This window comes from Cricetulus griseus, chromosome 2 (genome assembly GCF_003668045.3).
Source record: "Cricetulus griseus strain 17A/GY chromosome 2, alternate assembly CriGri-PICRH-1.0, whole genome shotgun sequence".
NCBI lineage: Eukaryota > Metazoa > Chordata > Mammalia > Rodentia > Cricetidae > Cricetulus > Cricetulus griseus.
In genome coordinates, this window is record NC_048595.1 from 437597360 (window position 1) to 437669448 (window position 72089).

At 47.7% G+C, this 72089-nt stretch overlaps 1 protein-coding gene and 1 non-coding gene across 2 annotated transcripts; both read right to left on the minus strand.

Annotated features, from left to right (window-relative positions):
* Positions 1 to 15583: 15583 nt before the first annotated feature.
* On the minus strand, positions 15584 to 15686 carry LOC113831440. The gene has a single exon (XR_003481760.1). It is a non-coding gene; the product is annotated as a U6 spliceosomal RNA (small nuclear RNA).
* Positions 15687 to 19325: 3639 nt separating this feature from the next.
* On the minus strand, positions 19326 to 20324 carry Gpr55 (G protein-coupled receptor 55). Its single transcript, XM_035438852.1, has one exon. It carries the CDS (start codon positions 20322 to 20324, stop codon positions 19326 to 19328), a length of 999 nt encoding a protein of 332 aa, XP_035294743.1.
* Between the last annotated feature and the right edge of the window lie 51765 nt (positions 20325 to 72089).

Sequence of the window (72089 nt, forward strand, 5' to 3'; positions counted from 1 at the left end):
GGGCCAGCCTGTTGGCAAGTCTACGGGCATTTTTCTTAATTGATGTGGGAGGGCCTGGCTCAGTGTGGGTAGTGCACCCCTGGGCTAGTGGTTCTGGGTTGTATAAGAAAGCAAACTGGGCAAGCCATGGGGAGCAAGTCAGTAAACACATGTTTCTTCATGGCCTCTGCTTCAGGCCCTGACTCCAGGTTCCTGTCTTGCAGTAGTTTGAATAAGAACGGCCCTCATAGGTTAATAGATTTGAATACTTGGTCACTAGGGTGTGACACTATTTGAAAAGATTAGTAGGTGTGGCCTTGTTGGAGGATGTGCATCCCTGGCCGTGGGCTTAGTGGTCTTAAAAGGTCCATTCCAAGCCAAGAGTCTCTCTCTTCCTGCTGCCCATGGATCCACGTGTAAAACTCTCAGCTCCTTCTCCAGCACCATGTCTTTTTGCATGCCACCATGCCCCCTGCCATGATAATGGACTGAAACTCTGAAACTCTAAGCCAGCCCCAACTCTTTACAAGAGTTGCCTTGGTCATGGTTCTCTTCCTAGCAATAGAACACCGACTGAGACATGCCTTGAGTCCTGCCCTTTCCTTCCCAAGTTTGCTTTTGGTCGCAGGATTTATCACAGCAATAGGAACCCTAACAAGACAGGAGTTTTTCAGACTGTCTTGCCCATTTCACAAGTGGCAGCGTCTGCTTCCATTTAGAGGTGGAAGGTAACTGCACCTGGTGACCACATGACCTACCTGGTACCACCCACATGGCACAAACTGATAAATGACTTACTCCTGGCACTGGAAAGTGCCTCCCTATAAATATTTTTGGGGGAACTGGACATTAGAGGTACATGAGAATATTTTAATCATATTTTTAAAAGCCAAGTCCAGGAACTTATGAGGCACACCAGACAAATGAAAAGGTGTGAGCCCCTCACCTGGACCCTTGCAAAGATTTGGATACCTAACACTGAGATGATCCCCAGTCACCTGTCACTTGACCACCTGAGGTGTACATCGAGAGACTGACAGATAGAGAAGTCCCAACTGCCCCTGGGGCTTCAGCTTCTGCTCAGTTAGGTCCCGGCCAGTGACACTATCTACTCAAACAGCCATCTGCCTATCTTCCTTCCCCATTTGTCCGTCTGGACCATGCTCTCCACTCATCTCCCCATTCCTTTGTCTGGATTCGGTTCTGCCCTTTCGCCTCTGTGCTGGACTCAACTCTGCAGCTGCGCTCCAACCTATGACCTGGTGGCTGCTGCAGCAGCAGCAGCTGCCACTTCCATGGGCTTCTCCAGAGATCTCCTGGCTGGTTTATTTCACTTGCACAGACTCTTATATTCCTATCCATTTCCAAGCTCTGCCTGCAAATGCCTCTTTGAGAATCCTTGCTTCTTCAACCCCTTCTAGCCATTCTGAAGATGGATAGATGGAGGGATAGACAGACAGACAGACAGACAGACAGACAGACAGACAGACAGACAGATATAGATAGATAGTGTGTGGTATGATGTATGACCTGAGAGTTCATATTAATAATTAAGATGGGAATAAAAGAATCTGTGTTTGCCTCAGCCAGTACTATCAAGGAAAGCAGGACTACCTGGCAAATTGCTGCCCCTGAGACCATCCTACTTTATGAATTTATTTCCATTTAGTTTTTTCTGACATTGTGAAAAACCACGAACATTTCTGATGTAGCATGATCATAATAATGAATGCATCGGTACTGAACACACAGACTTTCTGCCATTATCTCACAAATAACACATTTTAATAGCTATTTATAAGATGTTTGCAATATATTGGGTGCTGTAAGTAACCTAGAGATAGTTTAAAGTAGACATGAGATTGTCAGTGGGTTGTTCTTTATTTTGGAGGGGGGAGTATCTAACAGCATCCACTTAGGGGGACAAATGGTCCCCATCTCCAGTAGCTTACTTAAAGAGAAAGAAAACATTAGGAGGGCTACCACCATAACCCTTCAACAACATGAACCTTCAACAGTGTTTAGCACTCCTCTGCTCTTAGTTATGTGCCCTTGAGTCATTTTGTCTTTCTCACGGGAGTTATGGGAACTTGTCACCAGGCAGGAACCCCAAAAGAAGAAAGGCTAGAATGAATTGAGCCTCTGTGCCAGAAGTCTGTTAGCTGATTTGCTTAAGGTTCCTGGCTTTCCTAAGATGGTCCCAAAGCTAGTCAGCCAATCTATAATAAGCTCTGAGTAGCCCCCCAACAACTAAGATGACACTCTGATTTCCCAAACTCTCTCCTTCCCTCAACCCTTATTCTTCCCTCCTTCCCGGTCACCTTTGTGACTTGCAGCTTATATATAATGCTGCACCACGTTGTACAAGGGACTGGAGCATCTGCAAATTTTGGCATCCCAGGGCTCCTGGAATCAATCCCCCTTGACACCTGGGGGCACTGCATGTACCCCACTTGGCAACTGATGGGATTAGAATTCTCAGCTGGGGTCATGACTGTTGCAAGAACGTCTTGTTAAGTCCCACCCACTGCCCAGAAGAACTCAGTGTCAGGACTGCAGCCTGGACACACTCAACATCCAGAGGTGGTGGAAAACAGCCCACCAGCAATCCTTTGGGCATCTATCTGCCTCTACCATGTCCTCTGTTTGGTCCCCTCCTCATGACTAAAGAACCTCAGCATTCCCTAGGCCTGTCTTCCTTTGTGATTCATTCTGTACACACAAAATCATCCATGACTCCAGCCTTGGCTTCTAGAACGGCTTTAGGGCCATCACTTCCCAACCCTGGACACACTTTCATCGCATCCTGAGACATGGGTGACTGCATCTTTCCCATTGGCTCTCCTACATGCTGGCCATTTATTGTTGTAAATCTATTGCTGACTTCTGGGGAGACTCCGAAGGGCTTCACATCCTAGGAAAATTAGCTGGGTGGGAAAGCAGAAGGGCAACAAGTGTAGAGTCCCAGGCTTTCCGGACAGATGCCACCCCACCCCCACTGCTGCATCTACCCCAGCCTGGAACCAGCAAACACTGGCTTATTATTCACAGCCGCGCCCACCCGGGCAGGCCTAGGGCCCATTCTGCAGGCTGGCCAGCTCAGTCCCACAAAGCAGTCTCAGCAGGAAGCAGGGGGAGGAACTGACTAGTGCCAGGGGCATCTTCAGGGCCCACAGGAGTGAGGCGGTTGGTGGTGGCCACAGCAATTTAGTGGTGTCCTGAGTGGCTTGGGAAAGGCAGGGGGGACGACGGGGGGGGGGGGGGCGGGCGGAGGGAGCTTCTAATCTGTCTGGGAAGGAAACATCCTTTCTTCCTATTTCAAGAAGAGATGGGAAACATGATTGTCTCTCTGTTCTTGGTGCCCAGTGGATGAGGGACAGGGCAGGCCATGAAAGGAAGAGGGCATCCTGACCTCTTGTCACCCCATGGTGGCACCCACCTCTTGGACCCACCAAGACTTTTTCTGCCTTAGGTAACCCCTGTCTGCGCAAACAGTACTACCCCATGGAGGCTACCCAGCTGGCTCCAGAGACCTCCTAGCAGGGCTGGAGCTCCTGAGGCTAGTCTACGGTTACCAAGGAAACCACTGTCCCCAGGCTCTGGGGATGAACTGTGCTGGGGAAAGGCTATGCATCGGAGACCAGGAAGGCTTCCAACTGGACCGTCTCTGACTTGGTCTTGCTGCTGTTGTTGTTGGTAATAAAACTCACATTTACCAGAATGAAACCAAACAGAGTGGGAAGAAAAGCATTTCAGTGGCTCCAGCCAAGTCCCGTGGCTTTGGTGTCCTCGTGCTGGCAGCTAGAGACTAGGACTCTGATGTCTTTGCTCAAGAGGGCTGTGTTCCACTGGTTCTGCGTGCGTGCATAGCGGGCACTTACAGAAGTGCTGCTGTCCCTCTTGGGCGAGTCGGTGCACACAGCACATAAAACACATCCCACGCTGTGAGCCCTCATGGAAAGGGAGGTGGGAAGCCAAGAAGATACCCCAATGCCTAATCTTGTCCCGCATGGAGAGAGTGTTGCTACGGCTTCTAAGCTGTTGTGAGACATTCCTTTCCCAGGCCTTCAGCTCCTGGGCTGCAGGGCTGCAGATCCAGATGGAACACAAAAAGGAAGGAGCAGAAGCCAGTGAGTATTGCAGCACCTACTCTTTAGCACTCCTGTAGGCTGGGAACAAGATAGATGCACGGCCCATTGACTCTGCCCTCCAAGAGCTCACAGACCTGGTGACCCACCAACAGCCTGGACTCTAGCATCTTTGTCTGGCAGATCTGGATGGAGAGCAAGGTGTAAATCAAAAGAGCATAGTACTGCCGGTCACTAGGGTGGAGGGACAAGCTGGAAGTGGTTAGGCAGTGCGCCAAGTGCTGCGATGGGAAAAGTCGGGGCATTATGAGAGAGGTCATGTCTGGATCAATGAAGCAATAAACGGGACCGTGTTAAATGCCATTCCCTGTCATCAGGGCCACACTGTCAGAGTTTGATGATGCTCTCGTGTGATTCTTCTTGGGTTCCTTGTTGACTACAACGGTGCTCCTGTCAAAGCGGGCTTTGTGGCACGATGGCTGCTAGCACATCGGACAATGTTCCTGTTCAGAAGAAATGAACATCCCCACGCAGGTGAGCGGCAGCCCCCTCCACAGGCAGCCAGTGATGGCCACCATCTCCCCCAGCCCTTGAGGCTGAGCATGAATTGGGTTTCAGGACTTTCCAAATACTACAGGAAGGCTGGGACCCACCCAGGACACAAAATGCTGAGCAGGCTCCTCAAATTGTGACCTCTCACCAAATCTTTTCTTCTTAGACTGCAGTTAGGCTAATGTATCCTGCTTCTCGGTTACCCTCTCCCCAAATCCAAAAGTCCTAATTGTTTGGAGTCCTATTGACCACCACATCATAGCCACTGTTTGAGAATGTCTCTACCTGCAAGAAGACAAGGCACTGGTTTTACAATTTCTGCCCAACTTAATTGACTGTTTTCTGAATGCTGTTTATAGATCCTTCCCTGGTTCCATAGAGGAAAAACTAAAGGCTTTTTGAGGAGGATGCTAGAGCTTGTTTTGTCTGATCCATGCTCCCTGTTCCCTCTTTCAGCCCTTACAGATCTCACAGAGAGAGGCCACTGATGAGACCATACCTTTGTGTAGACTAAAACCAGCTTCACTCACCACACGGATCATCCCCTGGCTTTAGTTCCAGGCTATGTAGCCCTTACCTCTGGGGCTTTGTTGGACATCTGAGAATAGGACATTTTATCCACTCATGCACCACCACCAAGTCCAGGGAATGGATTTGTGCCAATAAGACTCGATGGAGCAGAGTTGGAAACATACATACATGACCTCAGAACACCTGTCAGGCCCCTGCTGAAGGCAACTGCCCCAGGTAGCTCCACAGGTGGCCCTGTGGTATTTTACATGGCCCCATCTTCCCTGACATGTGGCAGTTGGCTGACCCAGCAATTGACATTGGCGGTTAAGACCAGCAGAGACTATGACAGCTGGCTGGAACAATGGTAGCAGAAGATAGAGTCTGAATGGCTGTAAAGGTCTAGAGCAATGTGAGCTGTTTGTGAGCCTTCCAGCCCTTCCAAACCCTGAGCCACTTTTTTAGGTGCCATGAGGCCCAGCCCGGGAAGGTCTGGCTTGGAACTGGGCATCCAGTTTTCTCTCTTCCCACATATTGTTTGTGTACTGTATTTACAGTCTTCAAGCCCCTCTCCTCTAAGGGTTGGTTGTTTTAATTGTTTCCATAACCAAGGGAAAATGTATTTGTGAAGAACACATGTAGAGTTTTTTTGTCATTGTTTTCTAAACAATATGGCACAAGCCATGCTTTAGGATTTATATTGTAGTGTGTATCTTAAGTAACACAGAGATGATTGAAGGTGCGTGGGGGTATATGACAGGATGGCTCAGCAGGTAATAGTGTTTGCCACACAAGCTGGGTGACTTGAGTTTGATCCTCAGAACCCATGTCAAGGTAGAAGGAGAAAACTGACTCCACAGAGTCCTCTGACCTGCACATGTGTGATAGCATGGGCTCCCAACACATTCATGTCATACACACCACACACACTCATATATATAAACAATTATTATTATTATTATTATTATTATTATTATTAAACAACCCTAGCTGGGTGGTGGTAGTGGTGGTGCACACCTTTAATCCCAGCATTCGGGAGGCAGAGGCATGCAGATCTCTGTGAGTTCGAGGCTATCCTGGCCTATAAATTGAGTTCCAGGAAAGCCAGAGCTGTTACATAGCGAAACCCTATCTCAGAATAACAAAATAAAAAACAAGCAATTTAAACAACACTTAGAGGAGCAGGACTTGAAGGCAGACCCTATGTAAATACCACGTTAGTCCCTGTAAGACACTGGAACCTCTGTGGATTTGAGGGATGACTGTGCATCCTCACAGGGGGAAAAATACTTCCTTTCTTTCTTGTTTAATACAATCGTTTTTAGTGAACGTGTTAAGTTATGCAACCACCAGCTTCTGTTAAAAACCTGCTTCAGTTGAAGGAATGTGGGTGAGGGTTTCCTGTCACCAAAACCTCTCAACCACGGTAATAACCCATGGGAAGAGGACCAGGAGCACACAGGATGGGGCCCCCAGCTGGACCTTGGAGAAGTCTTCCCCTGAGGGATCCAAGGATGATGACAAGGGAGAGTCCCCTGGGAACTCTGGGAAAAACATCTCCTTCATCTCTTTGACCTTTAAATGACAGTGTCCAGGTGCTCACATCTGGACCAGGAATCCCCCTATAGCAGACATGGTATGGACGAAAACTTCCTTCAGTGCTACTCACCAGCTTGCTGCATACACACATACATACATACAATCAGCATCAGCCCTGATTCCCCCTGCCCAGGTATGGACCACTGGCCTGCTTTTGCTGTCAGTGTACAGGATCTCCAAATCTCTTGGTGCTTCAAATCCCCACCGCAGGAAGGCGATGGGCCCATACTCATCCCCAAGGCAGTCAGTCAGTGACTGGCTTTGCAGCCAGTACCACCTCTGAGTTATCATCCAAATAGACTCCTATCCAGAGTTTCCAAGCAATTGAGATGAAATTTTCACAAAAGTCTGACATCTGTCATTCTGAGGTTTCTGGGAGAGGCCTAGCACTATGGCTGGCCTCTCCTCTTCCCTGTTTCCCCGGTAGGAGAAAAGTCTTCCAGTCTCGCCCATGTCCCATGCCCCAGCTCTCTCCTCTCTTTCCACAGCCCTTCTCACAGCAGAAATGTCATTTCGCCTTTAATTAACAGTGTCATTCTTTCTTGAATGCAAGAGGATCCAGTTGGAGCCAAATCAAGTAAATAGGGGCTCCTCACGGGGACCTGGAGCAGCTTGCAGTTGCGGGGCAACCAGTACTGCTGCCTCTACCCAGGATGACTCCCAACAGCCTTAGGCCTCCTCAGCCTCCTTCTTGACAGAAAGCATCTGATGGCACAGTGTGGGGTGAGGGTCCCTAGCCTTGGGATTTTATGTCCTGCACAGACAGGGAAGAGGGCCATTATCCCAGACGCCATCTCTGGAAGATGCCAAGCTGTTATGGCTAGAATATAAAATTTCCCTACGGGATCCTGGGAACATTCGGTCTCCAGCTGGTGAAGCTGTTTTGAGAGGTTCTGGAAACTTTAGGAGGCGGTCCCTACCTAGTCAGAGGGATAGGTCACTGGAGGCAAGCCTTTGAAGAGTACCCCATGTTGCCAGTCTCTAGCCCCGACTTTACTTCCTGTCTGCCCAGAGGGCAATAGCTTCTCTAACCCTGTCCCACTGCCAGGATGTTCTGCGTGGGGTCAAACAACCGTGAACTGAACCTACTGAAACTGAACCAAAGGAAATCCTCCTTCCCTGCCTTGGGTTTCTCTCAGGTGTCTTCTCACAGTGATGGGATTCTGACTAGTCTGTATTCAATCACTCATTGCTTGTCTGTGTGCATGGGAGCACACGTGTGTGCAGATGTGCGTATAGGCACAACGCAGTGGGAAGATGAGAGGACCCTTGGGTGTTGGTCCTAAGGCGCCTTCCACATTCTGTTTGAGACAGGATCCCATCGGCCCAGAATTTTGTCAATAAGCAAGCTATCTGGCAGCAAGCTTCCGGGGATTTGTCTGTCCCTACTTCCCATCTCTCCATTGCTGGGATGACAGGTGGATACCACCATGCCCAGCTTTTTACACAGGTTCTGGGGTTCCAAACTCAGGACCCCATGCTTGCAAGGCAAGCACTTCACTGATCTGGCCATCTCCCCAGGCCTCATGGGGTATTTTAAAAAATATTTATTATATATGTATTTTATGTATATGTGTGCTCTATTTGCATGTATTCCTGCATGACAGAACTGGGCATCAGACAGAAGAGGACATCAGGTCACAATATAGATGCTTGTGAGCCACCATGTGGGACTGGGAATTGAACTCTGGGCCTGTGGAAGAGCAGCCAGTGCTCTTTTTTTCTTCTTTATTTTTTTATTGAGTTATACATTTTCCTCACTCCCTTACCTTCCTCCCCTCTCCCCTTCCACCCTCCCTCTGCCCTCCATGTTCCCAATTTACTCAGGAGATTTTGTCTTTTTCCCTTTCCTTGGCAGGTCCATGTATGCCTCTCTTAGGGTCCTCTTTGTTACCTGGGTTCTCTGGGGTTGTCAGCCAGTGCTCTTAACTGCTGAGCCATTTCTCCAGCACCAGAATATATATATATATATATATATATATATATATATATATATAATCTTAACTCATCACTAGCAATGTAGCATCTGTCTCTTCGTTATTCTAAGGCACTGTTTGAGTCAACAGCAGTTCCCATGGCCTCCTTCCCAGCTCAGGGAGAGAGATGCAGCCCCTTTTGAATGCCTACATAGCAATGGCACTGTCAGCCAGAGAGCTCTTTCTGATACTGTTGTTAGAGGGCTCTGGAGATGTTATTTTCATCTTAAGAAGAATGTGACCATCTTGGTAACTGATGAATGTGGGCCTATCTGTCACCACTCCTACTGTGAAGGCTGCCCACACGCAGAAATGTGAGGCTTGGGACAAGACCCATTCCCTGTTGTCATCAGTAGGTGCTATTGCCAGGATCCAGGAGCTGAGACTCCCATGCCTTCGGGTTTGAAGTGAGTCCTGGGGCTGTTGCTTGGCAGCCAGCCTGTGCCAGGCATGCACAGCAGAGCAGAGCCTGTGAGACCTCCGGAGGGAAGATGAGAGAGTAGCATTCTAACTTGGGACACATGCCTGCTCTGTGCAGGGAATCTTGGAGTTGGCTTCATCTCAGCTTCTTCGAGAGCATGCATCGTGGTGTTCTGAAGGTTTGAGCTTATGGCTGCTGGGGGCACTGTGTGTGCCTTTCTGCTGATGAGAACCTGAGGCACTCCCTCAGGCAGTGAAGCACACAGGCCACCTGTGTGTCTGTTCCTTAGAGACTGGTGAAGCATGCAGAACTTGCTGAACATTTGACATTAGACACTCGTCTTGTATACCCTCTCAGGCTTGAGAACTAGCATTATATCCTAGTATGACAAGTGTATAAAAAGTCTGGTTGCTTGAAATAAGCTTGTCTCAGTCTCAGTCTTGCTGAGATCCTCCAACCTGGCTTGACTCATTCCCACCTAGCTTACCAGGAGGCCCTGGTTGGCTAAGTAAGAGCTGGAGCTTACAGCCCTGCACCATGGAGGAGTTAAATAAGATGCACCCAGTGAGGAGAGCATCCCAGCCAGGTGCCGGTTACGGTGTGTTGAACTGTGTTGGGGTGCAGAGTAGCTACCTCACTTTGGGGGGACTCAAGAGGATCTTGCACTAGAGACACTGGACCAGGGCACAGAGACCCAGCAGGGATCTTCATAGTGTGGTGGAAAGGGTATATGAAGAATATAGAGGAACAGTCCCCAGAGTACATTCACTCAGCAATCGACACAAATCTCTCTCTCTCTCTGTCTCTCTCTGTCTCTGTCTCTCTCTCTCTCTCTCTCTCTCTCTCTGTGTGTGTGTGTGTGTGTGTGTGTGTGTGTGTGTGTTTATGTGTGTGTGTACACATGCCCCTCGGTGGCATCAGCTGGGTGGCCTCTGACTCACTTCAGTTCTGACACTGTCTACCCAGAGGTAGCAGCAGATACCATAGCTTGAGGGGTTGTTCCCCCAGACTGGACATCCACTTCAGATACCATCCACACAGCCCTGGTTGTCTTACCTGAGCTTTTAACCTCGGGACTCTAAATTGGGGATCCTCCAACTCACTCCTGGGGTTCAAATAATTTGCTAGAGACCCTCCCAGATCTAAGAAAAATATAAGTTTGTAGATTTCACATAAAAGATACTACAAAAGGTGTCAATGGAGCCCAGATGAAGGGATTTGTGTGACAAAGTTGGGAGGAGGGGTGCAGGGCTCTCACATCCTTTCTGGGCACCTTGTCCTCAGAGGACCTGTATGTTCTAGGCTATCTGGAAGACCCCAAGCCCTGCCCTTTGGGGCAGGGATGGGGCGCTATGAAGGCACCCTTACCTTACCTTTGAGTTTATCAAAAGCAGTATTGATGAACTCAACCCTCGGTCCTCTTTACTTCCCAGAAGTTTGAGGGCTGGATTTGAAAATCCCAGCTCTCTAATTCTGCTCTGGCTTCCTTCCTGGTGACCAGCCTCACCCCAGAGGCCTCCTGGAGTTGACCACCGTCAGTCATCTCATTAGGATGCCTGTATGGCTCACCATGGAGATTCTGAGGATTTTAGGAATTACACGCTGGGAATCAGGCCAGAGAACACTGGCATGTTTCACAGCATCCCTCTGGGGGAAGCTAGTGGTACTCAGTGTCTGTGAGCCCAAATCTTCTCCAAAGCCAAGGTCCCACTGTGTGCCAATTCCCAGTCCCAACTCCATCTGCTTTATGAGGTCACTTGTTTGTCATTGTCAGGTCTCTATACAGAAGGACTTGGGATAACACTCCACATTCAGCATCCCCCACATTCCTAAGGGGAAAACTGACCAATTATGCTTCTCACCCAAAGTCAAAGAAATCTGCTCCCCCTTACCCCCATGTCTGCCCCACCCCCGTATCTGACCCCCATGTCTGCCCCCCGTGTCTGACCCCATGATCGGGACATTCTCTGGAACAAACTGACAAAGACAAATGAGACCAGAGGGAGCGCACACACATCTGAGACAGTAGAAATGTGGAAAAACCAGAGAATGGAACGTCACCAGTGCGTGGCCACCCACCAGCTCAGCGGGGCACAAAAAAGGCATACCCGACTCCTGTTGGGGAGGCGAGAGTGTAGACAACTTTGAGATGACTCATACATGGCTTTTAGGGGGAACCTAATGAGCTTTGAACGTACACAAAAGCCCAGGACAAAGTCTCACGAGCGGTAAAACAGACAGTGGTTTGTAAATGATCCTTTATGGGACTGAAAGAGGACATGGTGTGTGATGAGTCTGTTCTGTCACATGAGTAGATTTAATGGAAAGGCAAGGTCAGAGGGGCCTGAACTTTGGGAGTGTGGGGGAGTCTAAGAAAGGCCCCCAACCTCTCAGAGCATTGGTCTTTGCGGTCCTGTTTCCTGGGCTGGAGCATTCCAGATTCTTTCTCTCCTGAGGGACAACCAACAAGGCTAGAGCTTGAGAATTTACTGAAGACGGGATACGGAAAAGGGCTCTGATGCTTAATGATATAAAATGCATCCAGGTTGCACAAACTTCTGGGGACTCCCCCACCCCTCCAATGCCCCCTCCCGCATGCTGCCCTCCTCCTTCTGAGTCTGATTATTTCAGCTTCAGCCTAGCTTGGGAAGGATGCCATAGCTCACTGGTTCAGCCTGCTCATTAGATTTCAGAGGGACTGGGGGCTATTTCCATAGGTGTTTCGCTTAGTGTTGCTTTTTAAAGATGGCTTTGCCCCCCTCCCCATTCCTCAGAAAACAGTGGAGTAGGAAGAACACAAGGAGGGGATCAGAAGGTAGCGATTCTGAATTCACAGCTGTGCCAAAGGCAGGCTTTGCTGGGAGTGGGTGAGCCTTGGAGATACTGGGGGGCAGGGAATGGCGATTAGGGGGTCCCCAGGAACTTTCACAGCAGGTCAGGTGAGGACATGCCAGAAGGGTGGAATTTTTGATAACATCAACTCCTAGGAAGGGACAAAGATGAATAAATACCCTGTTTAAAGATGACAGAGTGACTAGTGGGACCTACTCACTGAGTTAGATTACAAAACTCCTCACATTAATTATATTGCTGAAATTCATAGTTTAGTCCCTATGTGTTCTTCAGACAGGAAGATGGTCCCCAAAATGATTCCAAATTCCTCATTAGTCCAAAGAGACCAAAGGCCAGTTCAGCTTTGCTTGCTGACCCCTGAAGAAGGATGAGCTATGGCTTCTCCATGTTGTCAGAAGGTGTCACCCTTGAGGCTCCAGGCAGGACCTCTTCAGGGTAGAAGGGAAGTAGGTAGTAGTGGGTGCAACAAGAGGGGCTGTAGGCTTCAGACCAGCACCCCATAGGCTCATTGCCCACACCACAGACCCCAGAAGGCCTGTGGATACCCGCTCACCGCAGGTCAGTGCCACTAGCAGGTGAGAGGGACGGCTCCTCTCACATGTTTTTAAGTACCGAACTGCTGGCCCCTCCACTAAAACTGCTGAGTGCTGACTTATTAGAAGGTGGTGAGACACTATTGCAGGCATCCCAAGCAAAGCCAATGGCAGGAGTGGGCTCCTAGTTTCCCTATTCTTTCCTCTTCAGGAACCACTGGTACCTCAGACAGCTGCGAGTTCTTCTTGTCCCATTCAGGATGTGGCATTTGCCCAGGAAACACAAATGCTAGCTATTTCGACTGAAGAAGTCGGACCTTCTTCATTGCCATCCTGACACCACAGTTCCATTTTCTCCACCAGGGTCATGATTTCAAGGGTGGAAGTTAAAATCCATCTACTTGGGACATCTCCCAGCTTATCCCTGTCTTGAAAGAAGCCAGGCTTTGGAGCCCCAAGTCCAGATGGAGAAAGTGCCACAGGATCTGTGGGGAGAAGGCATGGCAGTGGTCCAGGAAATGTGGGTTGTCTCCAAGGCATGTTTTTTTTTTTTGTGGGCCCTCTGGAAGAGACATTGGAGCTGGTGGGAGGGGCAGCTTGCAACCCTGTGGCAACTGTAGGAGAAAGCCTTGAAACCCTGTAACATGGAAACCTTCATTCACAGGCCTGGTTATTGGGAGCTGGGTCTGTGACCCCTCCCCCCCATTACTTCACAAATAAGGACCCACACACACACACATATATATATATGTGTGTGTGTGTGTGTGTGTGTGTGCGTGTGTGTGTTTTATGTGTCTGGGGCCTTTGCATCATCTGCATGCAGTTCTTGAGAAGGCCAGAAGAGGGCATCAGATCTCCTGGGACTAGACTTCCAGACTGCTGTGGTTACTGGGAATCAAACTCAGGTCTTCTGGAAGAGCAGTAACTATTCTTGACTGCTGGGCTATCTCTCCAGCTACCTCCACTTATCTTTAAGGGTTTATTTTCACTTTATTTGTGTGTGTTGTGAGCCACCGTCTGCAGGTTGTGGGAACTGAACCCAGGTCCTCTGCAAGAGCAGCAAGCAGTCTTAATCACTGAGCGACCTCTGTGGGTCCTAAGGAGACTCTCTTACTAGAATTCATGCAGGATTCCCAGAGCAAGAGGGAATCCCAGTGACAACAGAGGTGGCATGTCTTTGTAAAATGTCATGGAGCTCAGAGCTGAGTGTATTCAGCTTGAGGAACTAGAGGAAGCACGTATGTTCTATTCAAGCTCACGGAGTAGAAGCCACATTCACTGAATGCTTCCACCTGGATTCAGGCATCGGAGCCCAACGCTGGGCTTTAAGGGAGACAATGAAGGTGAAATGAAACCCTAACAGTGGAATCTGACCCAAACAGACCAGCATCCTTACAGAAGGTTCCAGAAAGCTTGTTTTCTCTCTGCCATGTGTGGACACAGTAAGAAAGCAAGCATTTGCAGCCAAGAAGAGAGCTCTCACCAGACACAGGGCCTGGCTAGCCCTTGCTCATTTAGCCCCCACGGTGGGGAGAAATGTTTGCTGCCACTTAAGCAGTACCTCCTACACTCCGTCAGCCCCTGGCTGTATATGTCTGATATCTGAGTTCTCTGCAGAATGAAATCCCAGGGAGGAGCTACCAACAGCTCATCGCTATTACCACCAACCTTCATCTGTGTTCATTCCAATGACTTAACCAGCCCCCCCCCAAGCCTCTGGAGTTAAATTGCCTATAACACTCAAGGGATGCTGGCCTGATGCCCTCCTCCATGGATGCCAGGAGCCCACCTGCCTGCTTGGTTCTGAAATGTTCCTGACCCTCGAGTCCAGCAGGTGCAGGCAAGTCTACCAAACACCTGTTTCGGCCCTTTCCCATCTCCCACTCTATAGCAAGTGATTGTCCTAGATTGCCTTCAGTGAAAGCAAAGCCCCAGCTGCCCCTTGAGGGGGTGGGGAAGGGGATGTGTGTGTCTGCATAGAAGAACAGGGCAGAGGCTTCCTGCAGCTGGACCGGCCCTTCCCAGCGCCTAGGCGCACCAGCCTAACTTGTATGTTTATGGGGGCATCTCCTCATCTACCAGATGCTTCTGAAGTCCCACTCCAAAAATATCCCCTACCTGTCTAGAGCCTTCCTTAACCATCCTAGGGCTCCTGGCTTCTAGATCCTCTCTACTGGAGAGGGAAGGGGAGGGACCCTGCAGCTCCCTGGCCCTTTTCCACCAGCACTGTGTCCCTTGCATCAGTCCTGTCTGTTGGGCAGGCCCAGCTTGTGTGAGAGGTGCTGTCTCTGAGAATCATCCTCCGGTTTAGTCAGGGCCGGCTTAACCCTGAACAAAGAATGGCCCTAAGTGCCTAGCCCTCTTCACTATCAACCTTTTCCACGATGTGACTTGGGATGGGAAACAGGAGTGTGCTTGATCATCCTTAGAAAAGAGGGGTTGAGCAGATCACCCTGAATAGCCTTTTTTGGTGACTGTGCTGTTCCACACCCCTCCCTCCCTCCCTCTCCCACCTCCCCCTCCCGTGACTGCATTGCAGGCTGTGCAGACAAGTTTTGGTTATAGTTTCTCAGGTGACTGCCTTGGAGCAAAGGCACTGCCTGGGGCCTCAAAGGTGAGCTTAGGGTTGCTCCCACAAGCATTCCTTTGAAGTCTTTCCTTCGCAGACATCAAAGGACAGCGGGCCTCACTTCTGTTGTAGCTCACAGTGAAGGTTCCCCCTCCCTCCACCCCCCACCCCGCCCAGCACTGTTGGGGGGGCAGGCACATGCTGTGCTCACCTCTACAGTGCTTCAAGTTCCTTCAGCACCTGTGGGAGCTCTGCGCTGGCCTTACCAAGAGGCACCGCTGAGAAATGAGGGGTGCTACGGTGACAGTTTTGGTGTGTGCACCTCAAAATCAATTTTTGTGAACCTTTCCATCCCCTGTCCTCAGAATGGGATTCTTACAGTGGCCTCAGCCAGCCTCTCTGTGGCCTCAAAAGGATGCTGTCCACAGTGTAGCTGGCTGGCCACAGAGGGCCTGACAGGTAGCATCTCCACATGTTGGCACTCTTAAAAAAAAAAAAAAAAAAAAAACACGGAACACTTCATGAATTTGTGTGTCATCCTTGTGCAGGGACCATGCTAATCTTCTCTGTGTAGTTCCAATTTTAGTATATGTGCTGGCGAAGCATCCCTTTTCATGTCTGGTTAGAAAGCTCACCCTGTCTTCTCCTCGCTGGTCTGTTAAGTCAATCCTTTCTGATCCTCTCGAGACTCTACAGCTGCTACAGTCATTTCAAGCATCTTTGAAATTACTGGTGATTCATGGTAACTTTCTAGAGGGTAGAATCTTCCCTGTGGGCATTCTCAGAAACCCAGGGCATCTCCACTGTATTACTGTAATGACTTCAGCTTTAAAAGGTCCATAGGGAGGGGACTTCTGAGGAACACAGCTGACAAATGCAGCTGATGTGAACAGGCATTTTCCAATCAAATCCTCCCTGGAAGGGTCCACAGGGAGGGGACACATGAGGAACATAACGGCAAATGCAGCCGATGAGTAGACATTGTCCAGGGTAATCCTCTGGGAGCCAAGGGGCTGGCCACGAGGTAGCTAGGGTTAACAGAAAAGTGACTGTTAAGGAATGAGGCTGTCCCTGGTCAGCCCTCCACATCCGGGTCACATCTTGGAACTTGAGTAGGTAGGAGAATGGAGTGGCTTAGGCCTAGGCCTATTGAGCTCTAGTCAAGGGCTCTAGTAGGTGAGGAAGAGTTCCCCATGAGGAAAGATAGATTTATACCATAACTGGCCAGAGAAGGAAGCGCTACCATTGGAGGACGTGTGGTCTGCAGGCTTCTTGGGATGGGACCCTCACGTATACAAAGCCAGTGTTGTGTTGGGACAAGATGGAGGAACAGGCTGAAAAGGACGGGGGCCAGGCGTGTGGGGTCTAAGAGACTCAGTGGCTACCACAGATAACCGAGCACTCGTGTGACCACCACTAGACACCTCCTAGGGTCTAGCTCCCAATCAACTGGGAAGACCAGTTGCACACCTGAGCTAGGCACTCTGTAACATCATACTTGGTGCCCAGGTGTCTGGTAAAGGGACCACAATTGTTGAATCCCTTAGCAGGGGCCATTAGAGACTAGTTCTTCTCTGGAACCAGACAAGACAAGGTCACAGCATATTGAATGAATTTATTTATTTGGTAAATCATATTAATCAAATTGATATTCCGATTAAGTTTGCCAGATTTCACAACTGTACATGGGAGCTGATGTGTCAGGCTTTCTAGCCTGGGTACAAATGAGGTCACGTTTATGGTTAAGCAATAGCTTCTAGCTCCATTGGCTTTAGTTCCAGGAATCTAGGCTTTCTCCACAACTAAGTCCTGGGTGTCTCCATCCACTGGTGCAATATTCTGCACTCCAACTCTAACACTGACCCCCCTCATTTCCTGTACTGCTGGGCCAATTGCCAGTTGAGGACCCCTAGGACTGGTGACTTGGGCCCAGAGTCTGGACACACACCAGGTAAGTCTCCACAGGAAAAGGCAAGCATTGTCTTCCCTTAACTCACTATTTTAGAATGAATCAGGGGCTTCTCAAGCCTTATCCCCCCTATTTCCAGGTCCAGGGTCATCACACCAATCTGACACTGCTGTACCCCTCCAGGAACCTTGGCTCTAGCTTCCCTGCCCTTTTGATAATGATCATCTTGGGGACTCAAAACCCTTTCCACATTAGAGTCTTGCTATACACACACCAGGTTTTAGCTTTGATCGTCGGTGGGAATGGTGGGTAATCAGGGCCTGCTAAGCCTTTGCTCTCTGGAAGCCTGCCTGGCAGACACACTTGCACATGGAGGGGACTATTTGACTTTGTTGGATGGGCTAACGCCTCCATACACAGAGAGAACTCAGAGGAGGTGGTCACAAAACCTACCCAGTCATGGACTAACCTAACGCAGCCCCAAATGTTCCGCTGCAGGTAACAGTTGGGCTATCTCAATGTCACAGATGGTATCTCTAGTCAGGAAAGCTGAGAGACAAAACTTCCAAGCGGGGACCCTCATTTCTGGGTCTGCACAGCCCTGAGTCTCCGCCAGCAGGTTCCTGAAGGCCCAACCCTGACAGAGGGCTCTTGTCCCGATACCCTCAGTCCTCCACAGCCAAACGCCTTGATTCTCTTCTTTACGTTTCCCTCCAGTGGCCCACAGGTGGCTCCACAGTGCCACCTAAATGTTGCTACAGTCACCATGGCCTGGAAGTACCTACCTACTCTCCATGGCTTCTGAGCCAATGGGAATGACAGACTCAGGAGGAAGCCGCTCTGCTTCTACCCTCCCTGCTCACCTTTCCTGTTCTCTCCCCGCCTCAGCCCTTCCTCCTCTCCTCCTTTTCTCCCCTCTCCTCTTTCTCCTTCTACCTCCTCTCCCTCCCTCCCTCCTCTTCCTCCCCTTCCTGCTCCTTCTTTCTCCTATCCCTTGCCTCACCGCCATCTTTTGCTCTGTGGGCGGGAACCAAATTATAGACACATCTCCATCTTCTCCCATCCTCCCACGTCATCACCCCCCCACCCCCGCCCCCGCAGCCCCTTATCCTGTGGGATCCAGTGAATTGGGGCCGTGGCTGCTTCTGTTCCTAAAGACCTGTGACTTATTCATGTGACGCCTCATGGCTTTCTTCTCATCCCACTCCTTCCGTCTTGCAAAAACACCCCACAATTTATCCTTCTAACCATTTCACTCTCTGGAACAGCTGAGTCATCGCAAGCTAGGCTTTCAGCTGTCACTGTGAGCTCCTTCGCCAGAGTAAGAAGAAGAGCCGATGGAGGCTCCCACACTGATTCCGCTGTCTGTAGTTTCCCTCCAGGAACTGGTGAGCGCCTACCACCTTCCTCCAATCCTTGGTGTGGCCAGTGAAGAAAGTCACCCCCTCCCTTCCAATTCCTGCCCAGCTCCCTAGACAGTGTCACCTGTACCAGCTGTCCAACCAGGACCCAAAAGGGACACCTTCTTCATTCTGCTATGACTGAACCAAGTTAAGACCCATTCTTTCTCATGCCCTTCACACAGGTCTAATGAACTATACTTCAAGGCTGTTCAAGATAGAAGACCGGTCACCTTCAAGAGAGCTATATTTTTAGGCTATTTTAATCCTGGGACAGCACTACTCTAGATGACAATAGGAGAGGGGCATCCAGTTCCAGCTCTGGCGTGTCTCTTTCCTTCCCTGGGTATGTGCTGGTCCCTTTCACTCTGTCTGTCCCCATGGGTCCCATAATGTCCCCTGTTTCCCTATGACCTGCTTCACACAGCCCCCTCTCTCCCTCCATCTTTCTCAGGAGCCTGAAGTTTGGATGCCCACTTGTGCCTTCTAGGGCTGGAAGGGAATTTGTTCAGTCCTTAAAAGCCCTCTTTGTCATCATTTCTGTGATGTCATTGCCAACAGAGCTTCAGAAAGGTCTGGGAAAAAGTACAAGCTTGCTCTATCTTGAAGGCATACTTCTCCCCATCCCTAGATCTCTACCAAAGTGCTCTTGTTTCTTTGCCTCAATCCTTTCTCCATCTCTCTCTTCCTTTCTAGACTCTTCCAACAGAATGGAAAGATGGGAAAGCTGAGAAACACATGCCTAATGCTACGTTTTCTTGTTTGTTTCTTCTGCTTCATACATTTTGGACTTAGAAATGAATAAGTCATCTGGTTCTTTAGCAAACCCAGACCAATGGTGAAATATGTCAGTCATCCAGTTGCTGTGGAAAGGTCTTAGAGGTACACAAAACAAAGATGTCACTCAGCGATTGTCAAAGAAGCATGGGATGTGCCTTATGAAAATTCGGGGCTAGGATCTCCTTCCTTTGAGAGGGGTACCTCCCCGTAACCCCTGGAGATCATGGTGTCCTGGCGGACCAGCTCGACTGTGGAAGCCTGGGGGCCCTTGATGCCCATGCGGAATTCTTTGATGACAAAGTAATAGCAGAAAACATCAAGGCAGCAGTTGATGTTGGAGAAACACAGGGACAATTGCAGGAACAAGCTGATGTTCTGCTTAGCTCTGCACTCCACGATAAAGCCGTTCCTCACCAGGAACTGCAGGAAGAAACCCAAGTGCACTGGGAGAAAGGAGACCACGAAGATGACAAGATTGGTAGCGATGGTCCAGATGCAGGCTCTCTGTTGGACCGGGTTCCGACAGCGCAGCAGAATGTGAATGATCCTATAGGAACAAAAGCCCATGATGCCCATGGGAAGGAGGAAGCCAAAGATCTCCAGGGGGAAGAAGACCTTGGCACTCCAGGTGCCATCAGACATGTTGTGGAAACACTTGTATTTCTCCACTTCCCTGTGGAAAGTATAGATGGGGATGCTTCCAACCCATACCAGGATCCAGAGGCTGCAGCAGATCCCAAAGGCTTTCCTGGGGGACCGGAGGTGGTTGACCAGGAGTGGGTACTGGATGGCTAGGAAGCGGTCCACGCTGATGAAACAGATGGTGAAGATGCTCCCGTACATACTGATGAAGTAGAGGCACTCCACCAGAGTGCAGAAGACTTGTGGGGGCGACTCCACTTGCGGCAGGGCCATCTTGAATGGGAGCGAGAGCACAAGCAGCAAGTCGAAGACAGCCAAGTTAATCATGTAGATGGAAGTGGCAATGTATTCTAGCTGTTTCTTCTTAAGGAAGGTACTGAAGCCTCGGATCGCCAAGAGATTAAGGACCAGGCCAAGGAGGAAGGTGGGGATGTGGACTGCCAGCTGCAAGGTACTCATCAGCTTATCCACGTCATCGAACGAACAGTTGTCACTTGCGTAGGGACGGCTCATGTTCTTGCCTGCAACACCAACAGTAGAGAAGAGAGTTCCTCTCACCCCTTTGAACTGATGAACAGCTAAAGCAACTTGGCAGAGGACGATGAGCCCTTAGCAACCCATGCTTAATGCACTGCAAGTAATAAACACAGAACAAGGCGCTGGGGAGATGGCCTGGGGGTAAATCATTTGCCATGCCAGTATGAAGACTGGAGTTTAGGTCCCCAGAACCCATAAAAATGCTGAATGGGCACAGTGGCTCACTCGTCATAGGTTGCACGGGAGGAGGAGACCAAGATTCCTGGAACAAGCTGGTTAACTAGAGTAGCCAAATAGGAAAATTAGTGAGTTCTGGGTTCAAGGAGAGAGATCCTGCCTTGCTATAAAAAGTGAAGGGTGATTGAGGGAAACTCCTGCTATCAACCTCTGAGCAGCACACACACACACACACACACACACACACACACACACACACACACACGCACGCACGCACACACAGATACACATACATGAGCACACACCACATTTGCACACACACACATGCATGCATAATACACATACTCACAAAATAAATTAAAAAAAAAAAGTCCATTGGAGCATCAATGGTAGGATATGCTGAAAGGGCGGAGGTAAGAATATAGTTCTAGCCACGGCTGCACATCTTAAGCTAGCTGTGGTAGCACACACCTTTAATCCCAGCACACAGGAGGCAGAGGCAGGCAGCCAGAAATACATACTGAAACCATCTCAAAAAATTAAATTCGGGGGCTGGAGAGATGGCTCAGAGGTTAAGAGCACCGACTGCTCTTTCAGAGGTCCTGAGTTCAATTCCCAGCAACCACATGGTGACTCACAACCATCCGTTATGAGATCTGGTGCCCTCTTCTGGTGTGCAGATATACATGGAAGCAGAATGTTGCATACATAATAAATAAATAAAATCTTTTAAAAGATTAAATTCAAATTTAAAAACAAAAAACAGGTTTAGAGAGGTGGTACCATGGCTAAGAAAACTGGCTGCTCTTGCGGAGGATCTGAGTTTGATTCCTAGGGCCCACACTGAGGCTCATAACCATCTGTAACTCCAGTTCCAGAGGACCCAAAGCTCTCTTCTGTCCTCTACAGGGACCAAGCATGCTCGTGGTGCACACACATACGTGGAGGAAAAATGCTCATACACATAAATACAAATCTAAATGAGGAACATGTATAACAGAATGATAACTTTTAATCCAGCCACCCCAGCATCCAGTTACTCTCTTACAGATGCCTCTTGATTTACCATGGGTTTAAAAATATCGTCAGTAAAAAAAAATGCATGTAATATATCTAATACCATAGCTTAGCTTAGCTTGGATTGGCCTCTGACTGAGCAAAACACCTCTGACAAAGCCCATTTTGTAATGAAATGTTGAAGATGTAATGTGATTTATTGACTATCACACTCACTGAGTAGGATGGCTGCGTGGCTGATTCTCACCCATCATGAACCAAAACCATCAGGACTGACTGCATATCATTCCACTCATTTTCTTATTCTTCTCTCTCTCTCTCTCTCTCTCTCTCTCTCTCTCTCTCTCTCTCTCTCACACACACACACACACACACACACACACACCTACGACAATGGACTCTTCTGTGCCTGCGCCTCTCCTTTTTCTCCATCAGAGCTCTCATTGAAACGAGTAACAACACAGACTCTGAATCAAGCTGACTAAAGCAAAGAGAGAATTCCACATCCTTGAGAAAGGCTGGGCCTGGTGGTACGCATCTGTAGTGTGAACCTGTACCCCAGAAACGGGCAGTGCTGGGGCGAGAGGATCACATGGTGAAGACCAGCTCTGGCAACTGAGTGAGACCCTGGCTCAAAATGTAGAAAAAGTAGAAAGGAGCCTGGGGCTATAGCTCAGGGATAGAGCATCTGCCTCATGTAGGGAGACACTGTAACCACGCCTCCTAAAGGAGTGGCTACAAGGTGTGCCTGACCACGCCTGCCTGCGAGGGCGTGGTCAGGGTGATGTGGGGGAAGGTTTAAGAGTGAGGGGCACCCACGTGGAAGCCCTTTCTTACTTTTCATCATCGGCTTGCTGTACTTATTCCATGCCCTGCCGGCTGGCTAAGTTGCTGTAAGTAAGGCATCTCCCTAATAAACACCCTTATATTTTTACCTGACTCCATATTGGTAATTCTCCCATTAGCCTCACACACACAGCACCTCTCATTCTCTCTCATCCCCTCCTCCAGCTCCCTCAAGTGAGGCCAAACTGCTGATGCACCAGGCCCTAGACATTGGGTGGTGGTGTTCACCGGTGTACAGGCCCTGCATGGAAAGGTGGTTTCCACCCAACTCTTCCCTAACCGCCTCAACGGCAGGAGGCCCCTGGGGGACGAGTGCAGCCAAGGCCGGCTCCAACTCTATTTTTGTGCCTACTGCATTCTCCCCGTGGTCCTGGATACCAGGAGAGAGATCCCAAGATGCAGAGAAGGGTGTCAACGCAGTCTACCCCCAGAGGGAACCCTGCACCCGTGGTTAGAATGTTGCTTTTAGCTTATGTTATTATACTAGAATTTTTTTATAGCTGAACAGCAATTGGGCATTCAATAAAATATCCAAATAATTCAAAAGCACATGCTTCCACTGTACCCCAGGGTTTCAGTCATTCTTTCCAGAGCTAACCATGCGCAACAGCTACTTGCAAATTTTCTCTAAGAGTTTCTAGTTATAATCATATCTTCATACATATACATAAGCATGTGTCTTTGGAATTAAAAAAAAAAACCAACCCACTATACCTACAGTTCTGTCCCTTGCTTTTCCAGTGAATAATGTTTCTTAGAAATTGTTTCACATGAGTAAACATGACTCAATTCTCTCTCTCTAATACTCTCCTTGAAATCATTATGTAGACTGAGCATCCCTCATTCAACCAGAAGCCTATTAACAAACATTTAGGCTTTCCAAGTGTCTCCCTGGGCAACAAAGAATTCCACATCATACATCCTTGTAGCTTATTTCTTTGCTACATCGTCACTGTCAAGAGAATTCCCATTCCTTGGTTTTTTCTCATTACCACAGCTTGTTTGTTTGTTTGTTTTATTTTTCAAGACAGGGTATCCCTGTAGCTTTGGAACCTGTCCTGGCACTCACTCACTCTGTAGACCAGGCTGACCTGGTCTAGATAGCAGTCTGCCTCTGCCTCCCGAGTGCTGGGATTAAAGGGGTTTGCCGCCACTGCCTGTCTTCTAGGGAGCATGTGAGAAGAAAAGATTTGGACATCTTTGGGTGGAGAGTGGTGGAGGTGTGTGCCTGAATGCACACGTGTGTGCAACTGCGGATGGAGGCAGAGGAGGCCGGTCAGTGTCGAGGGTCTTTCTCTGTCACTCTGCACCATGTTTCCCCCTTTGTTTGTTTTTTGAGACAGAATCTCTCACTGAACCTGGAACTCACTGGGAGCTACAGATGCACTCCACTGTGCCGAGCTTTTGTGAGTGCACGGGACGGCACTCAGATCCGTGCCCATTGACCCTTACCCCATCCCACCCCAGCCCCAAATGTGGGTATGTTAAAGATCGTAAGTGGAATGCCATTCCCCAACTCTTTGTAACCCTATTTAAAAGAAAAATCTGTACATATAGACATGCAGACATATTTACAGACGGACAGACCCTTTATTGAGTGTTATGTTAAACATTGAAGGCACACAACTTGACCCAGGTGGCTTCCTAAGGGTCTTTTTTTTTATTTTAATTTAAATTAGAAACAAGCTTCTTTTACATGTCAATCTCAGTTCCCTCTCCTTCCACTCCTCCCATGCCCTCCGCAGACCACCCATCCCAACCCCTTTCTGCTCCCCAGGGAGCGTGAGGCCTTCCATGGGGATCTTCAAAGTATGTCATATCATTTGGAGCAGGGTCTAGGCCCTCCCCAGTGTGTCTAGGCTGAGAGAGTACCCCTCTATGTTGAGTGGGCTCCCAAAGTCCATTCGTGTACTACGGATAAATACTGATTCACTACCAGTGGCCCCATAAGTTATCCAGACTTCCAAACTGAGTTCCTCCTTCAGGGGGTCTGAACAGTCCTATGCTGGTTTCCCGGTTGTCAGTCTGGGGTCCATGATCAACCCCTTCTTCAGGTCAGCTGTTTCTGTGGGTTTCTACAGCCTGGTCTTGACCCCTTTGCTCATCACTCCTCCCTCTCTGCCCTAAAGGTCTTATGCTTTCTTGTATATGAACTTTTCTTAGGCTCGTGTCACAGAGATCCAAAAAGGCACCACCTTTCCCATGATGAGTACTTTTAGACCAGTGCTGCTGGCTGGTTTTACATCAACTTAACACAAGCTAAAGTCATCAGAGAGGAGGGAACCTCAACTGAGAAAATGCCTCCGTAAGATTAGGCTGTAGGCAAGCCAGTAAGGCATTTCTTAATTAATGTTTGATGGGGAGGGCCTAGCCCATGCTGGGTGGGGCTGTCCCTGGGTTGGTGGTTCTGGGTTCTAGAACAAAGCAATCTGAGCTAGCTATGAGAAGCAAACCAGTATGCAGCATCCCTCCACGGCCTCTGCATCAGCTCCTGCCTCCATTCAGGTTCCTGCCCTGTTTGAGTTCCTGCCCTCACAACTTTTGATGATGAGCAACATGTTATATGGAACTGTGGGTGAAATAAACCCTTTGCTGCCCGAGTTTCTTTGGGCATTGGTGTTTCATCACAGCAATAGAAACCCCAGCTAAGACAGGACCGCTGTGATGTAGCAAGTGCCTCCGAGGACTTTTCGGGGACCTCGGCAAGAGTCCTCCAGCTCAGGACCCCCAGGTAACTTTTGCTAAGGGTAGAATGGTAGAAGAGTCCTGCTGTAGGAGGCTTAGAAGAAATGCCAAATGGCAGGCTGTTTCCTCCTGACAAAAGTACTCAGAGTGCCACAGACCAATCTCAAAAACAGCTAGTGTGACCTGGAAGCTGCAAGGCAAACTTTAGAGTGATGACAAAAGCAGGCTCAAGTCCATTGCAGGACCCAGGGAATAACTTCATAATAGCAAAGACAATAAACTTACAAGAGTCACCTTTGAGATCACTGACAGCAGAAAACCAAGTACTGCAAAAGTAAGTAAAAAGAAGAAAAACAAAAACCTCGGGGCACATGTATGTCTGGGACAAGGTGATGCTCAGGAAGACTCCATGGATGAACCCACCAAATTAGGGAGAAGGAAACATTTGAGACTTGGGGAGATAGCTCATTGGTAAAGTGCCTGCCATACAAGCACAAGGACCCGAGTTCAAGCCCATAAGCCACCAAAAAAAATCCCCAGCATAGTGGTGTGTTCCTGTAACCCCAGCTTTGTTCCCGTGTAGAGACAAGTGGATCCCTCACACTCATGGCCAGCCGGCCTGAGCTTCAGTTCCAGTAAGAGACCTTGTCTCAAAACATAAAGGTCAGAAAGATTGAGAAAAGACACCTGACATTGACCTTGGGCCTACACACATGAGTATCGGCACCTACACTTACCCACAAAACAGCTGGACATGGTGGGGCACACTTTAATCTCAACACTTGTGAGCAGAGGCCGGAGGACCACTTAAGCTCACAAGTTCAAGACTAGACTGTACAACAGGGAGACCACCTGCAAAAGGAAAAGAAGGCTGGAAGGGAAGGAGGGAAGAGAGAAACAACAGATAGCAAAAGGAGAAAATTAGTCTGGTCAAAAGCTATGATCAAGGCTGCTGGGATGTGCCTACATCGAGACTGCGGTGGGTGTATGTGCCTGCGTAATAGACAAGACCCAGCCGTTGCCATCCCCAGGAGAACTACCCTAAAGGTCCCATTTAAATTACTGAAAGACTCCAAATGGGTCCTTCTCAGAATGTGATCTTTGAAGCTAGAAGATGTACTCTCTACCAACAGACATAAAGGAATAAGGTTGAAAAAATTACTTCCAGCAAATGGCAAGGTTATTGGAGGTCTGAAATATTAATCCTCTCAATTTCCTCCAAGGGCCAAGGAGAATTCATTTTTTAAAGACTCTTCAAAGGAGGGCTGATGTGATGGCTCAATGGTTAAGAGCACTTGCTGGTCATACAGAGGACCTGAGTTCAGTTCCTGGCACCCACATGGAGATTCACAATGGTCTCTGTAACTCTCTAGGGATCGGACACCCTTTTCTGGTCTGTGGTACACATACAAGCAGCAAACTCTCATAACAAAATGAAAACAAATAAATCTTTTTAGAAAAAGAATCTTTTAAAAGAAACTAGGTCTACACAGAAATAAGATTAAAAGGCATAAATGTACTCTGGGAAAGAGATGAAACATCCATCCTTAGAGAAGACAAGGCACTTATAGACCAGTTCATACTCAATCTAAGACCTGGAGCTACGGCACCTCCTATTCCAGCCAGTCCAGGCCTGCAGCAATCTGCAGACTGCACTGTAGGTGACTGGGTCCCTCCACGTCAGAAGATGGTTGCTAAGACAATGCTAGACATCCAAGAAACTGATGGGGAGCCAAGCAGAAAGTGTAAGATTTAAACTTTTAGTTTATAGTTACTGTGTGTGTGTGTGTGTGTGTGTGTGTGTGTGTGTGTGTGTGTGTGTGTGTACATGTGCCACAGCAAATGTGTGGTGGTCAGAGGGCAACTTATACAACTAGGTTCTCTTCTTCTACCATGTGGGTCCCCTGGGATTAAACCTCAGGGTATCAGGGTTCCCTGCAAGTGCCTTTACTCACCGAGCCATTTCACCAAGCCAAATGTAGGATTTTTTTTAAAAAGAACCTTAAAGTAACCACTGACTACTAAAAATAGGTATCTGTGAGAGCAGAAGGAGGACTAGTTGAGAGGAGAAAGGGGACTCAGCAAGATATATGAGATAATGGTGAACATGATCAAAATACATGAATATATGTGAAAATGTCATAGTGAAACCTGTTATGTAGATTGATATTTGCTGAATTCTGTGGTTAAAACAGAACATTTGTTCTTCAAAATCACCAAAGAAGATAAAGATAAAGAACAAAAACACCACACTATTCAGCACAGAGTAAATATAAACAGGAAAGAAGTTAGCATAGAAATAATAGTAAATATGAAACATCCAAACTGTTCTCTCCCAACATTCTCAGTCCAGTTAAAACCCTTCATTCAAGCCGGGTGTAGTGAGTGAAGCACCCCTTAATCCTAGCACTTGGGAGGCAGAGGCAGGCAGATCTCTGTGAGTACAAGGCCAACCTGGTCTACATAGTGAGTTCTAAGCCAGCCAGGGCTTCATAGAGAAATCCTGTAAAACAAACAAACATCAACAACAAACCACAAGCATTATTCAACTCTGCTCTTAATCAAGGATACACAAGTGGCACAGTGTTCAATGTGACAGTCCCATGACAACAGAGAAAACAAACCGAAGCAGGCTCTGATGGCAAATGGCAGAACCATCAGAGCCTAGGAATAAAGTCACCCAGCATTGGGAAGGTTATTTTCTGGGGGAGGAGCGGGTATGAGAGGGAGTGGGGAGGGGGTGTGATACTCTACTCGGTGTGTGGCACTGGCATAATGAAACCCACTACTTTGTACAACAGATGCACGCTAATAAAGAGAGGAAAGGGTTCAGGTTTTTTTGTTTTGTTTTGTTTTGTTTTACTTTTTTGTTTTTGTTTTGTTTGGTTTTTTGGTTTTTTGAGACAGGGTTTCTCTGTGTAGCTTTGGAGCCTATCCTGGCACTCGCTCTGGAGACCAGACTGGCCTCGAACTCACAGAGATCCGCCTGCCTCTGCCTCCCGAGTGCCTCTGCCTTCCTGATTAAAGGCATGCACCACCAACGCTGGGCTTGTTTTGTTTTTTTATTACTAAAGGAAAATACACGCTGGGAGTGTAGCTCAGTGGTAAAGCATCTATTTGTCTGGTGTTCTCAGGGCCTAGAAAGCTCCAGCATCTCATAAACAAAATAAAAGAAGAGAAGGAAGATAAAACCATGAAGGCCAGTATTGCAGACTCGTGTACAAACTGCACAGTACAGAAGCGTGCAGAAGACAGAATTCAGAGATGTGCTAACAAAGGCGAATTTCGTCAGAGACTTTAACAGATTCAAACAGGCCAAGCAGAAGAAACATGTCAGAATAGAATTAAACAAACAGTATAATTGATACTATTCTACAGTTCTTGAGTCTGGTTTTAAGTGCATAAGTAACTTATTTTTACCTACATATACCCAAGAAACAATGGCCAATATGGATTATCTGTCTAGCAAGAATAAAACACCTATCAAAACACCACAGTAGGACGGTGTGGTGGTGGATGTATGCTTTTAATCCCAGCATTTGGGAGGTAGAGGCAGATGGATATCTTTGAAGTTGAGGACATACATACATATATACATACATACATACTTGCATGCATGCATGCTCTGGTCAACACAGAGAGTTCCAGGCCAGCCAAACTACATAGTGACAGCCTGTTTCAAAAGACAAAGCAAAACAAAACTTAAGGCAAAAATCATGTTGTCTATATTCTCCAACCACATACAAAAAGTATAGAAGAAAAATAATTGGCTGTTTAAAACTAAAGCAAAAACCAGGAAACAAAATGCTTGAGATGTAGTCATGAATGCAAGACATTTTTGATTTGTTGTTTAAGATATTAATTCACACGACGCAGCCCAAACCATTTGGAGACAAATATATTGCCCTGGCTGCCATAATTTATATTGTTGGTTTTTAAGAGGGTAAAGTGGGGAGGGGAAAACTAAATAAGTGAATTCCCCCCCCCCTTGAGCACTTAGAAAGGTGGGGTAAAGAGTCCCAGAGAAACTGGGGAAAAAATAATGACAAAGACAGAAATACCAGAATCCAGAAGTGTAATGGGTGGGCCGAGAGCAGGCACTGCTCTAAACTATGGACATATATCTAATGTGATCCTCAGCTATTATCAAGAAAGCAAACTGAAATGTTTAATTAGGTGCAGGACACATTAAACTCGGAAGGAAGGAGATAAGTACAGCAAGAAACACTGTCTGTCTCTGTGTGCAACCACACAAACCCCTCACACGGCCGAAGACTGACAGCATGAAGCACCATTTACCAGAACTGAGCAAGAAGGAGAAGCATCCCTTAGACTAGTGATCATGAAAGAGATAGCGTGCCATTAAAGGTTGCTGAATCAAGCAGGCGCTTACTTCAGTGTTTTAAGCAATCGGTAATTCCCATACGCTATGAACTATGTGAGAATACCAGATAACATTAATGGGTGTCTGCCACCGAAGTGCGCCCCAGAACCAAACTTGATATGTGAAGCACTAATGAGAAGAACCAGTGCTAAGCGTATGCATGCAGCCATCCTAATCCAGAGGCTACCAGGTAGAGTTCAGTGTATTGCGATTACAAACCCTGTAAACAAGGCATAAGCCAGTTTCAACTGGGACAGCTACTAGCATTGTGGGTCACATCATTAAAGTGAAAATGAAAAGCCACCTGCTTATATACAGTTTTTCATGACAGTTCATTAAATGAAGAGATAGAAAGCACTTCTTAGAACGATTAGGAGTAACTTGCTGATGATACCATAGCAACTTTATGTTTAATGGTAAAATAATAAAAGCATTCTTATTGAAATGAGATACCAGCACTCAGATACCCCAGAAAATGTACTGAGAAATTTGGCAGATAAAATGAGACATCTCCCACCCCTGAAAAAAAAAATCAATAAAGGTGCAGCCGGTGAGTTGAGACTATTAGATTCCATTGGTAAGAAGTAACTTGAGTCTTCACCTGACGATAGGCAGATAAAGACACTCAAACTTGGTAAGGAGCTGCATTTGAGAAAAAGTGAGCCAGGGGGAAAAAGTTAGACGGAAATTGAACAGACAACCTGCTTGTAACAGTCACTAGATAGGACTCTGTCAATTTAGGATATCTGAAAAGTGGAAGATAAGGCATGAGGTACAATCCCCAAAACAGAGGAGACAGAGAGTGAGAGAGACGGAGGGAGGGAGAGGGAGAGAGAGAGAGAGAGGGCAGGCCTGGAGAGTTGGCTCAATGGTTAAGAGCACTCATTATTCTTACAAAAGACCCAAATCTCAGCCCCCACAACATGGCCATTCCCACTCATCTGTAACTGCAGTCCCAGGGAATCTGAAGTCCTCTTCTGAACTCGTGAGCACCTGGCACACATTGTATAAACACTCATGCACATAAAATAATAAAAAATAAATTCAAAAGTAAATTAATTAAAAACTATAGATAAAAAGCCAGCACAGATTTGCAGAACAGAAATTTTCTTTTAAAAATTAAAATAAAAATAATATACTGAATAAAACAGAGTGCAACGAATATTTTTAGATAACAATGTTCTTTCTCTATGAGGAGATGCTAGGTAAACAGGCAAAGGACACAGAAAAGCATTTACTGGGAGATAAAATGTCAAGTTTGAGAAGCCAAGCAAGGACTCATCAATACTCAAATGAGTATGCCAGTACATGACACAGAACTTAGAATATCTGACTAATCATAAGCCACAAAAATCATACTAGTTTTCTATCGGGCAACTCTTAGGCTTTAAACAAACTATGTAAAAGAAAAAAATATGTAGAGAAATGTGTTCTTTCTGGCATTTTTTTCTAATAATAAAAAATACACACATTAAAATACTAGGCAATGGTTAATTTCACTACAGTAAGTCCACTCAACGGAAAATTTTTGATGCTATGTTTATGCTGACTAGGTTACATAAAAACCCACAAACTATAATATTATACATTCAGAATGATTGCAACTGTGATTTTAAAAAACCCACACACAGAAGAAAAAAAAAACTAGAAAAAAATTTCCATATACCAGACAGCATTATACTCTAGCAGTTGGATGGTTGGTGATTTTTTTAATTAGCCATTTTATTTATTAATTTTTAAACACATATTCTTAACATAATAATACAGGAAAACATGGAATTCAACATAAGATTCTTTAAATATTATATCACAAACCAGGAACGGAAGGAAAATGATAAAAATAGCTTTTGAAACCGTGTGGTCCGGATTTACTCAAGGTGGGGTAAGGGTGTGAGGGTCACAAAATGAAGAGATGCGTTTAACTGCCGGGTGCTCAGCTGAGGGGGCATTACCTTCTTAGAGCAGAGAGAGTCATTTTGTTGTTGTTGTTTGGTTGTTTTTGTTTGTTTGTTTGTTGTTTTTTTTGGGTTTTTTTTGTTTTTTTTTTTTTTTTTTTGGAGATAGTGTCTCTCTATGAAGTTCTGGCTGTCCTGGAGCTCACTGTATAGACCAAGCTGGTTTCAAACTCACATAGTTCCGAATGTATCCACTATTTTCAACTTTTTTTTTTAATAGCCAGGTTGAAGGGTACATGTCTATCATCTCAACACTCAGGAAGCTGAGTTAGGAGGAGCTCAACTGAAGCCAATTTGGGCTATTTGAGACTCAATCTCAAAATAAATAAGTAAATAAAGTGGGTCAAAGTAAATATAAATATAACTATCTACAATATAATTATCACAAAGTTTGGTGAGCTATTAAAAGATGTAAATGCAGACATCAGAGTATTAGTATTTTCCAATTTGACATTTATGTTAAATGATCTTATCTACTTTGAAAAGATAAAAGGAAGAGAAATTTTATGATGAAACTGAAATCGAAAAAATCAGTCTCAAGATAGAAGGGGGCAGCTCTACTGAAGTTAACACAAACACAATAAAGCATTTAATATTAATATCTTGTATGAAAAAGAGTGTCCACTTCAAATCCAAATATCTTTAATGGATAAGAAACAGAGAAAATGAAAGGGCTCGGCATGCTAACGTGAATGGCTTCACCTCACTTCATTTGGGCTTGTATTATGCTAAACAGAAAGAAATGGGAAAATATTTTTTTTCTAGCCAAAAGAATTGCTAGGGTAACAAAGACCCTACAATAATAATAGCTATGGCAAATAATGAAATTTGAAACACTCAATCTATGTTCCAGTGAGCACAGTGAAAAAAAATACACCCTGGGAATGTGCCAGAAATGCAAAGTGAGGGAAAGGGAAAACTAATTGTGTTTAGCAACTTTGGTGAATGACTCTAAAAATATCATTAGTCAAATAGAGAGGGGAGAGCTCTGGTCAGCCCGGTTTCCAAGAGAGCTAACAGCACAGACGAGTGAGCAAAATTTGAAATTAGGGAGTCTGTGTGGACAGGAGGTCTCATGCTGCGTCTAACCCACTCCTGAGTTCAGGCAGGCCTGAAGAGCAAAATGGTTCAACGCTCCTTCTTGGACCACAGTCGGTTATCGGAGCATCAGGGCCCCCTCATCCACAGACCCTTGACTAACATGGAAATGGCTTTTCTACACGTTCTTGTCTAAGATCTTCTAGCATAGTCTTTTAAATAATGTGAGTCAGAGATAAAATCAGAAGTGTGTTGCTGAAATAATGGACAAATAGAGACACACAAAAACACAGAGATGAAGCTAACAAGAATTTCTAAGTATTCTTTCCCGTATAGAGGAAAGTAAGAAGCAAGGTGAACCAAGACTATCCTGACACAATTTGGAAGAGGAACAGAGCCTGCAGTCATCTTTCTTGGCTCTAGTCACCCTGCACCCCAAGGTTGTTTGGTTGTAAGGGCTCCAGATGAAGAGCTGCAGAACCTGGAAGAAGCAGATAGGTTGAGCCCAGCTCCTGACCCATAGAGGGGAGAGCCCATCCTGCAGGGCTCAGGACACAAGTCCACAGTGTGACTTCACAGGGACGTAGGAAGAGTAGCCACCAGTAGCCACCGGCTGCTTCAGGGAGCTGGCCTGTTTTGCTGTAAGTACTTCCCAAAGCAAAGATCCTCGTTGTGAGTGAGTGAGCTCCCTGACCTTAGAGGTATGCCAGAAAAGCAGGAGCCAGCTTATCCAGAATATTATAGAGAGAATGTTCATATATTTTTGCTGTGGGATGTTTTTTGTTTTTAGCCCTGAAGTCTGAATCTTTTCTTAACATAGTGTTTTTTCTAAAGTTTAATAAAGAGAAAAGTATCCACCACATGGAAGGCACTGGCCCTGGCTCTAGTCCAACTCTGGCTCTATCAGGAGAAATGGCTTTAACTTCACTCGCCTGTCTATAAAACTTTGCTTAGTCTGGGAGTTTGGAGTCTCCTCACCACACTGGTTCTTACTGCCAGCTCCTCCACGCAACAATATGAATATTTGTAACTGTAGCCCCTGTGCCCAGGGTGCCCCCATCTAACACACTGGGGCGGGCCAAAGGTACGTCTTCACAGCTGAGACTGGGAAACCAAGCCATAGACTCAATACCATCAAGCCCTCCTTTCCCTGCAGTGGTCCACATTTTCCAGACGTCACAAGTAACAGGAACAGCACACACACACACACACACACACACACACACACACACACACACACACAGAGAGAGAGAGAGAGAGAGAGAGAGAGAGAGACAGAGACAGAGACAGAGACAGAGACAGAGACAGAGAGACACACACAGAGAGAGAGAGAGAGAGAGAGAGAGAGAGAGAGAGAGAGAGGAATGTTTTCAGGCCAAGAGGATTCCACTCCCCTAGACTACAGAAAGCTCATCAGTGCCCAGCCACTGCCTAGACAGACCTCTAGGGGTCTAGACTGAGATGGCACCCCTGAACATGGGAAAGCCCAGCTGGTTAGCTTCAGGAATTCAGGTGGAGGAGGTACAAGCATTCTGTAGACCAGTGCCACCCGTCCAGTCCCCTTGCTTGAAGTCCTAGTGTTCTGGAGATCACCAAGTTAGAATGCAAACACCAACCCCAAAGCAGCAGAGATGACTGTGCCATGCAAGGACACGAGGTGGGAACCTGAGATGGCTCAGTCAGTAAAATGCTGGCCTTACAAGCAAGAGGTCTCAGGTTTGATTCTCAGAACCCACATAAAAACTAGGTGTACCCCTATCATCCCAGCTGTGGAAAGGTAGAGGCAGGAAGACTCCTGGGGCTTGCTGACCAGCAGGTCTAGCCAAGTCAGTGAGCTAGCCAAATCAGTGGGAGACCCTGACTCAAAAGATAAGGTAGATAGCAATTAAGGAAGACACATAACATTGACTTCTGGCCTCTATATACACACACAAGTGCAATTGCACACATGCACCACACACTCACAAAGCAATGCATATGAATCTCCTTGATACTAGGAGTGGCTGCTCTTGAGGGAAGAGTGAGGCTGGGAGAGTGGAGGGGTAGCTGAGAGATTTGAGATCTGACTAGCTATGTACTCAGTACTCCACAGATCTGGTGAGACACATTCTGGGTGCACATCTTACAAACGAGGAAAGCAAGGTTCAGAGAGTCTGCCCAAAGTCAGATGAACACAGTGGCTCCAGCCTGTAATCTCAACACTCAGCAGGCTGAAGCAATAAGTTTGCCATGAGTTCAAGGCCATCCTGGGCAACATAATGAGTTCTAGCTTAATCTGTAGAGGAAAAGTTCAGGCAGACAGAGAGGGACCAACAGGGGCTCACATCACAGACCCATGTTCCTGGTCATCCCATAGGATTTGCCCTCTGTTGGTTAAGTGGGGACTATTAGGAATCAGCTATGGTCAACAGGGCGAGCATCCCTGCTAACCAGGAATGGTGCCACGATGAGAACCATACATCTTTGCCTTATTACACCAACACACACAAAAACTCATTCTTGAGAGGGTCTCACTAAACGAAAGAATGAAAGGCAGGCATGCAGGTAGGAGGGCAGACTGATCTGTTTCAATGACTAGTGCTCCCTCAGGGGAGCACAATAGGAGAAGAACCTTCCAGGAGGCTATCCATGGTACTGTACACACCCCTGCCTGACCCCCACCTCAAACAGCACAAAGCCCAGTCCAGGACAAACCAGAAGGCATTTCCTGACCTGTCCTCACTGTCAAGGAAGAATCTAGAATTTTGGGGGTTCTAAACACCAGTGTGTGTTCTCTCCCAGCCTCTCCATGAGACACTTGGCCAGAGTTCAAGAACAATCCTGCTGTAGGATATCAGTCTGAACTAACCACTTGCTTGCCAGGGTACAAGAAGGTCCCATCATTTACTGTCCTCAAGAGTCAGTAAAAAGGGGACCAATACCCCTCCATCCGCAGAGAGGTAAACTGAGGCTAAGCAAATAATACGAATGATAAGCAGCTAGGTCTTGGTTCCCACACCCACCCATGGCTCATCAGGAGCCTTTTGCTCAGGGGTTGTAGGACAACTCCAGAGAGTATGTAATCTCTGGTGCTTGGTGATTTCCCAGCAAGATTTTGGGGGAGTGGACTGTGGGCCAGTGGAGGTTGATGGCACGCAAGCCAAGCTGGCTGGGGAGGGTGCCTGTGTTGATATGGGGAGCTTCCCCCACCCCGACCTGCAGCCTTGACTCAAATCAGGAGGAAGTTGAGGGTTCGTAGAAAAATGTCACCCATTATCAGGGACAAACCGGGTCTGCCTACTGTAAGCTGCTGCTGTCACATAGTACAGTGTACTCAGGGGCAGCGGGCTGGCCTGCTACCTGGGGAAGCCCATTGGTCTAGGACAGGTGTGGACAGAACCCAGACCTTCAGGAAAGCAAGATCAGGTCAGAGGCACCGGGCCTCAGCTTCTCTAAATGACCCAGAGACTGTTACCTGGAGGTGGTCCCGTGCAGCTGATTGAGCTCTGAGGTGTCATAGCTCCTCCAAGACACAGCCACCTGCAAGCTCTGGGCAGAGCCACTTCCCCTCTTTGAGCCTGAACTTCCTTGGGGGGTGGGGGTGGGGGTGCAGGGGTGGGGCCAGAGACTCCCAAGCAGCTCCCAAGTTAACCTGTTTGGCTTAGGGGCTCTTCCTCTGGGGCCCAGAAAAGGGTTCGGCAGGGTCCACACCCCTCTGAGGAGAGCTAGAATGTTGGGCAAGCAGAGCGAATTTCCACAAAGTGGGTCCACTCTCTTCTGTCCCCGTAGATGTACACTCATCCAGCTTTCCAAAAATAAAAATAAAAAAAAGCCAAGAACTGAGGGGGCAGGCATGGATGTGAGGGTGGAGATATGAGGAGTGCAGACCTGGGACATTTTCTGAAGAGAAGGAAGCTTCTCACAGCTGACATTCCCACGAGAGCATCACTTCAGGGGAGGGGTGATTCAGGAGGGTCACCAGGACATCCAGCACTTTTGGTTTAGGACAGAGAAACACTGGCCAGAGAGGAAAGTGGAAGGTGGAAGGCTTCATATTTAGGCCATCGTATGATCCATCCTGGGCTTACATCAGACCCACACAGGTGTCTTCAAGGACAATCAGCAGATAGCTCCCTGGGGCCCTTCTTCAAAGGAAAGCTGAGCCAGCCCGTGAGGGTACGCAGCACGGAGCCCTCACACATTCCAGGCAATTAGGAAAGTCTGGCTGACTTGCAGCCTGGCACCAAAGCTCTTGTGCCAGGAGGAGCCAGGGGGCCCCTTGGAGTGTCAAGGCAAGGCTATTTTTACAGATCATGCATGCTGTGACTTTCATGTGTCTACAGGAATAGAAACTCCTCAAGGTGGCTCTGGGTGATTCATAGCAGTACACGGGTGCTCCCTGCATAAATATCAGCTTCCGTGGGAAGCAGGGGTCCTCCAGAGCTTGGGCTCCCACTGTTCTGTGAAGTCACTGACAGATCTGTAGCAGCCATTCCAGCCCTTGCTGTCACTGATGTGATCACCCTAGGCTACGCATGGTAACACCAGGCGACAGGACACGAGACTAAACTGCCGTCAGAGCCAAGATATCCCCAGCCACACACTCTCCAGAGCCTGGCTACAGGACAAGGCAGAACACCTAGACCAGCAAGAACAGAGCAGCCAAGAGCTTGACAGACAGGAGACATGCAGATGTTGTCCAGAGCCTAGGTCTAGAGGCCCAGCAAGGGATTTACAGGGCCCTGCTGCTCCTCAAACAGGGCTCACCCACCTCCCGCTACTCTCTCTCTCTCTCTCTCTCTCTCTCTCTCTCTCTCTCGTGTGTGTGTGTGTGTGTGTGTGTGTGTGTGTGTGTGTGTGTGTGTGTGNCTGTGCAATTAATGTGTGTTACATAAATGAACAGTATGGATCTTGTTCCATCTCTCTCTTCTACGCGTGTGTGTGTGTGTGTGTGTGTGTGTGTGTGTGTGTGTGTGTGTGTGTGTGTGTATGTTGAGAGTCGGGGAGGCAAGACTTCACGTACCCCAAGACTGTACTCAAACTCACCATACAGCTGGGATTATGGATGGCTTCCATCCACTTCATATACACTTTTTTAAAAAGGAATATGATTTGCTGTTGCTTGCTATTTAAATGTTCAAATGCATGGTCATGAGCCAAATATGCACACAAAGACATTTAGTAAAGTTATGTAAGCTGTCACTGGCCTCCTCCCCTCAGAGCTCTGCAAACCCTGGGAAAATGGAATGTCTCTGCAGCAGTCCAGCACAGACCTGCACAAGGCCTGCCCACAGCTCAGAGCCCTCTCTCTAGCTCCCCCATCCCTGGGAGACCTGAAAATCATAAATAAAAAACTTTCTCGGGAATTCCCTAAGCCTGGGATCTCTACCTTGATCTACCCTACCTTCTTGTCCCTAAGAGCAAGCTAGAAGCTTCGGCACCTGGTTGGGCTCCTGCCTCCTTTCAGAGGGAGCCCCACAGGGATGATACCATAGCACATACCTCCAACTCCATCAAGTGCATCAGACATCAAGAGAGCTCCAGGAAGCAGCTCCTTCTAGGGCAAAGAGCAGGCCCTTTAGACTTGCCAAAGACCTACTCCACATACCACATCCTCTCCTGACGCTGCTCCATTCACCCTTCAGCCATCAGAGGCCCCAGCACCCACTCTGAGGGACAGACTTGTCCATTCAGGGGCTTAAGCTGGGCCAGGCAGGGAGCAGGGCAGGACCATGTTGGGGAAAAGCCATAGGTGTAGAGAACAGCTCAAGTGGTCTTCTCACACCTAGGGGTTTGGCATTCAGAAAGGCCGTGGGTGGGGGCTGTCTCTAAAGACAGTGTGGAGACTGTCTCTGAGGACAGGGTTGGGGTCTGTCTCTGAGGACAGGGTGTCTCGGTGTAGCTGAGATCCAAGGATCACAGGGAGTAAGAACGGAGGCGAGAAGCCATTCATCCAGGAGTAGAAACCACTCAAAAGTTCTCCTTGAACAAACACACTGAACAGAAACATCATATTGGAAGTTGACTGACAAAAAGGAAACCTCATGTGTTCCTTCAGCTCGTCTCTGAATCTCTGCTCAGTGGATAGGGCAGCTTGCAGGCTGGTACAGGTACTGCCCTTGGGGGCAGGATGCAGGTTAGAGTAAGGGAAGCGGCCATGCTGAGAAGGAATTGTGACAGGAAGAGGGAATGGGGTGTCTGAGAGAAGGTCACAAGGTCAGTCAGAGGCTGCCTGGTTTCTAAGCAAGCCCAACTAGCCAAGAGTGACCACGCCCCCTTGAAGAGCCTCTGCTTTGTGACTTCTCCCAGCCAATGACTTCCTCATCTTCGAACTGGGGTCACAAGTTCATTCAATCAACAATCACTTGCTGATTACCTATCGTGTAGCCTGTCCAAGACAGACAGTAACACCTTTCTCAAAACCAGTGAAGGGCAGATGGAGTGAGAGGGCAAAGAGCATCCAGCAACTCATCGTAACACCCAGATGCTTATCCCCACAGACGTCATAGGCTGCCACTGTCTCCCCTAAAGAGTGTTGCTGAGGAAAGGGAAAGGCGTGGTGTTGGTAATAGTGCCATCCCGATTAAAGCCACAGGATGTCAACCCTAAGAGGAAGCCTCAACAGAAAGGGGAAGGCAGGATAAACGGAGGAAGGAGAAGTAACAAGAGGGAAGATGGGTTGAGGACCCTTTCATTCACAGTAGCTGTTTATCTCACCTCTGCTCCAAATCCCAGATTTGGTCACACTTCTGTTCCCAAGCCCAGATGATTCTCATGAGTGGTCAGACAGCTGACGAGTACAAATGAGTCCCCAGCCTTGGAGGCTTGGCCAAGCACCTGAGGGAAGTTCCCTTTCCTACCCTCCACATGGACCACATTAGCCACCACCAGGGGCTGAGGATGTCCTGTCTCCTGGAGAGCGGTCAGGTGTGCAGCTTGCAGGGAGCAAGGTGTCAGATACTTCATGTCGAAGCAGGGACAGCCGCTGCTTAGAAGGCCCCTCTCCCTCCTCCCACTTCCTGGAAAGTTGACTGTGAGCTCAAAGGAGGAAGTTCTAGGTGCTCAGACATCCGTGTGTGACCTGTCTGCTCTTGCCATCATGACAGTAACCAGTTCTCTCAGAGGCTCCTGGTTCCTTCCTTCGATGTACTGCTCCAGGCTATGGTGGTGTCTGGAATCCCCTGAACATGCAGATGCAGACAAAAGTATTCTTCAAACTGATGGTTGTCCTGGTGCTGAAAGTTCACAGTATCCAGAAGGGGCCCTTCACTACAAAGGTTCTGGAAAGCATAGACTCCAACGCTTCCCTGCTGCTGAATTAGGGTAGGAAGGAATCCTATGTTTTATGTTATCAAGGTCCCCATGGTGGGAGGGAAGCCCACCAGGCCCCTAGGCACCTCCACTCCACCCACTACATGAGGCCTCCAAACCTCTTACAGATACTAAGTGAATGCACCTGCATTAACACTACTGGCTTTAGCTTCGGCTTCTCCTGGAGCTAGCTGAGGGATGTCCGACTCCAGGTGGAAGAGTCCTGGTTTGAACCAGTGACTCTGCCTCTGTGTTAATCTAGCAAGCCTTCTCATCTCTGATGCCACCTCCGAGCTCCTTGACACTGCTCAAAGTCAAAGCCACCAAGTCATTTTTTAAAAGATTTATTTATTTTATGTGTATGGGTATTTTGCCTGCATGCACAGATAGGTATACCACATGTGTGCCTGATCAAATGATCCCCCAGAACTGGGATTGCAGACAAATTGTTAGCTGCCATGTGGGTGCTGGGAATTGAACCCTGGCCCTCCAGAGGAGCAGCCAGAGCTCTTAAGCCCTGAGCCATCTCTCCAGCACCCCTCCTCTACTTCTAAGGACATTTATTTGTATCCTGGTTCATTGGCTGTCCTGGAACTGGCTATGTAGACCAGGCTAGCCTCACAGAGATCCACCTGCCTCTGCCCCCCCCACACCGAGTGCTGGGATTAAAGATGTATAGCACTATGCCTAGCTAACCAACTCATTCTTGTTTATTTCTTAAGGACATGGAGGATGGAGCAGGTAGGGAGCCTCTTCAAAATATGTAATTTCCCCATGTCCTCTCCCCGCACGCCCACCAGAGCCGTGTTCCTTCATGCTTCAGCTGTTAAATTTCCACCCTCGATTACTGTGGGCGTTCTCTTCTCTCCTCATCCCTTCCCACCTCTCCTCTACATATTACCTGGTTTTGTTGCATGGAATTCACTAATTCTGTTACCATAACTTGCACTTTTGTTCTCACAAAGGTTTCTTTCCCCTGGGCTCTTTACTAACAAGAACAGCTTCAATCTTCCCTTTACTGTGATCAAACACCAAGAAAAGCATCTTCGGTGAAAAAAGATTGACTTGGGCTCACAGTTTCAGAAGATTCAATTGTTGAATAATTACATAATCACTTGTTGCCATGTTTCTGGACCATGAGGCAGAATGCCACAGTGGTGGGACTGTCTGGCACGAGCTTTTCACCTCACGGTGAACAGGAAGCAGAGAGAGGAAGGGATCTGGGTCCCCACGCAACCTTCAAAGGCAACATCACAGGACACTGCTTCCTCTGCCTATGCTCCGCCTCCCCAAATAGTGCCACCATCTGGAGACCAAGTGTCCCCCACACAACTCTAGCAAACTCTCACTTCCTTTTGGGTATCTTTGATATACCAAGAGCCTGACAGTCAGGGCTGTGGGGGAGGTCCTGTGTCACTGCCCTGGGAGCAGTGTGCCAGTATTTGCTCCCTGTTCCAGGTGTGCCCACCTCTGCTCTCTCTGATGTCATCATCTTCCCAGTCACACCTCACTCCAGCATTGTTTAATCTTCATGTGCACCCATAGTCACCTTCACTACTCAAGGAGATGTCATTGAGGGTGACAGCTCCCTCATCACCTTGCATGTCCTAGGGATTATTAGTCAACAGGCTATGACTTAAAAAAAAAAAAAGTCAGTTAATTCTTCACACCAGTTAGGAGATGAACACCATAGTGGCCTCATTTCCAGAGAAGGAAACTGAGGTAGAGAGAGAAGGGGTGGGGAGGAGAGGAGGGGAGGGAAGGAGAGAAGGCTCCTTCAATAAGGTACTAGCCATACAAGCAGGAGTGCCTGAGTTAGATGTCCCAGAAGCTACACAAGAAAAATAAACAAACAAATAAATAAATAAGGTATGCTGTGTTCACCTGCAATCCAGGCACTGAGATGGGGAGAAAGAAGGATGCCTGGGGTTTTCTGGAGGGCCTGTTTAGTCCCCAATCAGTGAGCTCTAGGGTCAGTGAGAGATCCTGTCTCAAAAACCAAGGTGGAGAGTGACTGAGGATGACACCTGAGGCTGCTGTGACCTTCACATGGATGTACACACGGGAGCATGGGAACACAAATTTGTAGACACACTGACACAGAAAGAAAGCAGAAAGGAGGGAGGGAAAGAATCTTGTGACTTAAATCACCGTGAGTGGAACTGCAGAACATTCTAGTAGGTGAAAAACAACAAATAGGCATGGAAGGACAAATGTCACATGGTCACACACCCAGGCAGAATCTGAACAGGCTAAGTCCTAGGAGCAGAGAAAAGGGCATCACTGGAGTCTGGGGAAAATGAGGAGCAGGGAGGGGGAGGGGTTTGTTGAGTGAAAATTACCCTGTATTTTTTGTTTTGGTGTTTTTGAGACAGGGTTTGTGATGGTGTGAATAAGAACCCCATGGGTTCATAGATTTGAATGTCACCAGGGAGTGGCACCCATTAGGAGGTGTGGCCTTGTTGGAGTAGGTGTGGCCTTGTTGGAGTAAGTATATCACAGGGGGAAGGGGGGTTACTTTAGGTTTCACGTGCTCAGGCCAGGCCCAGGGTCTCTCTCTTCCTGCTGCCTACTGATCTGGATGCAGAACTCTCGGCGACCTCTCCAGCACCACGCCTGCCTGTGTGCAGCCATGCTTTCCACCATATAATGGACCAAACTTCTGAAACTGTAAGCCAGACCCAATCAAATATTTTTCTTTATGAGTTGCCATGGTCATGGTGTCTCTTCACAGCAATAGAACATTGACTAAGACAGGATTTTACTATGCAGCCTTGGCTGGCCTGGAACTCACTATGTAGACCAGGCTAGCCTTGAATCATAGAGGTCCTACAGCCACTGCCTCTGTCTCCAGAGAGAGAGATTAAAGGTGTATACTACTGTTCCCAGCCCATAGCCATTCTGTTTTTGTATTTGGTTCCTCATTCCCACCCCTGGTGCTGGGCATGGAACCCTTGGTATCTTCCATATCATCGTCAAGCTACATTCTCAGCCCTGCTCTATATTTCTAGACAATGAAAAGAGATCTTGTCAGTGTTCTACCACAGGAATCAGTATTTGAGACAACGGACAAGAGTTGGTCCTTATGAACCTGTGCTGAGGTCTCACACAGAGTCCCACATCTGCACAGTTACGTTGTGCTGACTGGAAACTATTGAAGACAATGAGCGGCAGGCCAAACCTTGTCCATGTGTTGTCAAAGCTCTGACTCTAATCCACCTTCCTAAGTCTGTGAAGTCATGGCAGTCACATCCTGGCCTCACAATGAAACCTACCTTCATGTCTTAGTTAGGGTTTCTGTTGTGGCGATGAAACACCATGACCAAAAAGCAAGTAGGGGAGGAAAGGGCTTATTTGGTTTAGACTTCCATATCATAGTCCGTCATTGGAGGAAGTCAGAACAGGAACTCAAGCAGGGCTGGAGCCTGGAGGCAGCAGCTGGTGCAGAGGCCATGGAGGGGAGCTGCTTACTGGCTTGCTTCCCATGGCTTGCTCAGTCGGCTTTCTTATACAACACAGAACCACCAGCCCAGGGATGCACAATGGGCTGAGCCCTTCCCCATTGATCACTAGTTGAGAAAATGCCTTCCGGCTAGATCACATAGAGGCATTTCCTCAACTGAGGCTCCTTCCTCTCAGGTGACTCTAGCTTGTGTCAACTTGACACACACACCCAGACACTCTCCACATCACCTCTGCAGTTTAGTTCCCCATCCTATCTGGAACACAGTGGAGCCTCTTTCTCAAAGAGCCTCCATGAGTGTGAGTGACCTGAGCCTCATCTCACTCACTGCTCAGGTCATTCTCAATCTGGGTCATTGCCCCAGCCCTCCTGTACTCCACCCGCAGACCAATAAGCCTCTGGAAAATACCCATGACCAATGTAACCTCTCAAAATGAATCGTGGTTCCAGTACCCCTTTCCTGGGCCTAGTGGGGTCCCTTCCACTCTAGCATCCCCACATCTTAAGGATTATCCACAGACACCTTCACCTCTAGCCTCACCTGGCAAGCCTGGGTCTCCAGGTGTGAGGCTCTGGCCCTTTGTCCTACAGCACAGCCAGTGTCTGCATCGAGCTAGCCCCTGGCCAGGACGCCCACTGCTTAGATACACCCCTCCCCCCCCTTCCCTGGAGCACCTGCTCCATCAAGAAACAGTTGCTGTTCCCAGGGTGACTCAGAGAGCGGAGAAAATATGAGATGTCACAAGAGTACCAAGGGCTTCCTATGAAGTATGCTCTATGTGCTCTAGGAGTTAGGGTGACCAGAAGTCTTGATTTCTGGGTTATGCAATTCTTACATTTTGGAGACATCTGCAAAGGAGCACCCGACTGTGTTACATAATGCACATTCCATTATATGAAGAGAAAGCTATTATGGAAGAGAAAGTTTTCAGTGTTCATTAAAATAATTGGATCTACACTTCTAAATGAAGAGTGCATGGGCATGCATATTTATAAGATGGAAGCTCAGAAGCCTCTTGACTGAACACCCCCCGAGCACTGAACTAAAGGATGGGTGAAGGCTGAGGACAGTCCTCACTGCCCCACCTCTGCCCTCACCCCATGACGAATCCTGTGGGGTGGAGTGTCCTGGGCTCAGGCAGCTGCCTGATCTGTTGCACTAAGCTTGCCTCTCCCCATCCCTGAGCCCATCACTTGCCAGCCTCCTGCAGCAATCCTACACCCAGCTGTAGCCCAAGCACTTCTGGCTGCTCCCCATAGGGCCTCAGTTTCCACACTTGTACAGTGGGCACAGCTATATTACAGCTCTCTCTCTCTCTCTCTCTCTCTCTCTCTCTCTCTCTCTCTCTCTCTCTCCCTCCCTCCCTCCCTCCCCCTCCCTCCCTCCCTCCCTCTGCTCTGCACCTCTACCTCCTTATGAAATCCTAAAGGAACAGAGCAGATTCAGATTCCAGAGCCTCGGGGTCCCACTTACGCACGCACGCACACACACACACACACACACACACACACACCATGGCTTCTGTGCTCCGTCTTCCTGCCTGTGCGCCGCATTCAGCTAGGTTCCTATCTCCCCAGCCCCTCCCTTGCCGGAGCCCCCAGGCTCTTCAGTGTCTCCCTCCTGTCCCTCTCTGCTCTATACTCTCTCTTGCCTCCCACCTCCCTCTGGCCCTTCTCTGACCTCCAGTCCCCCACACCTTCTCCTGACCACTAGCCTCCTCCTTCTCCCTCCCTGGGGCTTCCTGTCCACAAGCCCAGGGGCCCGTGACTGTGAGTACTTGGGCTTCTGGAAGTTGAAGGAGTCAAAAGCCTGTTGGGCACAGGGCTTTTGTGCCCTATGGTGGACAGCTTCTGTGTAGCCTGGTGAGGCTGTGGAAGCTCTAGGAAGCCCCCAGTCCACAGTGACTCCACTCCCAGGCGTTGGGGATCTGATCTAGCCACTGCAGCATCAGGCCAAAGAAAATAGAAGAAGCTCCGTTTTGTCTCCTTCCTCACCCCCACCGCCACCGCCACTGCCACCCCCCGGGGCCAGGTGACCACGAGAAGCCAAGAAATGACACACTCTGGGATTTAGAGCCTCTTTGCTTGCAGTACCTTCCCCTCTAAGGACCAGGCCCCAAACCCTTCACCCACTCAAACCATTCAACCCTTAAGTGAAAGCCAAGAAGCCTCTTGACTGAACACCCCCAGAGCACTGAACTAGAGAAGGGGTGAAGGCCGAGGACAGTCTCCACTGCCACACCCCACCCCACCTCCACCCCATGTTGGGTCCCTGTGCCAAGAAGGAGCAGCCCCTCGTGCCTGTGCACACCTGCACCCCCAGACCATTCTCCTCAGTAGAAGATAGGGGTCTCTTTAAAAGGCAAAGCTACAGTGGCGGGGGCTGGACAGTGGGTAGAGGTGCTGGATGGAGATGGGATCAGGGTTCCTTGGAGGCCCTTCCAGGTCTTCCACATCAGAGAGAAGCATCAAGTTTGTGACCCCCCTTTGTGATCAAGGTTATAGTTATAGCCAACCCAAACCGTTGTAGAACTAGTCAGGCACGCATTGCTCCATCTGGTCACCTTCCTTCTGCCCCTACCTGGATCTATGTCCCCATCCTCTGCCTTAACAAGTCTCTCTTCTCTTTAATAGACTAGATGGCCTTCAGAGAACCTGGCCTTGGCATGTTATCTATCTGTCTGCCAGCATCCTTGCTGTCCTGGCTGTGCCTTCTCCTCTTTTCTTTGTCCCCTCCTTGGATGACAGCCTTGTGATTTCCAGCCCAACCCTGACTCTGGAATCATTCTACCAGCCCCTCTCCAAGGCTACAGAAAAGAGCTCACATTCTGTGGGGAGAGGTCCCCAGTCACTCTAGCAGCCCCATCACCACCAGAGAGGGGACCTGGGACTATTAACACCCAGAACATGTGCCGAAAGCCCCAAACGCCAAGTGATTTGTGCCAGGAGAAGGTGGATGCAGCCCTAAGACTCATGGAAGCAGCCTTGGTGCCTGACACAGGGTTGTCAGGGGGATTCTCCAGGCCCTCCTGGTCCTGTCTCAAATCCCACAACTTATGGAGTCTCTCCTCACTTCCCCTTAGGAAGGTTTAGCATTGAGGCTCCTTAGTGTAGTCCTCATGGGCTACCCAGAGTGAGGACTGGGTGACCATCATCCTGGTTGGCCCAAGGCTGAGGGGCCCTTGGGAAGATGCTGAGCTTGCAGTGTTGAACAAGAACAGTCTCTGACCAGCTGACAGAGCTGGTCACCACAAGTCACTGAGGGAGCTTGAGAACAAGTCCCTCTATAGTCTGAAAATTTTTCATCCTGACCCCACTCCCAAGATTCTCAGCCCCTGCCCAGGATTGTGGCTCCAAGTTGACTGACTGAGCCCAGAGAATTGTGGCTCCAAGTTGACTGAGCCCAGATGGTTTTGGCTTCCAGAAAGCACAGGGACACCACTTCTCATCACCTTGACAGACAAGCATACCAGACAACTTTGTGCCAAATACATGTGGGTCTCTGGAACCCAGGGCAGGGGATCCTTTTCCTTTTTCCTCAGAGACAGCTGGTTGGTACTACAGTTTCAGCACCACCATGACCATATGACTACCCCAGAAATGTTCCTGGGGTCATCCCCAGACAAAGCAGGTGTTTGTGTGTGTGTGTGTGTGTGTGTGTATCTTCAGGCTAAGCTTGCTGCCAGTTCACAGACATGTCTGGAACACATCAGAGAAGAGGCCTCCTGTTACACAGAGATAGGCCCACTCAGGAAACCAGAGTATAGAGTCCAGAGCCCGGTGGCCGTCCCTCCCCCAATGGAGTTCCACTTGCTGACAGGCCCAGAGAGACTCTTGGGCCTGCTCAGGATCCACAATGGGAAGGTGCACACTAGCAACAGTATCCCAGAGGTTTCCACTGGGTCACCTGTTCCAATCATCAAGACCATTTGCCTAGTTTGCTCCACCCCTGCATCCAGAATAGCTGTGCTGTGCATTGCACTCATCCCTTAAACTTCACAGGCACATGGCCAGAATGGCACACGTATACTCAGATGTGCACATCTAGACACACACAACCATACACAGGTAACCACATATACAGACATACCCAGGGACATAACCTAGCCCAGAAACGTGCTTTCAGACACACACACATAGTCATACTCAAACATACTCTAGACTGGAAACATTCACACACACACACACACACACACACACACACACACACACACACACACACCAAAAATACACAGATGTCACGTACACACATGTACAAAGAAAGACAAAGGCACATGTACTCATAAAGAGATATATTCATGTTCCCACAGACACACCCACGGATACAAGCATACAGGACCTGCACAAACCACAGAAGTCATAAAGGGAGATAGAAGTGGGAAAGCTACCTGCACCCTCAGGAAGGAACACCTCTGAACCCGCTCGGCCACCCGTGAGCCCTACGCAGCTTATTAGCACCTATCTGGTTGCTGAACCCCTTGGCCTTCTCAACACCCCAGTCCTGGTCTGCCATGCCCTCCTCACCAAGGCACTTTATAGGAGAAAAGTTACGAGCTGTTCAAGAGACATTCAGAAGGGTTGGAATCAGAGTCCTGGCATCTTGACCCGAGCCAGTGGCAAGAACCAGCAAGTGGCCTTGCTATGATGTGGCATAAGGACACTCACATAAGCCAGTGGTATGGTGTAATCCCAAACCAGGGGACCACTTCAGGATGCAGCCGAACAAGCTGAAAATGATTTTCCCAAGTGCACTTGGAAAGTCCTCAGTCTCTAAAGCATCCAAAGAGTCACAGACATGAAAAAAGTAGCTAAGAAGTGAACCCTATGGAGAATAGAACACGAGGAACAAAAAATAGCCCATTTGAGTTAATTTGAATAGATTTGTCTGTAACCATTTTATCAGGCTTTTAGCCATATATAATAATATATAAACAACACTATAATTTTAAGAAAATTTAAGCTCAATTTTTATTATGACTGCAACTGTGCAAATAAATATTTGATAGATTGTAAGTATTGATACGTTAATGGAAAATCCACAATGGAAAATGCTAGTTGCAAGAACAAATTGTGGTAATATTGGACAATTTTTTTCTCTCTCCATATTTCAATAAAGCAGGCAAATAGCGGGATGCAATAGAAATCTACCTAGGAGCAAAGGATAAAGTTACCACTTCTCATGCTGAATATCTTCATGGAAGAAGAACAGAATTTAGAAGAAGCAAAAGTAGCCAGGCTGACCGAATTTGACTCCGAGGACATTTTCCCTCTAGTATGCCATCCAAAGCCAACCTTCAATTTTAGGTTTCAGTTCTGATTTAAAAAACAAACAAACAAACAAAAACAATAAAAGACCTGATATATATTTAGCTCAGCAGTATTTTGAGTGCTTATCATACACAAGACCCTAGGTTCCATTTCTAGCACTAAAAAGACTGAAAATAACAAATCAACACGTGTCCTGAGGCCCTGCTCTGTGCCCAGCATCTGGGACTCAAAGGCAAATGAATCAGTCTTCACACCGAGTCTTCCTCAGTGTGGAGGAAAAGGAAGTGTGGATTCCAGGGGTGATTAGGAGAACTGAGAGCCAAGGAACCAATGTAGGCATGGCAGGGCCAGGAATGCTGGGAGTGTCTGATACAAGGACTAGGTGGTGGGAAATAAGAGAAGAGGCATGGGGCCAGGATTGGCTGGGAGGAGAGCAGCTCTAGTTTGGACTAGGAATTTGAAGTCCCTGACCACGATGCCCCATCTATACTGTGAGACTGTGGGATGCTGAGGGCTGGGAAGTTACGGCTGCAGGGAAGAGGAGGCCAACTCTGGGGCGGGCAAATGGCTTAGTGGGTAAAGCTGCTTCTGCTACCAAGCCTGCCTACCTGAGCTAGATCAACAGAGCCCACGTGCTGGATGGAAAGAACCAACTCCCACAAGTTAGCCTCTTACCCCCACATACCCACTGTGCTGAGTAAGTGAATAAATGCCCTAAAATTTCAAGCAGCAAAGAATCTGGGTGCCAAGACTGTGGCTCAGTGGTAGAGTGCTTGACGAGCACGCTCCAGACCTCGAGTTCCATGGCGAGGGAAGAAGAAGCGGGAGGGGGCCGTGGATAATGAACTCTAGGGAAAAGCAGCATTGAAGAGACAGGCAGAGAGGCGAGACCCAAGAAGATGGAAAGACGTGGGTCAGACACAGAACTAGAAATCACAAGGGTCACAGGGGCATTCCAGATGAGGGGGGCTGGCAGGTGTGGGAAGGAACCAGGACTGTCCACTATGAGGAACAAACCTGAAGGTGAGCCCTTGGACATCTGTGCCTGGGAGGGGGTGGGATGTCCCAACATTGTGTGTGATGGCAGCACTGTACACACACACTGGGTCAAGACTCAGTCCAAAGGCCAAGCAGAACAGCAAATATGAGGGTGTCAGCCCACAAAGCTTGCTTACTTTCAAGAGCGCTTGAGTCCAGGATGTTCCCCAGGTGTGTTTGTTAAGTTACCATTCAGAACTGAGTTGCTGGAACTTAATTTGGCCATCACGACTGCTAAAATGCAAGGCGGGACACTAGGTGGGAGGTGAGCCATACTTAGAGTGCTTCTGCTGCTGCTGCTGTGTAAACAGAACCAGACTGACTTTCGCCCTAAGCTGAGCCAGATTTCCTAAGCCAAATGTTTGCCCAGACTTCCTTGTTCCTTCTTAGTCTTGTAAGAAGCATATTAATACATTTGAAAATACAACTAGTTTCCTTAAATAAAATGATCCCATGTCTAAGTTGGGCCTTATGATTGAGAATAGTGAAGTGTGTCCCATAATAAATTAGGATGACTGTGTTTTGTTTGAGACTGGGTAAACATTTGAGCCATTGAACGAAGTCCTATTTCAGACATTCAGAGCAGTCTCATGTGGCAGCAAAGGCCTTGTCTCCTCTAAGAACAACAGTAATATGAATTTCTTGAATTCTGTCAACTCTGAAAACAGGTTTCACCAAAACCACCAAAGAAAATGGGGAAATTTCACTCAGTAGGATGATAGAAGTACTTCCTTTAAAATTTGGTTAGACTCACTCTTGTACTAATAGTTGAGGGCTGTGGAATACAGCACCACCACCACCACCACCCCCAAAAAAAGAACATGGCCAGGCTACTTTCTTCTGTCATGGAACAAGTTTTTTTTTTTTTTTTTTTTTTTTTTTAAAAAAGACTGTGCAGTGGGGCTGGAGAGACAGCTCAGCAGCTAAGAGCACTTTCTGCTCTTGCTTTAGTTTGCAGCAACCACACACGGCTCATAACCCGTATTAATTCCAGTTCCTGAGAATCAGATACCCACTTCTGACTTCTGATGACCCTGCACACACACGGTGCACATGTATGTCCCCAGACACTCACACATACACTGTATGTATAATATCATGTGTTAGGATTGGGGGGGGGGGGCTGGACATGAAGCTCCCGCAGGAGAGTACTTGCTGACGGTACAGCGCCTGGCTAGAATACATGGTAAACTGGACACAGAGGTGCACACTAGTAATTCCAGCACCCAGGGAGTAGAAGCAAGAGGTTAGAGGTTCGAGGACACCCTTGGCTACAGAGTGAGTTTGAGGACAGCCTGAGACACGAGACTCCATCTGCAAAAATAAATCAAGACAATACAATCTCTTTTGCCCCTTCTAAAACATGTGAAATGACAAAAATAACATGGCTGGGCTCTTACTCTAGTCTCATATTGCTCTGAGAGTTGTTGCTTTCCTACAGCTATTCACTTGTGCTAAGGACACTGTGCTCCATGAATAGAGGTTCCAGGTGCTCTAGAAACCAGGTGACTGGAAGGCACTAGAAAACAGGTGACTCTCTCCAGAACTGCTAGGAAGCTCATGGAGTCCAGGGCTTCCCATTCAGCCACAGATGCACACTGGGTACCCACCGGCTGTTTGGCACTTCCTGGCACTTCCTCCTGTCCTCCTTGGACTTTGGGAGGATGCCACTTGGGGATGCAAGAAAACAAAGCTCCTAGTCACATGATTTGTTCTGAAGTGCCTGATTCCAGCCCGATCACTCTAGGGTCTTAGACGAAAAACTCCAAGGTGGCCAGGGCTTCCTCCAGATGTTTTTTTTTTTCCTTTTCTTTTCTGAGATAGGGTTTCTTTGTGTAGCTTTGGAGCCTATCCTGGCACTCACTCTGGAGACCAGGCTGGCCTCAAACTCACAGAGATCCACTTGCCTCTTTATTTTGTTTTTTGAGACAGGGTTTCTCTGTAGGTTTGGAGACAGTCCTGGAACTCTCTTTGAAGACCAGGCTGGCCTCGAACTCAGAGATCCTCCTGCCTCTGCCTCCTGAGTGCTGGCATTAAAGGCGTGTGCCACCAATGCCCAGCCCTCCAGAGATCTTTAAACACTGTTTCTGGGCTGGGAAGAAGGTTCACTCAGTAAAGTCTTTGCCACATAAACACAGGGACCTGAGTTTGAACCCCTAGCACCCCCCCAAAAAAACAGGCACAGTTATGTGAAATTCAGACACAGTAGTGTCTCTCTCTCTCTCTCTCTCTCTCTCTCTCTCTCTCTCTCTCACACACACACACACACACACACACACACACTCACCACACACACTCACACACACACTCACACACACACACACACACACACACACACACACACACACACACACCTCACCACCATTTCTAAGTTCCCTTTGAGAAGACAAACACGATATTATTCCTGCTTTCCCACAAGTGGGCTCCACTAAGATGCCAAGGTTTTGAGATGGAGAAAACCAGGGCTGACTAGGTGACAGCAAGCAACCTCCCACCCGAAACATACACACTTCTCTATTGTCCCTACAGCCCTTGGAGCTCCCTGAGCTTTAGGGAACCCAGGGCTTCCCTTTCCCAAGGCCAGGAGTGAGGGTGGGGGCCCTGGGTTCTGAGTGGCAGAATGCCTTTGACGTCTATGAGGGGGTTTCCAGCCTGTGTTAATTGAAGTGGACAATGTACCCAAACTGTGGACAGCACTTTCCCACGGGTTGGAGCTCTGGACAAAATGAAAATCAGAGTGACCTGAGCACCATTGTTCATCCTTCTCTACTTCCTCACTGGATGCCATGTGACGGCCACCCCTGCTTCCTCCATCATTCTCTACCACTGTGGACCACACCCTCAAGCTATGAGCTGAAGCAAACCCTTCCTTCCTTAAGCTGCCCTAGTGTTTTGCCACAGTGATGAGAAAAGCAACTAATCCAGACCCCCTAACAAAGGTCAAACATGTCTATTTACCCCTCAGAGAAGAGACCAGGGGCACAGACATGGGAAGGGCACAGGTAGGCCAGGCAAGATGAACATGTGTAGTTAGGACATCACTTCCCCAGTCCGCCTCACACCAGGCATGGTGGGCACCAGGAGGAGGTCCTTGCTGTGAAAGGACACACCCTACCACCATCACCCTGCACCCAGCAGCTCCCAGGCTGAATAGTAAAAGATGCTCATTCACTCAAATGATGCCCCACCCTTGGGTGGGACAGAAATAAGTGAGGAGGGGCTTTTACTTTCCCATCACAGTGACACTCCTAGCTGTATCCAGGAAGCCCAGAGCCAAAGCATCTTTGCGGACTCTGGAACAATCCAGTCCTCTAAGCTGATGGACCACGCCTAAATCCTGTGACGCCATTTGTGAAAGATGGCTCGGGACAGATGCAGCCGCCCAGGGGCCGAGTCCTTGGCCTGTGCCTAGACAAGGGTCAGCAGCCAGGTGGAAAGAAAGAGAAGAAAGGGGCTAACCACTCATGGGGAGGTCTTGTTGGCAGTAGGGAGAGGCTCTTACACTCTGCATGCCCCTCCCCTTTTGAGTCCACCCTTGGCATTAAGACTCAGAGTTTGGGGCTAGGGATATGACTCAGTCAGTGAAAAGCTTGTCATGCTAACATGATGGTCTGAGTTCAGATCCCCAGCAACATGTAAAAAGCCACTCACAGCAGCCTGCATTGGTAATCCTAGCACTGGGAAGGCAGAGACAAACAGGTCACTGGTGCTTCCTAGCTGGCCAGGCCAGTGGAATTGATGAGGTCCAGGTTCAGCAAGGAACGCCGTCTCAAAAAACAGGGTGAAGGCCATTGAGGAAGCAGCCTGTGTCAGCAGCTGGTTTCCACATTCGTGAACACATGCACACCATGAACACACAAACAAGTACATATTCACAGGCACACTCACATGTGCACAAACACACACACACACACACACACACACACACACACACACACGCGCGCGCGCGCGCGCGCAGCTGGCATTTCCTAATACACTGCAGCCACTTCATAATCATCAGCAACTTAAGGCCATCAACCAGTGGGATCAAAGTTCTTCAGCTGCAGATGCTGTGAGTGGCTGGCTCTGTTTTCTAGGCTGTGACTCTTGGCCCTTGGACAGGTGGCTTTCAAGACTGAGAGGTATATGTGCACAGAGGCTAAAAGGAAGTAACTATGGACCCTGACACACAGCAGGCTGTGGTCAAGTTGTAACCCACACACAGCCTACACATACAAAGTGACAGCACCCTGTGCCTGTGCGCAGGTTCTGAAAGGTCAGCCAGGACTCCAGGTTTCACCTTTAGAGGGTGATGGACTTGAGCTTTGTGGCCCTGCTGGTAGTCAGAGGAGCAGTAATGTGGTCCTCTGGCCAGATGTCTTCCTCTACGTCTGCCCTAGGGAGCACTGGGGGCTGCAGGCCTTGGTTGTGTAGGGGACTTCTAGGCAAAGGAATGAGGATGCTGTGGAGTACCTAAGGCCTGAGGGTTGGAACTCTGTCTGCAACTTCCTTAGGAGAGCCTGAAACCACTCCAAGGAAGCAGAATCCCCATCTAGAGATAACGATGCTATGGCCAGCCACAGTTGTCATCTGAGTGCCCAGAAGCACCCAAACAAGAATGTCTTTGCCATCACAGATCTGGCATCAGAAGGCCCTGCCCACTCCCCAGGCCCCAGACACCCACCCTGGACTCGCTTGTATTCCCAGGTGTCTCCAGGCTTCTTTACCACTGAAAGCTGTGTGCCCATTGCTTCCCACACATGTCTCAGCCTTCTCTCTCTGGGAGCAGTAGGACCCTTACACCTCATGGCTTTCCCCTGTTGGTAAGTGTCTCACTAAGAGGAACTGGACTGTGACCAGGAAAATCTCGGGGACAGATGTGGTTGCCCATTTTGAGTCATGATTCTGTCCCCTCCCTGTCCTGCAGGTCTCAGGTTGACTGGCACTCCCCAGAAGGCCTCCCTGGCCCCGGCCCAAGTCAGGAGCCTCCTGCAATCACTTCATGGCTTGCCTTCATCTTCATACAAAATGTCAAGGACTTATTTGATAGGGAGGGACTTGTGTCTCTACACAGTGGAGATGCACTCCAATGACTCTCATCTTCCTTGCTTAATAAATATGGAAATGAGCTTAAAGCATATTGAGCTGACCACCAAAAGATGGCCTTTGGTCTCCAGCCTGTGGGGAGGAGTCTGACTTAGGTTTCCTGAATCCCAATTGTCAAGTATCCTAAGGCTAAGAAAGTCTGGCACCTTAGGGTGGTAATTCCCCAGCTTCCATCCCAGTGCCTGCAGCAGGCCACTACCCATGAAGCCCATGATCTGCAAAGGGAAGCCCCAGGAGGCTGGTTTTAGGGAGCAGGGGATATACAGATACAGGGGCTACTGCCCCTTCTAGATAGAAGGGGGGCTGAAGAAGTGAGGACCCTAGTGACTTTTCTGGGAACCTAAGAACAGCCCCAAAATGAATTTGCACCACTTTTTTTTCACCTATGGACAAAACTAGAAAATATCACCTGCCCAGTGACTGTGCCAGGCCCCCATAGGTGAGGAAGGGGCTACCTAGAGTTCCTGGGTGTCTCCGTAGCACTAGGCTGTCATGTGCCAACCCCAGTGTGCAGCAGGATGCAGAAACCCAGTGTCTGCTGGTGGGAGATACCCAGAGGGGGAGATGGCAGGAGGAAGTGTGTAGGCAGTGAACCATAAAAGGGCCCAAGGGAAGTGAGGGGCAAAGGAAGATCGCAGAGCAGAGGGCTAGGAAGGAAGGGCAGAGCGCCAGGCAGGGCCCCTAGTCCTGGTTCTGTTCCCTTAGTGCTTTACAAGGAGAGGGTTATGCACTGAAAAGGGGGCGAGATGGAAGTAGTGGGAAGGGGAGAAAGCAAGTCTTGGGGAAGAGAAGAAGAGAAGGGGAGAGGAGGGGAGAGGAGGGGAGGGGAGGGGAGAGGAGGGGAGGGGAGAGGGAGGGGGGGAGGGGGGGAGGGGTGAGGAGAGGAGGAGAGGAGAAGAGAGGAGAGAAGAGAGGAGAGGAGAAGGGGAGAGAGGGAGGGGAGGGGAGGGGAGAGGGAGAGGAGAGGAGAGAGGAGAGGAGAGAGAGAGAGGAGAGGAGAGGGAGAGGAGAGAGAGGAGAGGAGAGGAGGAGAGGAGAGGAGAGAGAGAGGAGAGGGAGGAGAGGAGAGGAGAGGAGAGGAGAGGAGAGGAGAGGAGAGGAGAGGAGCGCCAGAAATTCTGTCTGCAGCACAACTGTACCCATTATACAGATGTGAACACTAAGGCTCCTGCTGGAGTCTGGCATGGTCTAGAGCCAGAACCATGCTCCTGTACAACCTAAGTCAGACAATGCTGGGGCCTGGCTGGGCCCAAGACAGTATGAATGGATCAGTTTTTATACTCCCCTGAGAGGGTTGCATCCTCACTTTTCCCACAGCTCATCCACAGGTTGAGATGCCTGGGCTTCGGGGTTTTCTGGGATGAACGTGGGCACCTGTGTTTGTGTCTGGGCCTCTCAGAGTGGGGTGGAGTCACAACAGAAGAGATCATGGCAGTGTTGGCCTAGGACCTGGATTGTTTAGAGTCTCCTGCTAGGGCCTATCCTAAAAGGAAAAACCAGGTACGGCAATTTCCCAATGTCAGTCCTATTCTCTTTGCCCTGAGTACAGTGACGTAAGGGGTCTCCATCATCATTGGTCATAGCAGCATCCGGGCCTATCTGGTCCTCCGGAAGAGGAAGACAAGACAATGGGAATCACTCAGGGCTGCACATGGCACAGGCAAGGCTGTGGTATGAGGGGGGAAAAATCCACATTTGCCTACATATGACCTGATGCAGTTTTTCGGAGCTTCCATGAGCATAAGGACCCGGAAACTGCCGAGCAGCTCTGTCTGTCGCGTGTAATCTGGCTTGATATATGCACCTGCCTGCAGGCATCAAGAAAACCCCAGAAAGAGAAACAGCCTGCGGAGGGGACCTGGAGGGACTTGGATTCCAGTAACCATCAAGGGTTAGTGCAGGGAACACCCTTAGCAGAAAAGGCTATGACTTGTCACGGGAGAAGACTGTCAGAGTGAAAGCAAGGCGTGTGTGCAGAGCCAAGACTCAACCACTGCCCTGTCATGAAGGCCTGGCTTAAACAGGAGTTAAGAGGATCAATCAATGGAATGCTTCTGAAGGTTTCATCACAGATATAGGGTAAACTTTTTCATCAGAGTTCTCTGGGCCCAGGCCACTGTCCCAAATATCCCAGAGAAGGTCCCACATCTGCCCCCATGATGACCAAAAATCCTTCTTGACACATGCATACAGGGGACAGGCCAGGCCCTGCACTGGGCCCTGCAGATGTGATAATGAACCAAGAATCAGCTCCAGGAGTCAATGCATGGTGAAGAATCCTAGTGCCACAGCCTCCCTGTGACAGCAGCAAGTGGCTGGTGGTGTTTCTCCCTCCCTCCCTCCCTCCCTCCCTCCCTCCCTCCTCCCTCCCTCCCCCCCTCTCCCTCCCTCCCTCCCTCCCTCCTTTCCTTCCTTCCAGGGCAGGTTTGTGTCTGGCTCAGAGGCTCAGGCTTGTTAATGTCCCTTTAAGGTAACAGGGCATGCAGTGTGCTGATGAAGGGCAATGCTGGGAGGTTGAGCTCAAATGTGTAAGGGGGGTGGGGTGTCAGGCTCACAGGACAAAGGGGTAGGGTGAGTGTACTGCTGAGGTTTGAGGAAAAGGCAATGAAGGAGATTTATTTACGCAGGTGTTGCTGGAGAGAGGATTTAGAGGCAAGTGCCAGAAGGGATCTTGGTTACTTCCTGCGCATTCAGGATAGACTCTCCCACCCTGAAAAGAAAGTAATCTTAACCCAGGCAGTGGTGGTGCACACCTTTAATCCCAGGACTCAGGAGGCAGAGACAGGTGAATCTCTGTGGGTACAAGGTCAGCCTGGTCTACAGAATGAGTATACAGGACAGCCAAAGCTACACAGAGGAACCTGCCTTGGGAAAAAAAAAAAAAAAAAAAAAAACAAGAATGGTTTCCCCATACAGACAGGTAGCACATGATAGGCGGAGTCAGGAAAGGATGAAGATTTTTGGGTCAGCCTCGGCTACACAGCAAGCCCTTATCTTGAATGGACAAAAACAAAACAAAACAAAACAAAACAAAAGAACATACCCAGAGATGAATGACTCCATTTCTTTGAAAAACCAACTCAGTAAAAAGAAAAGTGGGTGAGAGTAGAAGAATGGGCCATATTGTTCAAAATGCAAAAAGTTTCATATATGAATAGAAAGTTCTAGAGATCTATTGAACTGAATGGTGACAGTTGTCACCAATAAATTTACAGATTTGACAACTGCTAAGAGAAGATCTCAAATGTTTTCAACGGGTGGGGGGAGCATGTGAGTTGATGGAAATGTTAGCTAACTGGTTTTGATCATTTCACGGTGTACATGTGTACCAAAACACAGTCTCGCACTATAAATATATACAGCATCTGGCTCAGGGTAGAGAAGAAGGTGGCCTGCGTGCTAGGCTGGGATGCCTAGAGGGATGAGCGAGTGGGTGTGTGGTGGAGACCGATGAAACAAGGCTGCCAAAAGTTGATGGTTGTGGAGGCCGAGCCAAGTGTATGGAAGAAGGGGGTTTAGCAACAGGGCAGGCAAGTTCCCATTGCAGTCCCCACCTAGACCAAGCCAAGTGGAGATTAAAATGGCAGCAAGAAAGACTGGTCTACCAAACCCCAGGGACCTGAGAGTCTATGACACAGAGCCAGTAATAGTAGACACAGACACGGTGTGATTCTTTGGGACCCCACTGGGACTCTTTGGGACACTCCCCCAAATCGAGAGAAAAGTCTCGGTAGTATCTTGTTGGTGAACCCCCCGAAGTACGTAGGAATGTTCACAGGTTTGTGCCGAAGTTGGGTCCCCCAACCCTGTCCCGGATTTTCCCATTTGAACTGAGTGTGGCCCGACATTTTCCTTCCATCCATCCATCCATCCATCCATCCATCCATCCACCCACCCATTCATCCATTCATCCACCCACCCACCCACCCACACATCCATCCATCCATCCATCCATCCATCCATCCATCCATCCATCCCCACCCATTCCCAGGGACCTGTCCGCAGTTGCTGCCATATCTTCGCTGCTGCCAAGGACACCTACCTGGCCAAGACCTGTTTTCTAGCCACTTCCTCTTGGCCTGAGCCATGGTTATTTCTGTGGTGTGGGTCTATTTGATTGGGGTAGGTCCCCGTTAGAAAAGTGAATAGGAAATGGGGGTGCACAGGGTGTGATCACTGATATCAGTGACAGCAGATGACCTCAGCAGGAGCCAGACAAAGGCAGAGCACCATTAGATCCGCTGAAGCAGCAGACCTCGGAGCCCCGCCAGCTGCTCTGGAACTGAAAGCCAGCCAATCGGGAGCTCCTATGCCAAGGACAAGAGTGTAATTAAAGAGTACACTGGCAATCTAGAAGGCTGCATTCAAGTTGCAAATGTAATAAGGGATTTGGTTGTATTTTTAGCAGGAAGGGAAATAAAACCCATTTCATATGTCCTGCCCCTTGCCCAGTAAAGCTGAGCCTCATGTTCAAAGTGTTGCTATGTTCAGCTTTAACTTGTCACCCCATTTCTAAAGAAGTGTGAACATGCTACAAGCTGAGCTTGCAGAACCGTCAACCTAGGCAAGAATTCGCAGAGTTTCACCCAATAGGCACAGGAGGCCTGGTATCTACAGCCCAGGCTCCCTCTGTGCCAACACCCACCAGCACCCTCATCAGCTTCTGCTCCCCACCAGGGTCTTCTGTCATCTCCCTAATAGTCTTGATATCTGTGATTCATCAAATGTTGGACCTATCACCAGGAAATACAGGGAACCACAACGTGATCAGGACATCAACCAACCCATTCTTGACTCCCACCCCGAGGCTTCTAGGTAACCTTCCTCTGTTCCATAACCACACTGACCAAGAAAAGCAAGACAGATTAGAGAGCCTCTTAGAATTATTTTAATTATTGCAAAAATAATTTTTAAAAATTGATTCTCCAGATGCAATGGCACATGTCTGTAATTCAAGCAGTTGTGAAGTAGAGGCAGGACGACAGTAGTTTCAAGGCCAGCCTGGGGCTACATTTGACTATTTCAAAACACCAAGGAGGAGGAGGAAATTAAAATTTTTGATAAAAGCACTGACAATAAACCCCAATAACAAGAAAATGATCTTCCATAATTTCCAATCCCACATGTCAAATAGACCCCAATTTCTCTTTCTGCCATTGGTTTAGTCTTTAAGTATGCAAAGATAAGTTGGCAGGCACTTGAAGAGTCAATCTTATAACTGGTGGCTTTCACTTAAGAATATACAGGTAACTAGTAACCGTTATCCAATTATAAATCATTTTGCTTCCCTCTGGGATTAATGTTTAAACATATTTCTTGTGAGGACTCCATAGCTCAAGGGTTAGAGCACTGGTCTTGTATTTCTTGAAGGGAATCATTGTATCAATGACACTCTGAGTTCTTACATACCACAAGAGTTCCTTTTTTGGAGGAAAGAGAAGACTCTTCACCCCGTCCCTCTGGTTCCATCACCCTTTCTCAAAGTGTGACCCAGGTACCCATGAGGGGTTCCTGAGATACTTTTAGGAGATCCACAAGGTTAAAACCAGGTTCATGACAGTACTAAGATAATGTTAGCATGTTCCACTCTTTTCCTCTTATGAGTGGGATTTTCCAAAGGCCATATGTAACATCACCACAGGCTAAATGCACGTTAATTTTTGTTTTGCTTTGGAAATTTATAATTATTTTTCACTTAAAAACTATTCTTTGGGGGCTAAAGAAATGGCTGAATGACTAAGAGCACCTGGTGCTCTTGCAGAGGAGCCAGGGTCAGCTCCCAGCACGACGTGATAGCTCACAAATGCATACAGCTCCAGTTCTAGAGGATCTGGATCGTCACTCGGACTTCCACGGGCACCAGGCACACAGGTGGCCCACACACATACACATAAGATAAAACAAAGAAATCCTTTTAAATTACAAACTATTACTTATGCAAATAGTCAAAGTTTTCTGGTTCTGTTTCTAAAATAGAAATAAGGTAGATATAATCTGCATAAGGAAGGGTGTTAGGTATACTTGACAATTTCCCATACTTTAAGGGGTCAAGAGACTACACAGTTTGAGAACCACTGGTTTGGGGGTGATGTGTGGAGGCAGGGTTCACCTGGATGCTTGCAGAGGCCCCAGACAAGATGTAAGCAACTGTACACTGTGCTCTCTCATCCTTGTTTGTATTTTTCTCCCATCTCACTCCTCTCTTCCCAGCTTTTCTCTTGTTTTGCTTTTCTTTCCCCCTTTGGTCTTTCAACTCTCATAACAAAAGCCACACAGATAACAAAACATTCCCTTCTTCCTTTGAACTGAGTTGTTTTCTCACAACTAAACAGAAATTGGATGACATTTGAAATCATTTTCGTGATTACTAACCCCATTCAAAAATAAGTAATATGTTTATTTTTTAAAGCACATCTCACACGTAATCAAAGAAGTAGAAACGAAACGAAATTTCTTTTTCCTATCAAGTTGGCAGAGATTTATCAAGTGGGTGCCTGCCAGCATTAAGCTGTGTGTGGCTTCCAGAAGGCAATCTGACAGCCTGTAGGAGAGCCTTCAAAACAGCCTAGGCCTTGATACAGAGGATCATGCTTGCTCAGTACCAGTTAGAACTCAAGAGTTGACTGGTATCCCGAGAACTGAGAATACGGTAACTCCCCTCCCTTTCATCAGGGCCCAGAGAAGACTATGTTGGAGGACAGGCTGGGTTCCTAGACCTCAAGCAGGGGACTCTCATCAAGATCTGTGGATGCTGACAGCAGGCCATGGCACATCAGGAAAGAAAAGCCTCTGGGACCAACTACGGTGCTCAGAGCTGCATACTTGGTGACCATTGCACAGAAATGGCCTCATGCCTTCTCCAAGCCATCAGTAATAACATACAGACCCTTAAAGGTGCAGCCTGGAGACTGTATAGATGGCTCGACCTGTAAAGTCCGTGTGCAAACCTAAGGATCTGAGCCGGGCGTTGGTGGTGCATGCCTTCAATCCCAGCATTTGGGGGGCAGAGGCAGGCGGATCTCTGTGAGTTCAAGGCCAGCCTGGTCTCCAAAGAGAGTGCCAGAATAGGCTCCAAAGCTACACAGAGAAACCCTGTCTCGAAAAAAACAAAACAAAAACCTAAGGATCTGAGTTCAAATTCCCAGGACGCTCGGAAAAGATGAGTATGGCAGAGCAGGGTCAATATTCCCAGTACTTAGGGAGGTAGAGACAGGAGGATTCCTAGAGGTTGCTGACCAGCACACCTAGCTGAATTGGTGAGCTCTAGGTTAATGAGAGTTTAGTCTCAAAAAACAAAGGGTTGAATGATTGAGGAAGACAACCAACAATTTCTGGCTTCAACATACAGCATACATGAGAATGTGTGCGTGAGCGCGCGCACACACACACACACACACCGTGCAAACTAGACATGTGACCTACAAGCCAGGTGGGGTCCTTACACACTAAGCTTTTAATGGTCCACAAAGAATTGTCCCATGACCTGGGGATATCACAGCCATCCCAGGCTTTCTGCAAGTCCCCAGAGCTGGGCTACTGACCCCTTGAGTGCAACCCTCTGTTTTCCCCATGGCCCTTCCATCCTTCTGTCCCTTCTGAGAGTCTCACCAAGTCTTGTCCACTGGCAGCCACACATGTCATAGGCATTTCTGAAGTTTGGGAGCCGCAGAGAGATGGAGTTCACATGGCAGAAGCATGTTCTTTGGATTATCAGGCAGGCATCTCCACTGCCAAAATGGTTCATGGCCTCCATGAACCTGAAAGCATTCTCAGACCTGACTCCAGCCTCTTACAAAGCTAGATCCTCTGACCCACTGCCTTCCCTGTCTTCTCTCCTCACCCATTTACCTCCTCCAGAGCAGTGGAAGGTTCTGAGTTGTGATCCGGACCCAGTTTGTACAACTTTTGGATTAAAAATTCAATGATCTGCCAGGCAGTAGTGGCTCACACCTCTAATCCCAGCTCTTGGGAAGCAAAGGCAGGCTAATCTCTGAGTTCAAGGCCTGCCTGGTCTACAAAGCTAGTTCCAGGATAGCCAGAGCTGTTGTTACACAGAGAAATCCTGTCTCAGAAAACAACAACAACCGAAGTACAGAGATAGCCAGCCTGAAAACCAGACAACTTCCCATTCACCAACAGAAGAAAACCTAGGCCAGATTGTAAAGAAAGTGTTAAGAGGCAGGGGTGGCTGTAAACAATCCCCAGCAGGAGTTTAGCTAAAGACCTTGAGTTTGAGTCTGCACAAAACCAGGAAGAGAGATTGCTTGTCCCCCAAGGGCTTCTGAAATTTCCTCCCCCCAGGGGAATCCCAAGGAGGAGCATCAGCCCTGGAGGCCCAGGGGCATGATACACAGGTCTGGAAGAGCAAGTCTTGTTAGCTGAACTCATTCTGAAAATTTCAGCTTCCAAAGCTACAAACCCACTGGCTTCTGATCTACAGGGCTTTGTCTCAGCACAAGCCAAGGTGCCCAGGAAGCCAAATCATAACCAGAAGGCCGTGGAGCAAGTTCCATGACTCAAGTGTTTCAGACTCTGGTATGCTGCCCCAAGCCTGACATGCCCCAGAAACCCTCCTGAACAGGGTTTTAGGCAATCAAAATGTTCCTGCTTCTGGCAACAGGCAAACTGCAAGAATCTTTGGACGAAGTCCTTCAGCCTTAACCCTACCAGAGTATAGCCTACATGGACAGTGTACTGTCCAGGACAGTCTTTTACAGCAAGTGTTTTTTACAATGGTATCCTGGTTGGTTTTATGTCAATTTGACACAAACTAAAGTCATCAGAGAGGAGGTAATCTCAATTGAGAAAATGTCTCCTTAAGATTGGGCTGTAGGCAAGCCTGTAAGGCATTTTCTTGATTAGTGATTGATGGGGAAGGGCCCAGCCCCTTGTGGGTGGAGCCACCCCTGGTCTAGTGGCCTTGGGTTCTATGAGAAAGCAGGCTGAGCAAGCCATGGGGAGCAATCCAGGGAGCAGCTCCCCTCCATGGTCTCTGCACCAGCTCCTGCTCCAGATTTCGGGTCTGCTTGAGTTCCTGCCCTGCCTTCTTATGATGAACTGTTATATGGAACTGTGGCGGAAATAAACCCTTTCCTCCCCAACTTGCTTTTAGTCATGATGTTTCATTGCAGCAATAATTAGCCTAATTAATGGGCTACTAACTAATAGTAACTCTAACTAAGACAAATGGCATCGAAGCCTTTGTTCTAACTCAGCTCCACTTTGTCATCTGAAGGAGACTTCAACGAGCACTCTAAGGATCCACTTCCTGTTGGTGTTCTGCTTAGCTTGCAGACCATGGCCCTTGTCCCCTCCTTTCCGTGTCACTGACAAAAAAGTCTCACAGAAGTTTCTGGGCCCTGATAACATCCCCCATCTTATTAGTTAGTTCCTAGGTCAAAAATCCCTGGACCCTAGAGTTTTAGCTGTGGCCAGTCCTGGCTCCTGCTGGCTCTAGGTTCCTTTCTGAGAAGCAGACTTTTTCAGGTGGCTGCAAATAACCACTTCGATGGGTGTAGGAGGGGATCACTTCTGTCATAGAAGGGCAGCTGGTGACAGGTGCCCAGGACAAAATAAAAAACAAACAAACAAACAAACAAAACATAAAACAAGAAAAGAGGACTGAGAGCAACAGAGTGAGATGTAACAGCCAGAAGCAACCAAATGCTGAGAGTGGGCTTACACCTGCAGGAAGTTCTCTCCTTCCTTTTTGTGTTTTTGTTTTTCGAGACAGGGTTTCTCTGTGAATCAGTCTTGGCTGTCCTGGGACTTGCTCTGTAGACCAGGCTGGTCTCGAACTCACAGAGATTCCCCTGCCTCTACCTCCTGAATGCTGGGAATAAAGGCGTGTGCCACCACGGCCCTTCCTTTTTTAGAACGTGAAGATTATAGTAACAACCTTTGCATCGTGGGACCATTGGGAGGATTCAGTGAGTCAACATACAAAAGGCACGCAGAGCACTGTGCACGACTCAGAAGCACAAGTATTCGCTGGTTGGTTTCAATGTCAGCTTGCCACAGGTTAGAAATTGCCAGAGGCACAGTCCCCATCGCTTGCACTGATGTATGAAGACCTACACCAAATGTGGGGGTTGGGGGAACCTCCTGATAGCAGCTTAGATTTCAAAAGGGCAAGACAGAAAGCAGATTATAAATGTCCTTGTTCCCGTGGCCTTCCCTCTTGCCAACATAACTTCTCTGAAATCAGAACCAGTGTTTCTAAGCCTGTCATGGACCAAAGACCAAAGGTTTTTGATGCCAGATTGGGACTGCTAAAATGCCCAGCCTCAAGGACCCAGCAATCACAGGTTGTCAGCCTCTCGGGTGTGGGGCAGTTGCTGTTACTATTTCAATATGAGCTAACTTAATAAACTGCATGTGTTCACTCTATCGGCTCTGTCCCTCTAGGGAACCCTGACAGACATACCTTGACAGATGTTTTTCAAAAGGCTTTAGTGCTTTTCAAGTTTCCAAAATACTTTGTTTCGAAACTTCAGGTTTGGAAAATATTGTATGCACACCACTCTTTCAAAAAAAAAAAATACAAGAGCTATTATTCAACTCCTGCATTCTTTTGCTGTGAATCTGAAATGCCCAGGAGAGCCTTCTCACACTATCTTTTAAGCAATTTGGATTGGCAGGTGAGAGAAAACATGGTTTTTGTTTTGGTTTGGTTTGGTTTGGTTTGGTTTTTTGGTGTGTGTGTGGGTCTTTTCAAAAATTATTTATTGGGTTTTTTTTTTTTAGATGGATTCTTGTTATATATCCCCAGCTGTCCTGGAATTCACAATGTAGTCAGTCTAGCCTTGAACTTCTGACCTTTCCTGCTTCAACCTGCTAAGTGCCATGTGCTACTATGTCTGGTTAAATGCCTCTTGTTGCACCTGCCATTAGAGGGGGATTCATCTTTAGATATCTCCTACTATCTGTAACCCTTTATTATGTGACAGTCATTTCTCCTGTCATCAAGAGCTGGTAACCTACCTCATTTCTCCTTTCTATAAAATGATCATCTCTGTACTTTGAGTGGCAAGGGATTATTCCCAGAACACCATTGAGATCATGGGAGGTAATGCAACACTCAACACTCCTAGTGATTTGGGGTTATTTCCTCGGAAATGGTTCAGGTCTTGACTTCCTGCTTTCTGTGGTTCCTTAATGTGACAACCACTTTATAGCCTCATTATGAGTAGGTGCGACAGTTAATCAGATGTTCTTAGAAGAAGAAGAAAAAAAAAAAACAGAGGCTTTCACACAAACTCCATGTTTAGTACATATGTAAAATTTCCAAACCTAAACACAGGCTCTTTCTTGACACACATTCTCTCTTAATGTGTATTCCAGACAATTCTCAAGTGTGAAATTAGTGGCATGCTGGCAGTGTCAGTATTCAGGAAACTATTAAATGCTGTCTCAATGGGATATTCTTCCAATTATCAAGTAAAACCAAGTACAATTCAAGTATAGAAAGCATTACCCACTCCCAAGGTAGACCAGATATCTATAAAGGAAATTCCTACAGAAAGTGTGACAAGAAAGACTATGGTGGTATCTTTAAACCAGAGGCTTCCCAATTCTCCAAAAGGCAGGCAGGAAGCCCAAGGGGAAAGTCAATGGCAACTCTTTTGCTAGCATTCATCTCAAAGTAAGGTTTCATTCACAATTTTTTATTCTTTTAAAATTATTTTCCATGTGTGTGGTAGCTTGAATAAAATTGGTCTCCATAATCTCACAGGGAGTGGCACTATTAGGAGGTGTGGCTTTGTTGGAGTGGGTGTGGCCTTGTTGAAGGAAGTGTGTTACTATGGGGGTGGGCTTTGAGGTTTCCTATGCTCAGGATACCACCCAATGTCTATGTCAGCTTCCTGTTGCCTGCAAGATGTAGGACTCTCAGCTCCAGTACCACGTCTGCCTGAATGCCGCCATGCTCCCCGTCATGATGATAATGGACTGAACCTCTGAAACTGTAAGCAAGGCACCCCAATTAAATGTTTTCCTTTATAAGAGTTGCCGTGGTCATGGTGTCTCTTCACAGCAATAAAAACCCTAAGACAGTGTGTGTATGTGTACCAGAGAGTGGGGCAGGGAGGAGTCAGCTCTCTCCTGTCACCACGTGAACCCTGGGGATCACACTTGGGTAGTCAGGCTCAGCAGCAAGTACAATCAGCCTCTGAACCATCTCCCCAAACATTTTGTGTTTTCATGTTTGTTTTTAGGGTTTTTGTTTTGTTTTGTTTTGTCTTGTCTTGTCTTGTCTTGTTTATTTTGAGACAGGATCTTTCTGTTATGTAGCCCTGACTATCCTGGAACTTGCTATGTAGACCAGTCAGTCTATCCTCAAACTGACAGAGATCAGACTGCCTCTGGGATTAAAGGCATGTGCCAGGGCACCCAGTTTTTTTTTTTTTTTTTTATTCCTTCGATGTTAAACATGCAGAAAAGATTAAAAACATTCATTTACTTTTTTCCAATTGTATGTATGTGAATGCATATATATAATAATTATTGCATATATAGTAACCACAACACTATTACTCATCATGGTCTAGGAATTTACCACAGACATAACACTGGTGATTTTTTCCTTTTTAGAATGGGTCTGACTGTGCCAAAACTGGCCTTCAACTCTTCCAGGCTCTGTCACCCCAGAGCTAGGGTTGTAGATATGTGCTACCATGACCAGCCTGTCATAATATAATACTACCACTCCTTCCTTATTTATTAGCTGGAGTTTTGCCTTCCAACTCTTATAAATCACATTAGAAACTCCAAAGACTCTGGCCCTGGAAATACAACATTGCACATAGTGCATAGGAAAGAATCCAATTCACAGATGGTCCTTTTTCCCACAGCTCCTCTCTTGAGCTGGGTCCTCAAAGACTCTAGGAAACCATCAGTCACAGCTAAGCCCTGAGTATCAGCTTGTTTACAAAGTCAAAACAAGACAGGTAAACACACAGGAAGCAACTGTTGAGGACAAGATAAAAATATGCCCAGTGAGCTGGGCGTTGGTGGCGCACGCCTTTAATCCCAGCACTCGGGAGGCAGAGGCAGGCAGATCTATGTGAATTCGAGACCAGCCTGGTCTACAAGAGCTAGTTCCAGGACGGCCTCTAAAGCCACAGAGAAAACCTGTCTCGAAAAACCGAAAAAAAAAAAAAAAAAAAAAAAAAAAAAAAAAAAAAAGCCCCATGGACAATAAACAGGGGCAATCACCAGCCAGGAAGGTCAGATGCAGAGAAGATTGATGAGTTTCAAGCTGAGGCAGGGGGGTCATGAATTTGAGTCCAGGCTTGGCTACATATTGAGACCCTTATCACAAAATAATAGTAATAAAGAATTAGAAAAAGAAGCAAACAAAAAATTCTAAGAGGAAAGTCAAAGTCACAAATCAGACTATCACTACTCTAGAGACTGTATAAAATTCTGGCCCTTTGAAAATTTCCACTATTTCTTATTTTTCCTATTCTGTGCCTGTGCCTGTCTAACTTGCATCAGACAAAAGCAAAAATATCTTTGAAAAGCTGAATAGCATAGTAGGAAGACAGTCTTATTATGAAACAGCATAGAATTCTGACTAACAAAAAGCCACCATGAAAACAGTATAAAGCCAGGAAGCCATATTTGCTTCCAACTTCGGAAGAAAGAAAAGAAATGGAGCAAATGGAAAACCCAGATTTCCCCCAGATTCCCTCAGAGAACTGAAGGCACAGAGAAGATCTGCCAATGGGAGGCCAGAATACACAACTTACCAGGAGAAGCCACCCTGGGGCCAGCAAGAACTGGTCAGAACTCTCACCTGGAAAGTGGTGAGTCACTGAAGACAAGAGTATGGACTAATTTGAGAGCTAAGACTTGCTGGGATCCAAGCCTAGGGCCCTACACTTCTTGGCATTGACTTCAGAAGCCAGATCAGATTGGCTCTGAAGATGAGAGAAAATCCACTGACTTCAGGCTAGGGGAGGGGAAAGTAACCCTTTCATAATAGGCCCCTGGAAAAGTAACTATTTTCAAAGTCCGGTACATTCTGTGCTGCTAACCAAGGCCAGCCATGAAGGGACACTACTTGACTAGGGCCTTATCTTCCCAAGGGGGTCATGGCAAAACCACAGCTCCAACCTCTTAGGCCTCTCAGTCTCACATTAGAGCAGAAAAAGAAAGGTCAAGAACTGCTTCTGAAGGTCACATCCCAAGGGCCCAAGCCCCCTGAGAGTCATCAGAAAATTCCAGAACACTGCCTTGTGATGTTGGTTCCCTTTGGGCCACTGTTGCAATGATGGAAAACTGGTAGCATCAATGATAGACATTTATTCTCATGGAATTGGAAGCTGAGAGACTCCAAAACTGAGAGACTGTAAAGACCACTTCTCTGCTGAGGATACTTAGAAGGAATCCCTTGCCTCTTCCTGGGTTCTGGGAAGTCCTGACCACCTGCAGCATGCCTTGGCTTTTACCATAGAAGAAACGCAATTTTACCTCTACCCTGTGATAGTTAGTGTACATTAGCTGTCAACCTGACAGAGCCTGGATTCACCTAGGAGACATGTTAGCCTCCAAGCATACCTGTGAGGCGTGAAGTTAGCCTCCAGGCACACCTGTAATGTATGAGGTTAGCCTCTGGGCATGCCTGTGAGGGATCATCTTGATTTCGGTCATTGAGGTGAGGACAGTCAACCTGAAAGGGAGGGACATCTTTCCGGGGTTTGTGTCCGAGACCGCCCACAAAGAGAGGAGAGGGCTTCGCACCAGTGTTTGTCACTCTTCTCCCTGCCTATTGACCCAATCTGACTCAGTGCCTCTGTCCTTTGCTGTCTTCACTTTCCTGCCAAACGGTGAGCCAAAACCAACTCCTCCATCCTCCAGTTGCTTTGGTCAGGATAATTTATCACAGACAACAGAAAAGTGACTGGCACAGCTCAGGGTTTTCAGCTGAGCCCAAGATTTATACTAACTAACATAGGTACATTGGCAGGGAATTGACCCTTGGATGTTTTAATAAATAGTATTGTGTGACACAAGAGCCCTTACAAGGAAATAATCTAGGTCTATTTTGTGCTGGTAACAAATGCCACAGATTGGGTAATTGTTAAGAGTGTCAAGATTTATTTCTTCTAGTCCTGGAGGCTGGGAAGTCTAAGATTTGATTCTATTGCAGTCTGCTGAGAGTCCATTCTGCATCCAAGATGGTACCCTGAATGTAGGGTCCTTACATAAGGAAATGAAGCTGCCCCCCAAATTTCTTCCACATTTACATTAATCCATCCTTGAGGGTATAGCCCTTAGGACCCCAAACATGACCCATTCGGCCTCACCTCATGACACTGCTACTGCACTAGGCCTTTAGAAACCAACACATGACTCTGGGGGACACAGTCAAACCACAACAGAACTGAAGACCCAAAGAAGCAAGCAGACATAAACAGTCATAGACTGAGTTGGGTCAAGAATAAATAGTAAATTACCCAAATATGATTAGATTGAATGAAAATGAGGATATGGCTGCTCCTAGGTATGGTTGAGGAGAAGGGTCTTATTGTAGATATGAGGTAGAGTTCAGTCAGAGGCATCTGGAAAGATCCAGACTGAACCAGGCCATAAGAAGAAAGAGAGGAAGAGGAGAGAGAAGAGAGGGCAAGTTGCGCAAAAGAGGAGCCATGGATGAAGAGGCTAAGAGAATTAAGAGACCAAGAGATGGTGTGGCCAAAATGGCTGGGTTATAGAGGGAAAAGAGAAGCTGGGGGAAGAGAAGCAAAGCTCAGCCCCTGGGCTGGAGAGGTTTAGGGTAGGGGGTAGGGTGAGAAGTGCTGGGAAGAGCCACAGGTACTGAGTGATTCTGGGAGAGCTGGCCTGAGTCTACTTTGATATACTAATAGGCACCTCAGTTACCCATTTGTCCCAGGTTTCTCCGAGACCTAACACAGTCAAAGAAGCTTGAGCTAAGAGTCAATTGGATGGAAAAGCAAGGAGGCAGATAACGTTAACTGAACGAGGTTTGTTTGTACAGAAGTTTCTCAGCTTTGGCTTTTTATCTTTGATAAAAGACTGTTGCTTTCCTCCTGATATGGAGAGGGCATTGTCCACGCAAAGGAGGCATCTTTTATTTCTTATTTTTAGAAGAAAGACTGGGAAGGCTGAATCATCTTTCATCTTCCTGCTGTTCTTTCCAAGGGCGTTTTACTCAATGGAACATTATGTCAAAGTAGTGGCTCGTATTGGGGTATCATGTCCTTCAGCTCTGTTTCTTTGTCTCTGTGTGTTTTCTTATAAAGAAATGTCACTGGGAGTAGAGATGTGACTCCACTGACAGAATACTTGTCCACTACACATAGAGCCAGCCCAGTAGAACACAAAACTGGACATGGATATTCTAATGATCAAGAAATGGAGGCAAAAAGCTCAGAAATCCAGGGTCATCCTAAGGTACCTAGTGAGTTTAAGGCCAGCTTGGGCTGTATGGAACCATGACTCAGTGTGTGTGTGTGTGTGTGTGTGTGTGTGTGTGTGTGTGTGTATTTAGGGCCCTCCTTATATGATCTTCTTACCAGAAATTTTGGGGAGTTTCATCAGGGTCACCATATAATACCAAAGAAACTGGGGTCCCCTTGAGGTTCTTAGTCTTATTATGAAGAATTCAACAATATACTCAAACAGGAGCTTGAGGAAAATTTCATTAGAGTTTAAAAGAAGACTCCCAAAGCAGCATATTGAAAATCAAGGCAATTGCTTGGTAGAGAAGAAAGGAGAAGGCGGAAAGTTGTGCTGTTTGAGTTAAGCTGATATGGAGGTCAACCACAAGGCAGACAAGCAAACACACAGCAAGGAGGGTAGTTGGAGTTTTAGAGAAAGAGCAAGGAATCCCAAAGCATTCCTCTTCCTCCTAAATAAATAAATAAGGTTCTGGCCAGCATTTATAAGAGAAAGCAGACAGATAGATGGACAAACAGAGAGAGAGAGGGGAAAGAAAGAAAAAGAAAGAGAGAGAGAGAGAGAGAAAGAAAGAAAGAAAGAAAGAAAGAAAGAAAGAAAGAAAGAAAGAAAGAAAGAAAGAAAGTTACACACATTTCTGAGTCAGGACTCAGACAGACTTAGCCAAATTTCATGACAGCTCATAGGAACTGAGCTGGGAGATGGGAATTCTGGGAAAAAATACATTATCTCATCAGTGGGTTAGTTATTCTTCCTTCTTCTTTAGCATAGCTTAAGATGAACATGCCTTAAAGATGGTCTCTTAGCCAGGTGTTGACCTGCCCAGCTGAAGTGTTGGGTCTCCACCCAGGCAAGAGATTCCATTCTCTTGGCCAGCAGGATGCTGTTTTCCCTGAATGGACCTTTCATGCTGCTGCAGCATTCTCCTCTTAATTCATCTCATCCTAACTGATAACAGGGACTATACACAAAGTTGTTGCCTCCTCCTCCCTTAAGGGGTCATCCAGTTGTGTCAGTCACCTGGTTAAGGGTCCACTATTCAGCAAGTTGGTTTGCCTTAAGCGGTACTA

Excerpts from the sequence above, each read along its gene's own strand:
- Gpr55 (XM_035438852.1), bottom strand. The coding sequence starts at position 20,324 with ATGAGCCGTCCCTACGCAAGTGACAACTGTTCGTTCGATGACGTGGAT.